This window comes from Bufo bufo, chromosome 11 (assembly GCF_905171765.1).
Source record: "Bufo bufo chromosome 11, aBufBuf1.1, whole genome shotgun sequence".
Taxonomy (NCBI): Eukaryota; Metazoa; Chordata; class Amphibia; order Anura; family Bufonidae; genus Bufo; species Bufo bufo.
In genome coordinates this window covers 11,512,991-11,581,726 of record NC_053399.1, presented here as the reverse complement: position 1 = coordinate 11,581,726, position 68,736 = coordinate 11,512,991, and the positions used below count along the sequence as shown (strand labels likewise).

The following is a 68,736-nucleotide window of genomic DNA, read 5'->3' as shown; positions in this document are numbered from 1 at the left end:
CAGCCGGATCAACAGAGGGCAGCTGGGAGAACCAGAGCGGCAGCGCAGGATGTGCAGAACGTTATCCGGTTTCTTCCTGACACCAGACAACCCCTTAACGGGGGCATCACTCTGTATGTGGGCACTAAGACTAGTGTCACACATGTGGCACAGCACTCCGGCAGGCTGTTCTCTGGATCCAGCTGGATGGTGACGCTTGCCCGTCTGACCCCATTGCTTATAAGGGGAATTGGTCAGCCTGCTGGATTGCTGTACAGCATGTGTGAAAGTAGCCTTAAAGGGATATTCTCATCTGAGACAATGGGGGCATATCACTCGGAAATGCCTTCATTGTCTTATAAGTGCTGGGACCTGCACCTATATCAAGAACGGAGCGGGCAAAGTGGTGTCTGGAGGACTCCGGCCTGGCCACCACCAAGCATTCTCCTCATAGAAGTAATATGCTGGGATATTTTCAGTGGCCCCATAGAAATGAATGCAGGGCGGCTGCGCATGCGCAGTGCGTCCTCCACAACTTTTGGGGCTCCGTTTAGGACAGGTATGGCCAACCTGCGGCTTTGCAACAGCTAGAGCAGGGCTGACCAACCAGCGGCTCTCCAGCTGTTGCAAAACTACAACTCCCAGCATGCCTAGGCTGCCTACAGCTATCAGCCTACAGCAGGGCATGGTGGGAATTGTAGTTTTACAACAGCTGGAGAGCCGCAGGTTGGCCATACTTGGTTTAGCAGATAGGTGTCGGTTCCAGTGGTAGGATCTGCACCTATCAGACAATGGGGGCAAATCTAGCAATATGCCCCCATTGTCTTAGATGAGAAAACCCCTTTTACGGGGACATCACACTGGGAGGCACTTGGGAGCATCATACTGTGTCAGGGCTCCAAGGCGGTATTCTTAGAATGTGTGGGGGCACAAAGGGGACTGGGCAGGATTGGTCACGTATAGATAGCCATTGCTCGGGGTTAGAGGCGCGCCGGCTGATGCCATCCCTCCATGGGTTGGGAGGTGTACCTTTTATTATAAGCTCACTGTGTATTAACCCTTTAGTGGCATATTGTGTACATTTGTTTCTATCACATAACCATCAGAACTATTCCTGCGCAGTGTCACCACTGTTTGCATTTCTAGGGGCATAAGTATATAGGGGTGACAGTGTTGAGGAAAGGGAGTGTCCTCTGCCTCATCAAGGGACCCCACTGCAATTAGGGCTCCTGCACACGAACGTAAAGGCTCCGTGCCCGTACTGCGGACCGCAAACAGCGGGTCCGCAATATACGGGCACTGCTGGTGCGCACACCGTGCTGCGGACCCATTGTCTTGAAGATACGGACATGTCCTATCTTTTGCCGAGCTGAGGAACAGATCGGAAGCCCACGGAAACACTACAAAACGCTTCTGTGGGCTTTCGAGTCTATGCCTTTGCACCTCAAAAGATAGGACATGTCCTAGCTATCTTTGGCTATTTGCGGTTCGCCGCACGGAGCCCTTACATTTGTGTGCATGAGCCCTTGTCTGCATTTAATGCTGCAGGATTTACAGGCTGTTTGCTTTGGGAGCCCCAAACTTCCCACCACTGTTTACTGTCTACAAGTGTGATGGATTTGGGCTGATGTTCCACCGGTGGTCACTAGATGGCGCAGTAGGAGCAGCTTTCTCCAGTCCCAACACTCAGCTGCTTGTAATTAGCTGGGGGCTCATTTGCAGTGTGGTCTGCACAGGAGGCTGCACATGGCTGCCATAGACTGAGCTGAAAACTGTAAGTCCTCCCATTAATAACAGCATTTGAAAACAATGATGCGATGAAACCCATCACTGCTGAAGGGGGAGTGCATGTTGTGTTATACATAGGTGGAATTGCTGAACTGTGGTTTACAATTTATCTGATCCTTCATATGCATATTAGGGAATTGCACGTCAGTAATTGCCTAATAACCCTGTATTACTGCACACATTGCTCCCTGATTGGGGGAGGGGAGTAGTCTGTTCATGGCTTTATTATCTTACACTTGCTTTCTTCTAGTTCCCTAATTGATGCATGATAGGAAATCGCTCCTAATGCAATTCCCTAAAGTATTTAAGTTGAATCTCCTCATTTATATGCAGCATGCCGCATTGCCGTGGAATATTTTGTGAATCAGCCCGTAGTTGTCAGCAACGTTGTCAGAACAGATGACGAATCCTATTTGTCATATCCGTATAGTACAATGACATCACTGTGAGCTTCTGTAACATTGATGTATGTGGGGCCCCTGGAGTAAGGGCCCAGTTGTCAGTCTGCACACCCCCATACTGTCACATTACTATAACTACTGAAATCGCAGCGTAAACAGTTCCCTGATTACAATGTGTGAATATACCCTTAGTGTAATACCGCACTGTATGGCTGGTCTGTATCCTATGGTGCCCCACTGACATAATCTAGTGAGAGGGCGGGTGACTGCCTCCCAGAGGATCAACATACGCCTCTCCTAAAATACTCTGTGCTGCTGGTTACCCTTCCCTGTCAGTAACTCTGCCTGCAACTTCCCAGTGGTCTTGTTCTCCTACACCCTTCATGACACTTCCCATGCACTGCCATTCTCACTGATATGATCACATGAGGGAACGGGTCACTACCTCAGTCCTCCTGAAATACTCTGCGCTGCTGGAGTACCCTTCTGTTATGTAACTCCCAGTCTGTGATCTCCCACTTGTCTCCATTCACCTCCTCACTAGTTGCATCCTCACGCTCCTCATCACAGGTCATTGCTTATCCCATTATCAGCACGCTATTCTCCTGAAACACTCTGTGCTTCTGGGTGCTGTAGTCCTATCAGTGTAAGTATATGACCTCCTACTTGTCTCCATTCCCCTCTTCACATGCTGCTCTCCGTGTGCTGTCCGCATCCGTTCTGTGGTCCGCAAAAAAAATATAACCTGTCCTATTCTTGTCCGTTTTGCGGACAAGAATAGGCAGTTATATCAATGGCTGTCCGTGCCGTTCCACAAATTGCGGAACGCACAGGGACGCCATCCGTGTTTTGCGGATCCACAATTTGCGGACCGCAAAACACACAACGGTCGTGTGCATGAGGCCTAGGTATGCAACCACTTGACCCTTTTAAATATCACCCTGTCCTCTCAACCATATTTACATGAATAGACAGTTTACTGCCTCCCTCATGATCGACACATCCTCTCCTGAAATACTCTGTGCTGCTTCCGTTACCACTTTCATGATCAGTGGCTGCTGGTAGATCTCCTCATTGGACCACGTGGACATGCTGGATCCGAGTCTAGAGCAGCTATCATTTTGGCTTTTGCAGTGGGGGCCCAGGCAGAGCTCTCCAATTATCTCCATATGTTCTTCTAGGTCACATGGAGGGAGAACAGCAACAATGTATCTGATTTACTTCCTTTCCCCTCATCTTGTTACAATTTATAACCAGTATCCATGGCGATTGGTGAAACGCATGACTGAAGCCTGAGCCCCCTCCCAATGAAATGTCATACGTGGTGATAGGAACCAGAGGATGTCAAAATAAGATGCTGCAGGCCGTCACCTTCCTGTCACATTGTGATAAGTATGAATGCGGTGAAGACTTATATACACCGCCATCCATGGACACTGCTGTGTCCAATGTATAATTGGACTAAAGTAACCCTCATCGCTTTGTAGAGGACTACATTGGTGGTAGTAGTCAATAGGGATGAGCGCATCGACTTCGGATGTTTCATCGCTCATCCCTAGTAGTCAATATTAGAGTACAGCCATGCTCGTTAGATCATCAGGGACTGACCGTCTAATGTGTATGGGTTTGTCCCGACACTTCCCCCTGATGGCAGGAGTCAGGGGAGATGAGGATTGGGCTGTTGGATTTTTAACATGGCTGATCCTTTGCTTCTTCTTAGCGGAGTGGTGTCTGGCTGAATGAGAACACATGCATGCTCATCCGAGCCAAGCATGCATGAACATGAAGGTGGGTCAAGACATATAACTGTTGGCGACCTTCTTTACATCATATTTATGTGGTTGCTTTGGGGCGGTTACTTGTCAGAAATAGTCAGCCTTCTGACTGTGTGCAAAAATGGCTAATACTGTCAAGGAGGGAGGTGGTGTTCACTGTGAACCACAGCTTTATGAGCGCCAGGGTCCATGTCAGTGGCGTACCTAACATAGCCGCAGACCATGCCACCGTTTTGGGGCTAGTGGTGAGAGCTGCACTGCTTCCCCTGCATCCTGTCATCTAGTCATAGTATTTGTGTGCAGCTGCCACTAGGGGGAGCTCACTACATACATTTACTTCGATACTAGCTCCATATGGAAAGAGCTCCCCCCAATGGTGACTATAAGCAGCTAGAATTTAAAATGTATCACAGACTAGCTGAAGGACCGGGTATATTTAATCTATTTAATTTAATGTTTGTGTGTGTCGTTAAAATATATCAACAATATCCACTATAACAGTGACATCTACAGCACCCCGCCCGCAAAACAGTGACCTCCACAGCCCCCCACCCCTAAACACTGACCCCCCCCCCACAGTGCCCCATCCCTTAAAATTGGACCTCCACAGCAGCCCCCCCCCTTAACTTTGACCTTTATAGCAGCCTTCCCCTTTAACAGTGACTTTCATAGCATACCACCCCCTTGACAGTGACCTCCACAGGGGCCCGCCCCCTTAACAGTGGCCTTTACTGGATTGGGGGCGTGTCCTTTTCAACAGCTCACTCTAAAATAGCAGCAAAGTACTGTCTAAGTGTGAACTGCAGGGAGAAAGTCACCCTCCCTCCCACCCCTGCGGCTGAGAGAAGTTGATTTTTACCTTCATTTTTTTTCCAATCCCTGTTGGCTCCAATCCCTGTTGGATCTGGGCGTGGCTTAGCAGGGCATGGGGGCGGGGTTTTAAATCTTTTGAGGGTGTACAGATTGTGGCAGGGGGCGTGTCTGGGCTCCATCCTGCAAGAGTGACTCCCCTCTGGGCACCTTACTGGCTCATGTGCATACCAAATAAACTGGATTTTCAGAGGATAAAAGCATCTTTTGCTGGATCAAAGGCACATCTGGAAATAAGGTACTAAGTACTATTAGGCCATAGCTTTACTTCAATAGCGATTTTCCTGGTGGCAGATTTCCTTTAAAGCTCTCCTACAGCAGTGAAGAATAATGGCTGGGTTGTTATGGAAACCTGGAGTAAAACTGTGTATGTGGAGACTGGAGGACCTGTGAGCTTCTATTGGCTGATAAGGGTCATGTGACCAAGCTTCTATTGGCTAATGCATTTTTTTGGGAATATCTCAGGAACGGTACGTCCTAGAGAGCTGAGACCTGGTCTAAAACCTTCCCGGACACCTGATGTACCTGTGTGCCAAATTTCGTGATTGTAAATGCGATGGTGCGGATTCCTTTAGCGGACATACACACACACACACTCAGCTTTATATATTAGATTTGGACCACTACGTGGTAGACACAACTCCTCCTCGTATAAAGATAGCCTAAAAACTGTGAGTTTGGCAGAAAATCATTTAGATATTTGCTGTAGGGCTTTATAATTTTTGTGAACACCTCTGGTGCATGTTTATACATGGTCATCCCAGGTCCTTTAAAAGGACACTGAAGTGAAATACTACAAAACCTCATACAACTACTTGGACTTATAAGTTATGGCTGTTGGACTGCGGGAGGCGGTGTCTGAACATGACTTGGCTTCTATGGGGTTAAAACAAATAACACAATGGTGGGTAGAACCTGTGCTTTATTAATTGTGCAGAACGTAAGTCAAAAATTACAATAGGAAGAGTTAAACACAATTTGCATCACTGTATATATTATACTCATATTGTACAGGATCTCTTATTGTAGCCATATATCGTGCAGTATCATTGTATATAATATATGTATATATCCATATCTTACGGGATCACTGTATAATAGCTATATATCATACAGGAGCACTGTATTATAGCTACTGTATATATCGTACAGGAGCTCTGTATATATTATAGCTATATATCGTACAGTAGCTGTATATATATTATAGCTATATATCACACAGGATCACTGTATATATTATAGCTATAATCGTACAGGAGGTCTGTATATATTATAGCTATATATCATACAGTAGCTGTATATATATTATAGCTATATATCATACAGGAGCGCTGTATATATTATAGCTATATATCGTACAGGAGGTCTGTATATATTATAGCTATATATCACACAGGAGCACTGTATATATTATAGCTATATATCACATAGGAGCACTGTATATATTATAGCTATATATCACATAGGAGCACTGTATATATTATAGCTATATATCATACAGGATCACTGTATATATTATGGCTATAATCGTACAGGAGGTCTGTATATATTATAGCTATATATCATACAGTAGCTGTATATATATTATAGCTATATATCATACAGGAGCGCTGTATATATTATAGCTATATATCGTACAGGAGGTCTGTATATATTATAGCTATATATCACACAGGAGCACTGTATATATTATAGCTATATATCATACAGGAGCACTGTATATATTATAGCTATATATCATACAGGAGCACTGTATATATTATAGCTATACAGGGAGTGCAGAATTATTAGGCAAGTTGTATTTTTGAGGATTAATTTTATTATTGAACAACAACCATGTTCTCAATGAACCCAAAAAACTCATTAATATCAAAGCTGAATATTTTTGGAAGTAGTTTTTAGTTTGTTTTTAGTTTTAGCTATTTTAGGGGGATATCTGTGTGTGCAGGTGACTATTAGTGTGCATAATTATTAGGCAACTTAACAAAAAACAAATATATACCCATTTCAATTATTTATTTTTACCAGTGAAACCAATATAACATCTCAACATTCACAAATATACATTTCTGACATTCAAAAACAAAACAAAAACAAATCAGTGACCAATATAGCCACCTTTCTTTGCAAGGACACTCAAAAGCCTGCCATCCACGGATTCTGTCAGTGTTTTGATCTGTTCACCATCAACATTGCGTGCAGCAGCAACCACAGCCTCCCAGACACTGTTCAGAGAGGTGTACTGTTTTCCCTCCTTGTAAATCTCACATTTGATGATGGACCACAGGTTCTCAATGGGGTTCAGATCAGGTGAACAAGGAGGCCATGTCATTAGATTTTTTTCTTTTATACCCTTTCTTGCCAGCCACGCTGTGGAGTACTTGGACGCGTGTGATGGAGCATTGTCCTGCATGAAAATCATGTTTTTCTTGAAGGATGCAGACTTCTTCCTGTACCACTGCTTGAAGAAGGTGTCTTCCAGAAACTGGCAGTAGGACTGGGAGTTGAGCTTGACTCCATCCTCAACCCGAAAAGGCCCCACAAGCTCATCTTTGATGATACCAGCCCAAACCAGTACTCCACCTCCACCTTGCTGGCGTCTGAGTCGGACTGGAGCTCTCTGCCCTTTACCAATCCAGCCACGGGCCCATCCATCTGGCCCATCAAGACTCACTCTCATTTCATCAGTCCATAAAACCTTAGAAAAATCAGTCTTGAGATATTTCTTGGCCCAGTCTTGACGTTTCTGCTTGTGTGTCTTGTTCAGTGGTGGTCGTCTTTCAGCCTTTCTTACCTTGGCCATGTCTCTGAGTATTGCACACCTTGTGCTTTTGGGCACTCCAGTGATGTTGCAGCTCTGAAATATGGCCAAACTGGTGGCAAGTGGCATCTTGGCAGCTGCACGCTCGACTTTTCTCAGTTCATGGGCAGTTATTTTGCGCCTTGGTTTTTCCACACGCTTCTTGCGACCCTGTTGACTATTTTGAATGAAACGCTTGATTGTTCGATGATCACGCTTCAGAAGCTTTGCAATTTTAAGAGTGCTGCATCCCTCTGCAAGATATCTCACTATTTTTGACTTTTCTGAGCCTGTCAAGTCCTTCTTTTGACCCATTTTGCCAAAGGAAAGGAAGTTGCCTAATAATTATGCACACCTGATATAGGGTGTTGATGTCATTAGACCACACCCCTTCTCATTACAGAGATGCACATCACCTAATATGCTTAATTGGTAGTAGGCTTTCGAGCCTATACAGCTTGGAGTAAGACAACATGCATAAAGAGGATGATGTGGTCAAAATACTCATTTGCCTAATAATTCTGCACGCAGTGTATATCGTACAGGAGCTCTGTATATATTATAGCTATATATCGTACAGGAGGTCTGTATATATTATAGCTATATATCGTACAGGAGCTCTGCATATATTATAGCTATATATCACACAGAAGCACTGTATATATCATAGCTATATATCACACAGAAGCACTGTATATATTCTAGCTATATATCATACAGAAGCTCTGTATATATTATAGCTATATATCGTACAGGAGCTCTGTATATATTATAGCTATATATCGTACAGGAGCTCTGTATATATTATAGCTATATATCACACAGGAGGTCTGTATATATTATAGCTATATATCGTACAGGAGCTCTGTATATATTATAGCTATATATCACACAGGAGGTCTGTATATATTATAGCTATATATCGTACAAGAGGTCTGTATATATTATAGCTATATATCACACAGGAGGTCTGTATATATTATAGCTATATATCATACAGGATTGCTTATATTATACTTATATGATAGGCAGATAATTTATACCGCTTTAAAAAACAGACATTGTTTCTTTAATCCCTTAAAGGGACATTAACATCATAGTACACAAATTCATTCCCTGCCTGGGTGTTCTTGGTATATACAGAGTATCTCCCAGGGCGACATAATGTGGTCCCCAAAAATGTGGATGGTTACAAACAAGACATGTATTATGTGATTATATATATATATATATATATATATATATATATATATATCTGTAGACCACAGGCACATAGCAGACAATGGACAGGACGTTATAAATACACGCGTACAGAGCTCCTCCATGGCCTCTTCTCAGTTTCCATAGGTAAGCTGCCGATTGTTGTTCCATTGAGTTATCAAACACAAATCTGATCTGGGTCTTGTAAACCATTAAACATCTCAGACAGAAATATTTAAAGGACAGCTGTGTCCACCTCTGAGCGTTCGTCCATTGAGACGGTACCATTAGTAAATGTACGATTATCATATTTACTCCTGCATCTGGTCCTCTAGTATTAGTAGTTTTCTACAGAGGACGCAGGTAGTCAGGCTCCTCCCTTCATTCCCATAAATGGTAAGTCCAGAAGGAGGGGTCTGCTCTGTGGTTCCGCCTATTTGTGTAAGGGGAGCAGCAAGGAACAATCCCAGGTAAAGGCAGTATAGGAATTACCTACACCTGTATACATCAGAGTTGGGTGGAGGTGCCCCAAAAAAGACATTTCCCATGATCCGAACCCTCCAACATACATTTATACATACAGCACGATAAGCAAATAAATGATGTAAATGATCAGAATGTATTGCAGCAGCAGCAGCAGAAGAGAGAAAGCTAAATATAAAATTATCTAGTCATGGTGAAATATATGTCACTGTCAGGCAGTGACAACCCTAATACAGCCAAGAGTCTTAAAGAGGACCATGCCCCCCCCCCCCCCCCCCCCCCCTGACATGACTGTTTTAGTAAATAATTCTATTCCACATGGAATGACCATTCTGGATCATCTTTTCTTATGACTCCATGTTGTGCAATTCCTCTGTTATTCTTGCTAGCAGTTTATGGATAAAGTTACAGATGGGAGTTACCAGTTGGGGTGTGTCCTTGCACAGTCTGACCTTAACCAATCAGTGCTGCCAGTGTCAGACTGTACATGGACACCCCCCCCCCCCCCCAACTGGTAACATCCATCTGCACCTTCATCTATAACATTTTAGCAGGAATAAGAAAAGAATAGCTAAGAAAAGATGATCCAGAATTGTTATTACATGGGGGTATGCAAGTAGTTATGAATACAGTTATGTCAGGAGGGATGACAGGTCCTCTTTAAAGGGATTGTCCACTTTGGATAATCCCTTTTAATTGATACTCTGTTGACAACCGATCACTGGTTTTGTCGCTGTTAGGAACCCCAGCGATCAACCGTCATTTGTGGGGAAACCTGGCAGCAAATATTCAGTATCCCTGCAGCGCCACCACAGGGGACATGAAGCATTACACAGTGCCCTCTGAAATCACTAGCAGGCCTGGTCTTAGGCCTTTTGCAGCTGCTTTCTGACTGGTCCTGAAAGGGCGACCACCACCTGTTAACTAAGGTCACATACTCCATCTCTCTCGACTGCCCCATACACATGTACACTCCGCTCAAAGGGGAGAGAGTAGAAAGAAAAAAGTGTCCGGGGCGGCTTATCTTCTGGGATAACAAAAGGATTGGGCATTGAAGCTCAAAGAGCCCGAACCTTCTTGTGAGTTGGGAGCTCCCAATACATATGAGACTGTGAACTGGCTCCACTGATTTGCCCCACGATTGTATAATGTGTATGGGGGCCTTAAAGGGGTATGCCAGTTACCACTCCCTATCCACTGGATCGGGATTAACTAACTGATCGGTGGGAGTCCCAGTGATTGGATGCCCAAAAATCCCAGGTAAGAAGCCCTGAAATGAAAGGCGCAGCAGGGCGAGCATGTGTAATGCCACTCCATTCATCTCTATGGGACTACCGGAGAGTGAATGGCACCGGCAAGGTGTATGCTCAACCAGCCATTCTATTCATTTCAGAGGTATGGACCCCCACAATCTGTTAACTGTCCCCTATCCAGTGGATAGGTGATAACTTGTAGTAACCGGAATACCCCTTTAATCCTTTGGTAGCTTACCTGTAAGTACTCTTTAGGACTCTAAGTGGCACTTCCCTATGGGTGGTCTGATCAAGAGAATGTGCAGCCATATTACTGTAAAACAATGGTCTCCAACCTGCCACGGGTTGTCGGAACATGCTAGGAGTTGTAGCTTTGCAACAGCTGGAAACTGCTGCTGTACGGCTGGGATGTCCTACAGATCCCCAGCTGTGGCCCTGAATATCACATACGTACAGTAGCTGTGGTCTCAGGTAGTCACTGAGGACTGGCCCCATTCTGTACCATGTCCAAAAAAGTCAGCATCTAAGTAGGGTCAGGCTTGGACAGAACATGATCAATGTAAACATGGCAATGGATGGGGTGGTGCCCTTTGCCACCACGTTTCCGGTCCTTTCTCGATATATATGTAAACACAGAGTACCATAAAATGACGCGAAGCGGTCACCATAAAACACTGTTATCCTACGCATAGTTGAACAATAGACGACCGAACCAGAGACACACAGACACGGACAGGCAGATTCAGGCAGCCGCAGATTATTATTTTTTTGGCACTGAAATCAGCTCCTGATGAGGTTCAAGAATTCTTCTCTGGTTTTGGGGTCCTCTCGGAATACGCCGAGCATAGTGCTGGTCACTGTCTTGCTGTTCATCTTCTGAACCCCTCTCATGACCATACACATGTGGCTGAACAAAACAGAAAGAGGCACGTTACAGTTTAGAACAAGATAGATAGAGGTGATAGCGCGCACTTGTAGGGCCTGACATCCTTAATGTAACTAGTCAGGGTGGTCTATGGTCTAGGCTATCTAGGCTAGTAAAGATCATGTGGTGCCTGCATTATACCCCAGAGCTGCATTCTCAATTCTGCTGATGCAGTAACCCAGCGGTTTACTGCTAAAGGGTTAATACCAGGTTCACTGCTGAAGGGTTAATGTTGTGGTTCACCGTGTTTAAAGTGTCCACTGTGATATTGATTGTAAAACAAAAAGGCTAAGTATAGGTAGGAAACGGTTAACTGGCAGTTTCTTAGTTACAATTGCCAGGTAATGGGCTGGTCCCTTTTCCCCTAGAAAAAAAGACCTGTTTAACCAAGTAGGCTAAGACAGATCCTTCACCAGGAAAACACCATTCCTGTGAGGGAAAACTACCTCTGAGAGAAAGAAGTGTTTAATTTTGCAGATGGTTGAGGACCATGGAGGCCGTGGATCTGGGTTTATTACTTCTGGTGCCAGCCACACTTCTGAGAGGGGCTGGCCAGCTGATCTGACTGCACCCAGCGGCTGGGTATTGCAGGGAGATATTGAGGAATTGCATGCCTTTGGTCATTTAGCAAGATTGCTGGTTTTTATAATGAGAGACTCTGGGAACTACTACCATCATCTCCCATCCTCTCCATTCCCTGCGCGCTGGTGCGTGGCACTGGTTGCTATTGGAAACTAGTACACAACATCAATTGTCTATGGGGTAATATCAAGTCTGTAATGGGGACCCCCAACTACCATGTGTCATTTATCATCCTGATGTCTTGTTATATGGCCTTTGCTCAAGGAATAGAAATATTTGTCAAGTGGCTCTATACTGTGATATCCTATGAGACTATGACAACCCCTCCTGACCATTCTCCCCCAGTTTTTTTATATCATGGTTTTATGGTATTGGAAGTTAGACATACGTAGCTTCAACGACCACTCCCACGCCGGCAGGCTGCAAGGCTTCTGTAATTGCAATGGCGATCTGTTTCGTAAGGCGTTCTTGAACTGCAGAAAGATCAAAAAATGATGTCATGGATTATCCTTCATATAAGGCTAGGGCTACACGCCGACACTGGCTTTGTTGCAACTGGCGCAGCGATTCCATTAATTTCTATGGGATCACCGCTACTCAGTCATCCTGGCTAAGACCAGTGTCACCATGTCGCCCTTGCCTAAATGATGTGCATTTACAGTCCTTGTTGTGTAGGCGTTATATGTACGTTCAAGGAAGATCAGTGCGTACCCTGTAAATCAGTGGTCAGTTCTTCAAAGCAACTCTGTCAGGTCTCTGTTTCAGGGCAGCATAGGATAGAGGGGGTGACACTGAGCTCTGTGATATAGTATGTATTTTTTTCATATAAAACACTGATTAAAACCTACCAGGACTCGTAAAGAAAACCTATGAGTCCTGCTACCCCACCCACGCATAGAGCCTGGAAGTCCTGCTTCTCCGATCCACTCATACAGCCTGGGAATACTGCTTCCCCTGTCTACCCATAAAGAGAGCCTGGGAATACTGCTTCCCCTGTCTACCCATAAAGAGAGCCTGGGAATACTGCTTCCCCTGTCTACCCATAGAGAGAGCCTGGGAATACTGCTTCCCCTGTCTACCCATAAAGAGAGCCTGGGAATACTGCTTCCCCCATCCACTCATAGAGAGAGACTGGGATTTTTTGCTTCCCACGCCCACTCATAGAGAGAGCCTTGGCATCCAGCTTCTCACCCCCACTCATAGAGAGAGCCTTGGCGTCCTGCCTCCCACACCCACTCATAGAGAGAGCCTTGGCGTCCTGCTTCCCACGCCCACTCATAGAGAAAACCTTGGCGTCCTGCTTCCCAGCCCAATCCTAGAGAGAGCCTTGGCGTCTTGCTTCCCAGCCCAATCATAGAGAGAGCCTTGGCGTCTTGCTTCCCACGCGCACTCATAGAGAGAGCCTTGGCGTCCTGCTTCCCACGCCCACTCATAGAGAGAGCCTTGGCGTCCTGCTTCCCACGCCCACTCATAGAGAGAGCCTTGGTGTCCTGCTTCCCACGCCCACTCATAGAGAGAGCCTTGGCGCCCTGCCTCCCACGCCCACTCATAGAGAGAGCCTTGGCATCCTGCTTCCCACGCCCACTCATAGAGAGAGCCTTGGCGTCCTGCCTCCCACGCCCACTCATAGAGAGAGCCTTGGCGTCCTGCCTCCCATGCCCACTCATAGAGAGAATCTGGGAGTCCTGCTTCTCCACATCTTTATAGCAGTCGAGCTTTGTTTTTCTGATACAGAGCACTGAATTGTCTCCAGAGATGTAGGTCTAAAAGAAAACACAATGGGTGCCTGCAGACACCATTAAGGGGAGTTTAGGTGCTAACTGCATACTGTTTATGTATTGAACCCCATAATAGTTTGCAGTAAACTCTCATAAAGAGAGCCTGGGAATACTGCTTCCCCTGTCTACTCATAGAGAGAGCCTTGGAGTCCTGCTTCCCCCATCCACTCATAGAGAGAGCCTTGGAGTCCTGCTTCCCCCATCCAATCATAGAGAGAGCCTGGGAATCCTGTTTCCCCTATCCACTCATAGAGAGAGACTGGGATTTTTTGCTTCCCACGCCCACTCATAGAGAGAGCCTTGGCGTCCTGCTTCCCACGCCCACTCATAGAGAGAGCCTTGGCGTCCTGCTTCCCACGCCCACTCATAGAGAGAGCCTTGGCGTCCTGCTTCCCACGCCCACTCATAGAGAGAGCCTTGGCGTCCTGCTTCCCACGCCCACTCATAGAGAGAGCCTTGGCGTCCTGCTTCCCACGCCCACTCATAGAGAGAGCCTTGGCGTCCTGCTTCCCACGCCCACTCATAGAGAGAGCCTTGGCGTCCTGCTTCCCACGCCCACTCATAGAGAGAGCCTTGGCGTCCTGCTTCCCACGCCCACTCATAGAGAGAGCCTTGGCGTCCTGCTTCCCACGCCCACTCATAGAGAGAGCCTTGGCGTCCTGCTTCCCACGCCCACTCATAGAGAGAGCCTTGGCGTCCTGCTTCCCACGCCCACTCATAGAGAGAGCCTTGGCGTCCTGCTTCCCACGCCCACTCATAGAGAGAGCCTTGGCGTCCTGCTTCCCACGCCCACTCATAGAGAGAGCCTTGGCGTCCTGCTTCCCACGCCCACTCATAGAGAGAGCCTTGGCGTCCTGCTTCCCACGCCCACTCATAGAGAGAGCCTTGGCGTCCTGCTTCCCACGCCCACTCATAGAGAGAGCCTTGGCGTCCTGCTTCCCACGCCCACTCATAGAGAGAGCCTTGGCGTCCTGCTTCCCACGCCCACTCATAGAGAGAGCCTTGGCGTCCTGCTTCCCACGCCCACTCATAGAGAGAGCCTTGGCGTCCTGCTTCCCACGCCCACTCATAGAGAGAGCCTTGGCGTCCTGCTTCCCACGCCCACTCATAGAGAGAGCCTTGGCGTCCTGCTTCCCACGCCCACTCATAGAGAGAGCCTTGGCGTCCTGCTTCCCACGCCCACTCATAGAGAGAGCCTTGGCGTTCTGCTTCCCACGCCCACTCATAGAGAGTGTCTAGGAGTCCTGCTTCTCCACATCTTTATAGCAGTCGAGCTTTGTTTTTCTGATACAGAGCACTGAATTGTCTCCAGAGATGTAGGTCTAAAAGTAAACACAATGGGTACCTGCAGACACCATTAAGGGGAGTTTAGGTGCTAACTGCATACTGTTTATGTATTGAACCCCATAATAGTTTGCAGTAAGCCCCTGAGCTCCCTCTATTGGTGGCTGCAGGCAGAGAGAATTTTATCATTTAGCTTTGCCTTTGAAGGGGATTTGGATCTGTCTATCAGAAAAATGGAGCTCTGCCATAAAGAAATAATCCGACAATGACCGAAAAATAAAAGGTGGTGATTCACCTTTCTCTGCAGGGTGAGTCAGTTCTTGGGAACAGAAGGAGTCTGTGATCCCACTAGACCTCCTAACCCAGCTATTTTTTGCAGTATGGACTATGGTGTAATCAGTCACTTCTGATCTGTAATCTTCAGTGCATGTGGCAGCCCGGTCACTGCTGACATCATGTTGTCAGAACAATTACTATCTCTATAAAGGGCACTTACATTGTAAACCCATTGATAGCGCTTGGAAATAATTGTGCCCTTTCTAAAAAGTTGCCGTCTGACTTGCTGTGCATGTATCATGCGCTGACCTATGATTTTTATGACCAAAGAGCCACTGGCTGGGAGAGTATTAGAGATGTCAGAAGCAATCAGGATCCACTGTAGCGGGCTACTTACCTTGTAGTCGTCTGCTGTAAATCTCCACGATCCTTTAGAAAAAAAAAAAAATCTATTATTATCATTTATATTATTATGTTGCCATGGATACAATGAAGAGATTGTCCAGAATTAGAAACACATGGCTGCAGGCTTCCAAAAACAGAGCTGCATAGGGTTTGTTTGTAGTCTGTTACCATGGAGACGCATGGCTCTGTATCGAAGTTGTATATATACACACAATGGTAGAAGATTTTGTCATGGAGGTTACATGCAAGGTTGCTTCACTTTTTAAAAAAAAAAATTATATGTATTGAAGCAATAACCATTTGTTGCAAAAGTCTACTTACCCTTCCAGATCAGACATTCCATGTAAAGAGCTATTTGCCTGCTCTGCTCGTTCTTATTAAATCACCCCAAAGCAAAAGCACACAGCAAATATAATGTATAAAGTAAATATTTTACTGTTCAAATATACAAAAAGTATTTAAAATTCAGTACTAGCAGATTACATACACAGGAAAAAAGAAAATTTGACCACATATCCAGTGTCATTCGTCAATACATGCAACACTCAGATGAAATAATAGTATCATATTAAAATTATTTTCACACCACCTAGATCTATGGGAGAGGGGGGCATCGTATGAACCCCCAACAGCATAGTGCACTCTCCTTCCTGGAATAAGTGTGAGCCAAAGGAAACATTCCCATATACAAGACAAATAAAGTGTAAGCAATAGGACAAACAGTTCATCAAAGAGTTATACTTTAGTGTAAGGCCTCTTTCACACAGGCGTCGCGTGTGAGGGCCGGATAGGATGCGGGAAAATGCGTGATTTTTCCGCGCGAGTGCAAAGCGTTTTAATGCATTTTGCACGCGCATGAGAAAAATCGGCATGTTTGGTACCCGGACCTGAACCCGGACTTCTTCACAGAAGTTCGGGTTTGGGTTAGGTGTTGTGTAGATCTTATTATTTTACCTTCTAACATGGTTATAAGGGAAAATAATAGCATTCTTAATACAGAATGCTTAGTAAAATAGGAATGGAGGGGTTAAAAAAATTTAAATTTAAAATTAAACTCCCCTCATCCACTTGTTCGCGCTGCCCGGCTCATCTTCTTTCTTCTTCTTTGATGACCTGGGAGGAAAAGGACCTTTGATGCCACTGTGCTCATCACATGGTCCATCACCATGGTGATGGACCATGTGATGAGCGCAGTGACGTCACCAAAGGTCCTTTTCCTCCCAGGTCATCAAAGAAGAAGAAAGAAGATGAGCCGGGCCTCACGAACAAGTGGATGAGGTGAGTTTATTTTTTAATTTTTTAACCCCTCCATTCCTATTGTACTATGCATTCTGTATTAAGAATGCTATTATTTTCCCTTATAACCATGTTATAAGGGAAAATAATAATGATCGGGTCCCCATCCCGATCGTCACCTAGCAACCGTGCGTGAAAATCGCATCGCATCCGCACTTGCGATTTTCACGCAGCCCCTTTCACTTCAATGGGGCCTGCGTTGCGTGAAAAACGCACAATATAGAGCATGCTGCGATTTTCACGCAACGCACAAGTGATGCGTGAAAATCACTGCTCATGTGCACAGCCCCATAGAAATGAATGGGTCCGGATTCAGTGCGGGAGCAATACGTTCACCTCACGCATTGCACCCGCGCGGAAAACTCGCCCGTGTGAAAGGGGCCTAATACCGACCAGTGTGGACCTGACTCCGACACGCGTTTCGCAGTCGCTTCCTCAGGGAAGAAAAAGTGCACTATGCTGTTTGGGGTTCATACGATGCCCCCCTCTCCCATAGATCTAGGTGGTGTGAAAGGAATTTGAATATGATAAGATTTTTTCATCTGAGTGTTGCATGTATGACGAATGACACTGGATATGTGGTCCGATTTTTCTTTTTTCCTAAGTATGTAAGCTGCTAGTACTGAATTTAAAATACTTTTTGTATATTTGAACAATAAAATATTTACTTAATACATTATATTTGCTGTGTGCTTTTGCTTTGGGGTGATGATCTGTATCTGTTACTCACAGCAATTCATTTGCTAGGAGCCAACGTGTTTTTTTTGGTGTCGTTTTTATTAAATGTATCTGCGAGCCATATTGCTGCGAGCCTCCGAGGTAAGAAATGTCAAATTTAATTGGAAAAAGTCTACGCTGTGTGAGATGAAGGCGAGGGGGAGATAAGGAACAAATGTTAAGCAAATAATCCTCTAGAAACCAGTGTCGCAGTTTTGTAAGGATTCGTAGAAGGCCGAAAGGGTTAAAGCAAGCGCTTTGGGGGGAAAATAGTCTGTGTAGATAGGTCCGTCAGATTGTCCCCCAGTTCCTCTCTCCTCTCATGAAGACAGAGAAGAATAAATGTGTTCAAGCCATAAATTCTGAAGTCATAAACTCAAAGAAGTTAAAGGAATTGGTATTATAGCTTATTATTACTACTATTATTACTACCATACTTCTATTATTATTACTATTCTTATTATTCTATAATTATTACTAACTACTCCTATTATTACTACTTCTATAGCTATTACCAATACTATTATTTCTCGTATTAGTACTACTTCTATCATTATTACTACTGCTACTCCTATTATTGCTAAATATATTATTTTTGTTATTACTACTACTACTATTATTACTACTAGTAGTACAACTAGTATTACTATTATAATTATTATAACTGATTATTACTACCTATATTATTCTATAATTATTACTGTAACTACTCCTATTACTGTTACTACTATTATTACTACTTCTATTGTTACTATCTATATTATTATTATTATTATTATTATGATGACTATTACTACTTCTATTGTTACCATTAATACTCCTATTATTACTATTACTATTGTTATTGTTACTATTAATACTCCTATTACTACTTCTATTGCTATTATTACTACTACCTTTATTTTATAATTATTATCACTGCTCCTATTATTACTACTTTTGTTATTAATACTACTACTACTACTATTATTATTATTATTATTACTACTACTGCTATTATTATTCTATAATTATTGATATTATTAGAATTAATATAACTCCTATTCGTATTACTATTATTATAACTGTTCCTATGATTATTATTACTATTACTCCTCCGATTATTACTACAATTGATATTAATATAACACCATATCAGTATTTTATTGCTATTATTTCAGGACCCAGTAAGCAGGGGATGAAGCCTCTGGATTGTGTTTTGCTCCTCCTCACACCTGTACATTATACTGATGGATGACCGCCAGCCGCCTCCTGTGACGGCGCTCTCACACGTCCTCGCTGCTCGCTTCATTTATCTTTTTCTCCCCTTTTCATTAAATGGCAAAAAAAAAAAATCAGTCAACGCAGACGCGATGTGAGCTCACCTCGCCAGCTTACTGAGGCCCAGCACTTGCTTGTTTGGTAGATAACCTATGTGCACCTGTAAAGATCAAACAAGCTTATTAAAAGGAGCACTCCAGGCAAAAGTCATTTGCTGTTTTATACCTAGAGCATGGCTGAGGGGATGTAGCATGACAATGGGATTTATAGAAGACCAATGTGACAGCCATGCACCTACGTGTATAATGCAAATGATGTGTTCCTTTAAGAGGAAAGGCTTAATATTGCATTGAAGCATGCAGCTTTCTAATATGTCACTGGATAGGAGAAGGAGCTCCAGTTGTCAGATACAGAGCTCCAAATTCAGTGCATGGACAGAGATAAATGACAACATGCAGGCTTCCTGCAGCCTCCATTTATGGGAACTTACAAAATACTCTTTTATTAATCAAGTATACGATGTATGCAGTGAGCTCCCCCTAGTGGTGACAGAGTGTTATCACTAAACGAAACTGTTAAAGATGAAGAAAATGAAGGACTGGCACAGCAGTCTTACCCTTCCAATGAATGGAACCAGATGATGTTCACACATGGAAAACATGTCAATGTCCTTCACAATCACCATCTCATCATGGTCTTCATCAAAGATAGCATCATTCAACACATCTGGAAAAGATCATAAAAATGCAGACACTGCAAGCTGAATGGAGGGACTTGCCCTAAAGATCCTATTCATTCATCTAGCCAATATAACAGTGTTATCTAGTTTTTAGGTGCAATATTATATTAGTTATTTTCTTGTACCTAGCCAATATTATAGTAGTTATATTCCTGTACATAGGAGGCAGTATTATAGTAACATAGTAACATAATATATAAGGCCAAAAAAAGACATCTGTCCATCCAGTTCGGCATGTTATCCTGCAAGTTGATCCAGAGGAGGGCAAAAAAAAACCCCTGTGAGGTAGAAGCCAATTTTTCCCACTTAAGGGGAAGAAAATTCCTTCCCGACTCCAATCAGGCATCAGAATAACTCCCTGGATCAACGACCCCTCTCTAGTAGCTATAGCCTGTAATATTATTACGCTCCAGAAATACATCCAGGCCCCTCTTGAATTCCTTTATTGTACTCACCATCACCACCTCCTCAGGCAGAGAGTTCCATAGTCTCACTGCTCTTACCGTAAAGAATCCTCTTCTATGTCTGTGTACAAACCTTCTTTCCTCCAGACGCAGAGGATGTCCTCTCGTCACAGTCTCGGGGATAAATGGATGATAGGAGTGATCTCTGTACTGACCCCTGCTATATTTATACATAGTAATTAGATCTCCCCTCAGTCGTCTTTTTTTCTAAAGTGAATAACCCTATTTTTGATAATCTTTCAGGGTACTGTAGTCCCCCCATTCCAGTAATTACTTTAGTTGCCCTCCTCTGAACCCTCTCCAGCTCTGCTATGTCTGCCTTGTTCACAGGAGCCCAGAACTGTACACTGTCCTCCATGTGTGGTCTGACTAGTGATGTGTAAAGTGGTAGGACTATGTTCTCATCACGGGCATCTATGCCCCTTTTGATGCAAACCATTATCTTATTGGCCTTGGCAGCAGCTGCCTGACACTGTTTTTACAGCTTAGTTTGCTGTTCACTAAAATTCCTTTTCCATGTCAGTGTTACCCAGAGTTTTACCATTTAGTATGTACGGGTGACTTGCATTATTCCTTCCCATGTGCATAACTTTACATTTGTCAGTGTTAAACCTCATCTGCCACTTATCTGCCCAAGCCTGCAATCTATCCAGATCCCTCTGTAGTAGTATACTGTCCCCTGTAGTATATATACAGTACACTGTCCTATGTAGTGTGTATACATACAGTATACTGTCCTCTTCAGTGTTAATTACTTTACACAGTTTAGTGTCATCTGCAAAAATTGATATTTTACTATGCAAGCCTTCTACAAGATCATTAATAAATATATTGAAGAGAATAGGGCCCAGTACTGACCCCTGAGGTACCCCACTAGTGACAGTGACCCAATCTGAGTGTGTACCATTAATAACCACCCTCTGTTTTCTATCACTCAGCCAGTTACTTACCCACATACAGACGTTTTCTCCCAGTCCGAGCATTCTTATTTTATATACTAACCTTTTATGCGGTACAGTGTCAAATGCTTTGGAGAAGTCCAGATATACGATATCCATTGATTCGCCGCTGTCAAGTCTAGAACTTACCTCCTCATAGAAACGGATTAAATTAGTCTGACATGACCGCTCCCTCATGAAGCCATGCTGATATGGCGTTATTTGCTTATTTCCATTGAGGTACTCCAAGATAGCGTCTCTTAGAAAACCTTCAAACAGTTTACCCACGACAGATGTTAAACTTACTGGCCTATAGTGTCCGGGCTCTGTTTTTAAATATTGGCACTACATTTGCTATGCGCCAATCCTGTGAAACACTCCCTGTCAGTATAGAGTACTAATACGGGTCTGGCTATGACATTACTTAATTATCTTAGGATACGGGGGTGTATGCCATCTGGTCCTGGCGATTTGTCTATTTTAATCTGTTTAAGACGCCGCTGTACTTCTTCCTGGGTCAGACAGGGTACTTTTAATGGGGAATTAACTTTTACATTCTGCATTTCATCTGACAGTTTATTTTCTTCAGTGAATACAGTGGAGAAAAAATATTTAATAGCTTTGCTTTCTCCTCATTGCTCTCTGCAACTCCTGTGTAGAGGGCCGACACCTTCAGAATTAATACTATTTACCATTTATATAATTGAAGAACATTTTAGGGTTAGTTTTGCTCTCTTTGGCAATTAATCTCTTGGTTTCTAGTTAGGCTGCTTTTATTTGTTTTTTACATATTCTATTTTTTTCCTTATAGTTTTTCAGTGCTTCCTCGCTACCCTCCTGTTTTAGTGATTTTAAATGCTTTCTTTTTGTCATTTATTGCCTTCTTTACAGTTATATTTATCCACATTGGTTTCTTCTTGTTCCTTAACCTTTTATTCCCATAAGGTATGTATTTCTCACAATTAGAGTTTAGAATGCTTTTAAAAATATCACATTTTGTGGCTGTATTTTCATTTTTGAGGACTTTGTCCCAGTTAGTTGGGCCTATGGGTGTTTCTAAGGCCCATAGGTCTATTGGTTAATACTAAGTCCAGTATGGCCGTCCCTCTAGTCGGGTCCTGAACCAGTTGGGAAAGGTAATTGTCTTTGGTTATTGCCAAGAACCTGTTTTCTTTATGAGATGTACAGGTTACAGTTTCCCAGTCTATATCTGGGTAGTTGAAGTCCCCCATAATAACCACCTCATTATGATTTGCCGCCTTGTCTATCTAGTTTAGTATACTCTGTGGTATATTAGGTGGTTTATAATAAACTCCTTTAGTATTTTATTATTGTTTTTGCCTCCATGTATTTCTACCCACAGTGACTCCACATGTTCATGTCCCTCACTTTATATCTTCTCGGACTGTGGGCTTTAGACAGGACTTTACATAAAGGCAGACCCCTCCCCCTCTCCGGTTTTGGTGATCCTTTCTTAACAGACTGTAACCCTGTACATTAACCGCCCAGTCATAGCTATCATCCAGCCATATCTCAGTTATTCCCACTGTCATAGTTATCATCCAGCCCCGTGTCTCAGTTATTCCCACTATGACATAGTCCTCCTCACACATCACTAATTCCAGTTCCCCAGTTTTATTAGTCAGGCTTCTGGCATTAGTATACATACATTTGAGAGGTTTATATATATTTTTCACCCTACACCTTTCCTTCTGAACTGTTCGAGTCCCTCCTTCCATTCCTCCCCCAGTCCCACTACCTTGCCCCTGGTCTCTATCTGCACTATCTTCCCCTTCTATAACGTAATTACCTTCCCCATTGAGGTGCAGCCCATCCCTACGATAGAGAAGTCGGCCCAGTTCTCCAGGGACCCAAACCCCTCCTGCCTACACCAGTTCTTGAGCCACTTGTTAACCTCCCTAATCTCCCGCTGCCTTTCTTGTGTGGCCCGTGGTACAGGCAGTATTTTGGAAAACACTACCTTTTGAGGTCCTTACCCTAAAATCATTTTTAAGGACACTCCACCTACCTCTAAGTTTATCATTTGACCATGACCGCTGGATCTTCTCCAGCCCCTCCCAGTAATCTGTCAACCCGATCCGAGATGTGCCGAACTCGAGGGCCAGGAAGACAACACTCCTTTTGACGATCCCGGTCTTTGTGACAGATCGCCCTATCTGTCCCCCTAATAACTGAGTCTCCCACTACCAGCACCTGTCTGGGCTGCCCTGCTCTCCTGGTCCCCTTCTTACTTGAGCTGACATTCCCCTGACTGGCAGAGGAAGGGTCCGGCTGCAGCAGTGCTGTCCCTGAACTGACATCCCCCTCATCTGTCAATCTTGCAAACTTGTTGGGGTGTGTCAGATCAGGGCTAGCCTCCCGTCAGGGAAAAAAGACTTCCACAACAGCTGTTTAAGTCTAATATGTCTCAGCCTCCATTACACGCATCCTTTTCGGATCCTGAACCCATGCAGGTGAATTCCACTCTGCTCTCTGATGAGGAACGTCGTCTTCGCATGTCTTCTGGACTCTGCCTCTACTGTGGTGGTCCGGGTCACCGTGTCCGCTTCTGTCCCCAGAAGTCGGGAAACTCCAATGCTTTGGGTCTTTGGGAGAGGTGGCCCTAGGCGAAAAACTGTTCCACTCTCCAAATTCCTGTGACTCTGGTTCTTGGGGGCATCAAGGTCTCCATATCCGCTTCCTTGGATTCCGGGTCTGCGGGGAACTTCATACACCAAGCTATGGTGAGTCAATACCACATTTCTGTACGCCTGCTTAAAAAACCCCTGCTGGTGACTGCCATCAGTGGACAAGTACTGACGAATCCAGTGCGGTTAATCACTGAATCGTTGGAACTGCGGGTGAGGTGGTTACATGTTGAAAAGATTTCTCTATATGTGCTCCCTGAACTGTCCCATTCTCTTTTGCTGGGGTTGCCCTGGCTTAGGATGCACAATCCAGTAATCGAGTGGAGCTCTGGAGAGGTGCTCCAATGGGGAAAGCTGTGCCAAGGCAAGTGCTTATGTTCTATTCAACGAAGGGTTTCTATATCCCTCGCTAAAAACCTGGAGGCCTTGCCGGTGGTCTATCATTCCTTTGCGGATGTGTTCGATAAAAAAAGAGGCTGAGATACTACCACCCCATCGCCCCTATGACTGCCCAATTGATTTACTACCTGGGACATCTCCTCGGGGTCGTGTTTATCCTCTGTCTCCCGCTGAATCGCAGGCTACAGCAGATTACATTAAGGAGAACCTTGAGAGGGGTTTCATCAGCAAGTCTTCTTCACCCGCAGGGGCAGGATTATTTTTTGTGAAAAAGAAAGATGGGTCTCTTCGCCCCTGTATAGACTACCGTGGTCTGAATAAGTACTGGCTTACCTTGTAGGAGACGCCCGCCAGCATACCGCCGCATCCGTCCTCACTGCCAGGTATCATCTGATGCGCTATAGCACGCGCGCACACCTCTCCCTTTCTTATAGGAGTAGGCAGCTGGTTCCTGATTACCGTCCCCACCCAGAGGCGGGACTATTTGTATTTAAGGCAGCTTCACTCATCATGAAGTGCCCAAGTGTGGTTGTTGTATATTCTAGTACATTGGAGCAGTATTATAGTAGTTATATTCTTGTACACAGGAGCAGTATTATAGTAGTTATATTCTTGTACATAGGAGCAGTATTATAGTAGTTATATTCTTGTACATAGAAGGCAGTATTATAGTAGTTATATTCTTGTACATAGGAGCAGTATTATAGTAGTTATATTCTTGTATATAGGAGGCAGTATTATAGTAGTTATATTCTTGTACATAGGAGCAGTATTATAGTAGTTATATTCTTGTACATAGGAGCAGTATTATAGTAGTTATATTCTTGTACATAGTCACAGTATTATAGTAGTTATATTCTAGTACATTGGAGCAGTATTATAGTAGTTATATTCTTGTACATAGGAGCAGTATTATAGTAGTTATATTCTTGTACATAGGAGCAGTATTATAGTAGTTATATTCTTGTACATGGGAGCAGTATTATAGTAGTTATATTCTTGTACATAGGAGCAGTATTATAGTAGTTATATTCTTAACCAAAACTCTTTTTATTGAGAGTGCAAAAGGTCTGTTCCAAAAATACGTATCAGTATATAGCCATGTGCAAATGGCAGCAGTAGAATGGGTACAAATATTCTTACAGACCATATCATATCTACTAACATAGTGAGTATGAACAAATTTAGTTAACACAAAACAAAAGAAAAAGACACGGACAAGAGTGGGGAATTGGGAGGAGGGGTAGAGTGGGGTGGGTAGAGGAGGGGAGGAAGTTCTTCCAATTCACTCGGGGTTGCGATACTTCTCCCAAGGTCGCCACAGTTCGAGAAATTTGGAACGTGTGCGCGTTTCCCAGTGGGCTAACTCCTCAAATCTAAACAGTTGGTCTGTTTTCTCGGTCCACATCAACATTGAGGGTGGCGAATCATTCTTCCAGAGGAAGGGTATCAACATACGTGCTGCAGTAAGAAGCATGGTCGGGAGGTCAGCCTTGGCAGGAGTAAGGGAATCATTGGGACACCAGAGGAGAACTAGTTTTGCATCCAAACGCACCTCAGAGGTGCATATCTGGTTAATTTTGTTCTCTATTTGAGACCAGAAGGGGCGTATTTTACTGCAGGACCACCATATGTGTGACAAGGAGCCGACTTCTGTTCCACACCTCCAGCACTGCTCCGGAACATCCGGGTTGAGCCTATGTAGGAATTCTGGTGTTTTGTACCAGCGGGTCAATAGTTTGTAAGAATTCTCTTGTATTTTGATGCATCGGTTGAAGCCATGTGAATGAGCTAAGATAAAGGCCTTCTCCGGCTCAGTCAATTGGATTTTGAGTTCCTTTTCCCAGGCAGACACAAAGTGCAGTGCTGGAGGAGCAGAAGAGAGCAGCTCCCTGTAGAGTGTCGAGAAGGGCTTTTTCGGTAACTCGGGAACACAAAGCTTCTTCTCAAGCCAAGTAGGTGTATCATTAGTAAGGGGAGGTAGCTTAAGGGCTTTAATATCACGACCAAATGCCCCAATAGAAAGGAAGGAGAGGGCTTTGACCCTCGGCAGATCGTGGATCTTGTCCCATGCCAAGTCCCCAGATGTAGAAGCGATATCTTGTAAGGTGAGGTCAGATAGTATGCTCCAGACTCCGGAGGGTCTGAGTATATCGGGGTGAATATAGTTCTGTAGTAGATGCAGGGGAAGGTGGATATTAGGGAACCTAAGGTCTTGGGATTTATATAGTTTGGCCCATTCCACCAACATGCCTTTCCAAATGGGAGAGGCATACGCGTTATTCGGGGTGCATGTGCGGATTCCCCATAGGATAAGTCCTTCTTTGTAGGTGATAAGAGCACGCTCAAGTTGTACGCAAAGATTCGGGGGTTGGCGGGAGAGGAGAGAAAAGCACCTGTTCAGGAGCGACGCTGTATAATAAGTTTGGATGTCGGGCATACCAAAGCCCCCAAATCTCTTTTCTCTTGTCAATATTGAGTAAGCTATCCTAGAGGATTTGCCCGCCCACATGAACAAAGAGAACATACGGCGTATCTCCACAAAAAAGGAGCGAGGGAGCCAAATTGGTAGTGTTTGTATTAAATATAGAAGTTTGGGTACAATGAAGGCTTTAAGGAAGTTCTTCCTGCCTATCCAAGAGATGAAGGGGAGTTTAAGGGACTGTAGATGTGTTCTAATATCTTTGAGTAGGGGGGCGTAGTTAAGATTAAATAGGTCATCTTGGTTAGCTGAGATTCGTATCCCTAAGAACGTAATATCACGGGGGGGCCCAAGCAAAGGAGGTGGTGCGTTTGAGGTTCTTGACTATATAGGATTTGCATGAAACATTCAGGGCCATGGATTTGCTATAATTAATTTTGAAATTAGAGATCCATCCGAACTCCTCGAACAGAGAATGGAGCCGTGGGAAAGAAATCGTGGGGTTGGTGGTCATAATTAGCAGATCATCGGCAAATGCTGCGGTGGTATGCATACAAGAACCCATCCTGATACCCTCAATGTCAGGGTCTTGTCTGATCTTGCATAGCAGGGTTTCCATTACTATGACAAAAAGAGACGGGGAGAGGGGGCATCCCTGCCTAGTGCCATTGGATATGGCAAAGGCTGGTGAAAGAGTGCCGTTGACCTTGACTCTGGCAGAAGGGGACGAGTATAAAGAGAAAATAGCCGCGATAAACTGATCAGGGAAGCCAAATTTCGACAGTGCCGCAGACATATACTGCCAACTGACCCTGTCGAAGGCCTTTTCCGCGTCTGTGCTGAGCAAGGCTAGCGGAGTTGAAGTGCTCCGCGCCCAATTCATGAGGTGGAGGAGGCGGACGGTATTTTCGTTCCCCTGTCTGCCAGAGACAAACCCAACCTGCTCCCTATGGATGATATCGGGGAGAATCTGCTGGATCCGCTGAGCCAAGATCTTAGCCCACCATTTTACGTCCGTATTAAGGAGGGAGATTGGGCGATAACTACCACAATTTAGGGGATCTTTGTTCTCTTTATGAATAATCGTAATGTGGGCCGAAAGCGATTGGGGGGGAAGTTGACCTCCGTTCAGAAGGTGATTACACATGGAGCGGAAGTGGGGGACTAGGATATCTTGAAAATTTTTATAGTACGTAATGGAGAAGCCGTCAGGTCCAGGGCTCTTCCCTGAGGGAATAGAGGCCAGTACTTTCCGCGCTTCAGAATCTGTTATTGGGGCTACTAGCTGGGTTGCCTGGGACTGGGTGATATTAGGGAGATGTAGGGAAGAGAGGAATTTTTCCGTGGCGTCCGTGAGGGTATTAGACGACTGATTCGAGGGGGGTGGAAGATTATAGAGCTCCGTATAAAAGGTACTAAAGGCCTTCGCAATGTCAAGAGTGGACTTCAGGTGGGTTCCTTTAGCATCTTTGATAGCAGAGATAAAAGAGTCAGAGTGTTGTTTTTTAACTAGCGCTGCCATAAGTTTGTTCCCTTTATCGCCATGAGCGTACGATTTAAATCTGGAGCGTAGGAGCAGTTTGGCCGATGTTACATTTAGTAAGTTCTTAAGCTTAGTTCTTGCATCACTAAGTTCAGTGGCACAACTAAGTGCCTGTGATTGTTTGTGCGTAAGTTCGAGCGACTGAATTTGGGACATAAGGGTGGCAATGGCTTGAGAGCGCTGTTTTTTAACATGGGAGCCGAGGGCGATAAGTTCACCACGGATCACCGCTTTATGGGTTTCCCATACAATCGGTGGTGAGGGAGGTGTAAGGCCTGCATTATTCCGCTGGAAGAACTCGGACAGTGAGGAAGCTAGTTTCTGGGAGTTGGCTTGGTCTAAAATGAGGGTGTCATTGAGGCGCCAATTCCATTCCCTTTTTGGAAGAGTAGTCAAGGTGAAATGTATAAAAATTGGGGAGTGATCCGACAGAGTAATATTACCTATTTTAGCACGCAGGAGCAGTTGGGCATGATTTGAGGATAAGAAGAAGTGGTCTAGTCTATGGTATGAGGACTTGGCATGGGAGAAGAAGGTATAATCCCTACCAGAGGGGTTTAGAGTGCGCCATGTGTCAAACACACCTAATTTTTTCAAGGCTAGTTTCAAACGCCTTAGACGTACGTGTGTAATAGCCGATTTCCCGGAGGAGGAGTCTAAGCTAGGATCTAGGGATACATTAAAATCTCCCCCTAAAATGACAATGCCTTCTTTGAAGGAGGATAGGAGCGTGAGGGTCTGAATCAGCCATTGGACCTGTCCCCTATTTGGAGCATAAACGTTAGCTAGTGTGATCTGGGTGTCAGCTATTGCGCCCTTCACAAACAAGTACCGACCATCCGGGTCTGAGGAAGAAGCCGAGACTACGAAGGGTAATTGCTTGTGAATAGCTATGCTAACACCTCTGCTAGCCGAGCTATGTGTGCTGTGGTACCATTGCGAGAATTCTTTGGGTGGTAGGTTAGGTATCTTACCCGACCGGAAGTGGGTCTCTTGAAAGAATGCTATGGAGACTTTGTCTTTCTGCAGTAGAGATAGGATTTGCGATCTCTTGCATTGCTCATTGAGACCTCTAACGTTGAAAGAAGAAACTATGACTTCAGCCATCCCCAGGCGGTAGTTGGGTACATTGCATATCAACAGTTGTAGACCAGTCGAGCGTGGAAGAAGGAGGGAAGAACACAGTGGGAGAAGGGAGGACACAGACAAAATGAACAAAACATCTGCAAATAAAGAAAAAGAAAGTTAAATGCAATAACCAGCATAAAACACAGAGAGATGAAAGCTCCACAGGGCACCCGATGTTAAAGCGATCCTTTTTCATGACGGCGGACAGCCGGGATCCACCGGGCGGGGGGTCTCGTGGAGCACTTGAGGGCCAGAAGGAGGCCATCAGGGGGTAGGGTCGTGAACCAGGTTAGATGCTGGTTAAACCCCAGCTTCTCGGGAGGGGAGGGGGAGGTAATGTGAACTATAAAACTTTAGCAATAACAAGGTCCCAAATAGAACGTAGAGGGAAAGTCTCTATCGTGCTGTAACAAGGGACGTCATCTGGGTGTCATCAGGGGTCACTGGCTGGTTGACCGCCGAAGGAAGTGCCCTTATAGTGGGCTGTAGAATTGGTGTCCCATAAGCGTCATATCATCTCAGCGGTGCGGAGGAAATTCGGAAGTGGCGGGAAGATGACGTTCCCGGTTGGGTCTGGGAGCTTTACCCGAGGTGACAGTGTTCCACTGGGCCTAGCTTGGAGGCGAGGGTATAGGCTCTCCCTGGTCGGCGGGCATCCAGGACGGTATCTCCATAGGTGAAATACCCATGTGATCCCAGGCAGCATTTAGATCCTGAGGGGAGCGTATAGTAATCTGCCTCCCGTTCTTCATAACGGCCAGGCCGAATGGGTAAAGCCATCTGAACTGGATGGCAGAGGCCTTGAGGGCATCTAGAAGTGGCCGGAGAATTCGGCGTTTCGCCAACGTAGTAGGAGCCAGGTCTTGAAAAAACAAGATCGGTGTGCCTTCAAATTCCAGGCGTTCTGCTTCTCTACTTGCCTTCAGCAGAGCCGCAGTGTCCACATAGCTTAGAAGGCCACAGATGACATCTCTCGGCGGATCAGAGCCTTTAGGCTTAGGTCTCAAAGCTCTGTGTATCCTCTCAATTGTTATTTTCGCTGCTCTGTCTGTTCCCAGAAGATTCGCAAAAATTTCGCATGCGATTTTTTCCAGAGCTTCCGATGCGAATGATTCAGGTAGGCCCTGGATCCGGATGTTTCGTCTGCGGCTGCGGTTTTCTTGATCTTCGATGCGAAGCAAAGCATCATTAAGCAAGCCATTATGCGAATTTAATGCCGCGCATATTTCTCCCTCGTGGCGAATAATCGCATCATGCGAATTTTCTAAGTCCGCCACCCGCTGCCCCATGCTGCGCAGATCTACCTTGATCTCTGCTAGGTCTTGTCGCAGGGGAGCCAGAGCGGAGTCCAGGACCTCCCGAAGTGCCTTCTTTGAAAGAGTTCCACTCCGTTTTCGGGCTCTGTAATCTGAGATGTCAGAAGCGCTTCCTGCTTCAGAATAGTCTTCTCCCTCAGATTGCTGAGATGCAGCCGGCGCCATCTTGGGAGTCTCAGCCACACGGGTCTTGGGCTGCTTCTTCAGGTATTGCTCCATGTCTGGCTGTTTGGAGCGGACCTGGGTGGTCTCTAAAGGGTCCTTGGTGCGGTCTCTCCCCGCTTTGCCCATTTGCGCAGGTAAAAAGGTGCTTTTAATGGGGTTAATCACCAGCTAGTTGGAGGAGCTCAGCAACAGGCAGCCATTCAGCAAGGCAGCCAAGCTCCGCCCATAGTAGTTATATTCATGTATATAGGAGCAGTATTATAGTAGTTTTATTCTTGTACATAGGAGGCAGTATTATAGTAGTTATATTCTTGTACATAGGAGCAGTATTATAGTAGTTATATTCATGTATATAGGAGCAGTATTATAGTAGTTTTATTCTTGTACATAGGAGGCAGTATTATAGTAGTTATATTCTTGTACATGGGAGCAGTATTATAGTAGTTATATTCTTGTACATAGGAGCAGTATTATAGTAGTTTTATTCTTGTACATAGGAGCAGTATTATAGTAGTTTTATTCTTGTACATAGGAGAGAGTATTATAGTAGTTATATTCTTGTACATGGGAGCAGTATTATAGTAGTTATATTCTTGTACATAGGAGCAGTATTATAGTAGTTATATTCTTGTACATAGGAGGCAGTATTATAGTAGTTATATTCTTGTACATGGGAGCAGTATTATAGTAGTTATATTCTTGTACATAGGAGCAGTATTATAGTAGTTATATTCTTGTACATGGGAGCAGTATTATAGTAGTTATATTCTTGCATGTGGAGGGCAGTATTATAGTAGTTATATTCTTGTACATAGGAGGCAGTATTATAGTAGTTATATTCTTGTACATAGAAGCAGTATTATAGTAGTTATATTCTTGTACATAGGAGCAGTATTATAGTAGTTTTATTCTTGTACATAGGAGAGAGTATTATAGTAGTTATATTCTTGTACATGGGAGCAGTATTATAGTAGTTATATTCTTGTACATAGGAGCAGTATTATAGTAGTTATATTCTTGTACATAGGAGGCAGTATTATAGTAGTTATATTCTTGTACATGGGAGCAGTATTATAGTAGTTATATTCTTGTACATAGGAGCAGTATTATAGTAGTTATATTCTTGTACATAGGAGGCAGTATTATAGTAGTTATATTCTTGTACATGGGAGCAGTATTATAGTAGTTATATTCTTGTACATAGGAGCAGTATTATAGTAGTTATATTCTTGTACATGGGAGCAGTATTATAGTAGTTATATTCTTGCATGTGGAGGGCAGTATTATAGTAGTTATATTCTTGTACATAGGAGGCAGTATTATAGTAGTTATATTCTTGTACATAGAAGCAGTATTATAGTAGTTATATTCTTGTACATAGGAGCAGTATTATAGTAGTTTTATTCTTGTACATAGGAGAGAGTATTATAGTAGTTATATTCTTGTACATGGGAGCAGTATTATAGTAGTTATATTCTTTATCAAATTTCTTTTTATTTGAGAAAAATATACAGTCATGTAGAGAGTCATACATTATGTGTCCAGACGCAGCTGGACAAGTGCATAGATAGCCAACACAATATATTCAAGATAGTTGCATACACGACTTCAAATAATAAAGTGACAAATGTAAACAAATATCTAACGAGGGGGGGGCTATGACAAGACAAAGGAAGGTGGGATAGGGGAGGGGGAGAGTTGGATGTCAATCACAATCTTAAATCAAGACATATCTAAGCCTAGAATTTGCGATATAGCTTCCAAGGAGACCATAGTTTTACAAAAACTGCTCTAGAGTGACTTTCCCAGTGGGCTAATTCTTCAAACCGATATAGTTGGTCAATTTTTTCGGTCCACATCAAGAACGAGGGAGCTGATTCATTTTTCCACAATAGAGGGACCAGCAATCGAGCTGCTGTAATAAGCATGGTTTGTAGATTGTACTTTGAGGGGGTTAGCGTGCCATTTGGACACCAGAGCAGCAGGAGTTTTGCGTCTAAGGTAATCTGGCTATTACATATCTTGTTGATAGTTGTTTGTACTTCAACCCAAAACGGTTTTATTTTCTCGCAGCTCCACCAAATATGAGATAAAGAACCAATATCTCCTCCACACCTCCAGCAACCGTTTGGGATAGCGGGATTGAGCTTGTGAAGGAACTCCGGTGTCTTATACCATCTTGTAAGTAATTTATAAGAGTTTGCCTGTATTCTAATACAACGGTTGAAACCATGTGAGTGTGTGAGGATGAACGCTTTTTCAGGTTCTGACAGGGACAGGGACAGCTCCTTCTCCCAGGCTGCAAGGAACCACAGATCTGGAGGTGCGGAGGAGAGTAGCTCCCTGTAGAATGTGGAGAGAGGTTTCTTGGGGCGAAGGGCGTTAGAGATTTTCCCCTCCAACCAAGAGGGATCTCCCGTAGGCCTGGGAAAAGATTTCAGAAGCGCCAGATCTTTCTTAAAAGCCATAAGCGCTAGGAAAGAGGCTTCCTGAACCCTAGGGATTTCATATATTTTACTCCAATTTAAGGCACCTGATACAGTTATGATGTCTTTCAGTTTAAAGTTAGATAGTAAAGCCCAAATTCCTGTTGCATCAGAGGTGGTAGGGTGAACATGTGCCTGCAGCAGCTCTAAGGGGAGACTCAAGCTTGGGAACCCAAGGGTCGAGGACCCATATAATTTGGTCCATTCCAGTAACAGACCCTTCCATAAGGGCGAGATAAATTTATTATTAGCAGTACATTTGCGCACGCCCCATAGAACTAACTTGTCCCTATATGAAAGCAAATTACACTCCAGTCGGGAGACAAGGCCGAGAGGTCGCCAAGAGATGAGGCTCAGAGCTCTGTTCAGCATTGATGCTTTGTAATAAAGGTATATGTCGGGTAGGCCGAAGCCTCCCAACCTCCTCTCCCGAGTGAGAGTGGCATAAGCCAACCTAGGGGACTTGCCAGACCAAACAAAGGTTGAGATGACCCTGCGGACCTCCACAAAGAAGGAATGGGGTAGCCAGATAGGAAGTGTTTGGATGAGATAGAGCAGTCTGGGGACAATAAAAGCTTTAATGAAGTTTTTCCGCCCAATCCAAGAGATAAACGGGAGTTTTAGAGAGTGTAAGTGTGTTCTAATAGATTTCAGTAAAGGGACATAATTTAACTCGAAAAGATCTTCTGGTTTTGCTGAGATATGGGTACCTAGAAAAGGGATTGACTTAGTGGCCCACGAAAAAGCAGCGGAACCTTTAAGCGTGTCTACAGTAGCAGGTGGGCAAGAAATATTCAGGGCCTGTGACTTAGTATAGTTGATCTTAAAATTTGAGACCGCTCCATATTCTTCAAAAAGGGCTTGAAGTCTGGGGAAAGAGGTTAGAGGGTTGGACGTTATGACCAAAAGGTCGTCTGCAAAAGCGGCCGTTAGATGGGTATGCGACCCCACGGTGATCCCCTTAATATCTGGGTCTTGCCTGATCCTGGCCAGAAGGGTCTCCATGACAATAACAAAGAGGGCAGGCGAGAGTGGGCACCCCTGCCTAGTCCCATTAATAATGGGAAAAGCTGGAGAGAGTGTTCCATTAATCCGTATTCTGGCAGAGGGGAGCGAATAAAGTGAGAAAATGGATTGGATAAACTGGTCCGGAAGGCCAAACTTCGACAGTGCCCGAGACATGAATTGCCAGCTGATCCTGTCAAAGGCCTTTTCTGCGTCTGTACTGAGAAGAGCTAAAGGTATTGAGTGCTGACGAGCATGCGTGATCAATTGTATGACACGGACCGTATTTTCACTCCCCTGCCTGCCAGAGACGAACCCCACCTGCTCCTCGTTGATAATGCCAGGGAGAACCGACTGAATCCGTTGAGCCAAAATTTTGGCCCACCACTTCACATCAGTATTTAGAAGCGAGATAGGACGGTAACTCCCGCATTTTAGGGGGTCCTTATTTTCCTTGTGGATTACCGTGATATGGGCTGAAAGCGATTGGGGAGGAAGGGAACCTCCTTGGAGTAAGTGGTTACATAAGGTATTAAAATGGGGAATTAGGGTCTGCTTAAAGGATTTGTAGTAAGAGATGGTAAAACCATCGGGGCCTGGACTTTTGCCCGAAGGTATGGAGGAGAGAACCTTACCAATTTCATCGTCTGTGACAGGAGATAAGAGCTGAGCTGACTGAGCGGGGGTAATATTAGGTAACTGGAGGGAGGAGAGAAACTTCTCAGTTGCCTCACCTAATTGAGCTGGTGACATATTATCTGGTGTTTTAAGGTTGTATAGGTCCCTATAGAAGGCACAAAAGGTCTTTGCTATATCTGGGGTACCTTTATGAAGGACTCCTCTGTCATCTTTAACTGCAGCAATAAAGGAGTCAGTTTTTTGTTTCTTCACTAAAGCGGACATTAGCCTATTCCCTTTGTCCCCGTGTGCATATGAGCGGAATTTGGCTCTAAGTAACAGCTTAGCTGACGTGACATTTAACAGGTTCTTGAGCTTAGTACGGGCTTCTGAGAGCTCCAAGGCACAGCTAAGGGCCTGGGAGGCTTTGTGCGTTAGCTCTAGAGTCTGAATCTGGGAGAGAAGTGTCGCCACAGCCTGATTCCGCTGTTTTTTAATATGTGCACCCAAGGCTATTAGTTCTCCCCTCAGGACAGCTTTGTGGGTTTCCCAAATAATGGAAGGGGAGGGAGCGTCAGGGCCTGAAGTATTAGTTGTGAAGAAATCAGTTATGATAGAAGATAATTTAGCAGCATGGGAGGGGTCTGAGATAATGGTCTCGTTAATGCGCCAATTCCATTCCCTCTTTGGGAGGTCCAGCAGGGACACACTCAAAAATACCGGAGCGTGGTCAGACAGGGTGATGTTCCCTATGTGAGAATTTATAACTCTGTTAGCACAGGATTTGGATAAAAATAGATAATCTAATCTATGGTAAGATAGTTTAGCAGCTGAATAAAAGGAAAAATCCCTACCAGTAGGGTTTGTGGTGCGCCAGATATCTAGAACCCCTAACCTCTGTAGGGCCAATTTAAGGCGCCGCAACCGGGCATGTGTAATGGCAGACTTCCCATTCGAGGAATCTAATGTAGGATCAAGGGTAGCATTAAAATCACCTCCTAGAATAACCATTCCCTCCTTAAAGGAGGATAGTAGGCCTAGGGTCTGAACGAGCCAAGCAACCTGCCCTCTGTTGGGAGCATATACAGTTGCCAGGGTAACAGGAGTGTCAGCGATAGTGCCCTTAACAAACAGGTAACGACCCTCAGGGTCTGCAGAGACGGCAGAGTGCTTGAAGGGGAGCTGCTTGTGGATCGCTATGCTGACACCCCTGCTAGCCGAACTATACGTGCTATGGAACCATTGGGAAAACCTTTTGGGGGGCAATTTGGGGATCTTACCCTCTCGGAAATGGGTCTCCTGGAAATATGCTATAGACACTTTATCCCTCTGTAAAAGGGCCAGGATTTGGGACCGCTTGCAAGGCTCGTTCATTCCCCGGGCGTTAAAGGATGAAATCACAATAGACGACATTCTGGAATAGAAAGAAGACAATCAGCATCTGAATATGCAATATATGACATCTGATGGTGGAGGAGGGGGGGAGGGGAAGACACACGAGGGAAGAAGGGGATACAAACAGGTGGGAAACATGAGAATAGTGCAAATTCATTTTGCAAAAGGAGCTCTACTGAGCACCTGACTGAACGACCCTTTCTCATCACGGCTACCAGCCGGGGTCTGTCAGGTGGGGGGTCCCGCAGAGCTACAGAGGGCCATTTACTGGCCATTAAACAAAGAAAAGGGGAGTGACCCGTAGGTAAAACCGGGTTAACCCCTGCAATTATAAAATAAGCAGGGAGCAGGCAAGGTCCAGAACATTAAACAAGCCAGTAGAAAGTCTGGAAACAATCAGCCTCTTCTGCACCTTAGAACAACCTTCCTCCACAACAGGCGGACAGGACAGGCCTGGAATTGGGCCCTGTGCCTTCAGAAAACGATGAGGCACCAGGTAACTTTTCCATAAGGCACTCAGTCCCGGCCACTTCGGTCAGAGCAGGAAATAACGCAGAAATCTTCTGTAGTAATTCCTATATTCAGGTAGGAGGGTAATCAGGCTTTTCAGCCCTCGCTTTGGGCGACTTTTTATTGTAAACAGGGCGCCATTCAGCCGCCTGGGGTGGCGGTATCGGTGGGTCCTCCATATCTGCTGGCATCCATGAGGGAATCTCGATCGGGGTTACCCCCAGCTGGGCCCAGCTGGCATGTAGATCCCTCGGTGAGCGGATGGAGATCTGGCGTCCGTTTTTGAGGACCGCGATCCCGAACGGATATAGCCACCGGAAAGGGGTAGCTGCAGCTCTAAGGGCATCCAGGAGCGGTTTGAGGATGCGCCGCTTAGCCAACGTGGATGGGGCCAGATCCTGGAAAAACATAATCGGCGTACCTCCATACTGCAGCTGCTCCGCTTCTCTTCCGGCTCTCATGAGTGCTGCGGTGTCGATGAAGCTGAGGAGGCCGCAGATGACATCACGTGGGGGATCTGTATTCTTCGGTTTAGGCCTCAGCGCCCGGTGGATCCGTTCAATAATTATTCGATCCGCTCTCTCAGGCCCCAGCAGGTCAGTGAATATTTCATGCGCCACTTTTTCTAGCGCTTCACTAGCAAAGGATTCTGGGAGCCCGCGAATCCTCAGATTCCTCCTGCGGCTCCGGTTCTCCTGGTCCTCGACCCTCAGTAGCGCTTCATTAAGCAGGTCAGTGTGGGAGCTGATCGCTTTATATGTCTTCTCCTCCCTCCGGATAGCCGCCTCCTGCGCGCCCTCCAGGTCCGACACCCGGTGTCCCATGCTCCGGAGATCCTCCTTAATTTCTGATAGGTCTCTCTTAATCGGTGCTAACGCTGAATTAAGCACCTCCAGGAGTGCCGCCTTAGTAAATGAGCCCCTCTGCCTCCTCGATTTGCAGGTGGAGGTATCCGAGACACTGCCGCCATCTGTGTCTTCCTCCATGTCGGATGCCTGGGCCGGAGCGGGCGCCATTTTGGGGGTCTCAGCCGACCGAAGCTTCGGTTGTTTTTTAACAAATTGATCCATATCAGGCTGTCTGGATCTAACATGAACTGGATCAGCCTGCTCCTTAGATCGATCCTTGCCCGTTTTGCCCATCAGAGCTGTGCTGTAAGCTTAATATAGGGGTTAATTCGCCGGTAAGGATGAGGAGCTCAGCAACTTGCAGCCATCACGCTACACAGCCAGGCTCCCATAGTAGTTATATTCTTGTACATAGGAGCAGTATTATAGTAGTTATATTCTTGTACATAGGAGGCAGTATTATAGTAGTTATATTCTTGTACATGGGAGCAGTATTATAGTAGTTATATTCTTGTACATAGGAGCAGTATTATAGTAGTTATATTCTTGTACATAGGAGGCAGTATTATAGTAGTTATATTCTTGGACATAGGAGCAGTATTATAGTAGTTATATTCTTGTACATAGGAGGCAGTATTATAGTAGTTATATACTTGTACATAGGAGGCAGTATTATAGTAGTTATATTCTTGTACATGGGAGCAGTATTATAGTAGTTATATTCTTGTACATAGGAGCAGTATTATAGTAGTTATATTCTTGTACATGGGAGCAGTATTATAGTAGTTATATTCTTGCATGTGGAGGGCAGTATTATAGTAGTTATATTCTTGTACATAGAAGCAGTATTATAGTAGTTATATTCTTGTACATGGGAGCAGTATTATAGTAGTTATATTCTTGTACATAGGAGCAGTATTATAGTAGTTATATTCTTGTACATAGGAGGCAGTATTATAGTAGTTATATTCTTGTACATGGGAGCAGTATTATAGTAGTTATATTCTTGTACATGGGAGCAGTATTATAGTAGTTATATTCTTGTACATAGGAGGCAGTATTATAGTAGTTATATTCTTGTACATAGGAGGCAGTATTATAGTAGTTATATTCTTGTACATAGAAGGCAGTATTATAGTAGTTATATTCTTGTACATGGGAGCAGTATTATAGTAGTTACATTCTTGCATGTGGAGGGCAGTATTATAGTAATTATCTTTATATATAATTTTTTTGTGTTTGCTTTTCTATCAGAATTTACTTTTGGAAACCTTACTGCCAGTGTTAACTGTGACTGGTGTTGCACTTTAAGAAAATTAAGTAAAATATTGTCTTTTGATATTTTATGGCTATTTCAGCAGCTTGTTATTTCCTTACTGCTGCTTTGCCTCTATCTATGAACAGAGGAGACAGCGATAACAGGACAGTTTAATTTCCTGTGTCCTTTGCGCCTCATGCAGGTAACCTTGGAAACACAAATGTGCGTCATTTTCCTCCTTTCATTAAGTTAATGACAGTTTGAATGTTGTTTGGTCTTGTTTGCTGTTTGTTATAGCTTAAATGAAAGAAGGTGATGCGTTAGGCTGGCATATAACAATTAAACCCAATTACATACGGAAGGTTGCGTAAAATCAGGGCACACAGGAACACTGGAGTTGGTTATTTTGCCCAATTTACTACTGTTGTACATGTAGGTTTAACACAGACTTAACATACATAAACCAATAAAATAGTACAATCCTGACAAATTAATACAAAGACAAATTACACTTTATATGCCGTGTAAATGGTTAGCCCCCAGGTGGTCAGACCCAGTACTACACCAATGTATTTTCATGGTTTTACAGAGAGCACTGCTTTTTGCTGTGAAAGTTGTGTAACATATGAGTTTTGTTTGGTGACGCCGAGCATTGTGTAACTAATGAAGAGGTCCCTCATACAAAGAAACTTGAGCGATCGATATTATCTCTCCTGTGACAGGATGAAAGGTGGACTGAGGTTAATTCCTGGAATGTGCAATGTTCAGGTGATAGTACTCCTAGGATACATGGACTCCACCACTGCTCCTTATCAGTATACATTGGGTTGTGCTCACATTGTGCAATTGTGGTCTTATATTAGTGGAAAATGCCTTGTAGAGTCATGGTATAATTATTAGTTGTTACAAATTCCATATTTTTGATCTATAATACCTGACCGTCATTATATGGGGAGAACCTTCTATCTAGTTATCTCATATCTATCTATAGAAGAAAACGAAGAGGCAGCACTCCGGTATACGTGAAGAACGGATCTCTTTATTTCACCAATGCAACGTTTCAACTGCTCAATGCAGTCTTTATCAAGCTATCCATCTATCTCATATCTGTCTATCTATATATCTATCTAATATCTATCTGTCGTGGGGATTCGCTCTGGTAATTAGGACTAGCGGATGCCGTATAGAGGCAAAGTACAAGTTCTTGAATCAAACAGCGGTATTCACACATTGGTGTATCACAAAACGCAGGTGGCTTGGTGTTACTTCACACACAAGGAAAGTCCATAAACAATAAAAGTCACCTTTTCTCCTGGGTGTTAATTCCCACCCTGTCAGCAGTTCAGCTTCATCAAGTCCATAGGCGGCCTGTTCGCCTTTAGAGGGGCCTGAGTCCTCCAGCCCGGCTCAAACCTAAAATCCCAGCACAGCCCTCAGTTCACAGCACACAGACTCCTGAGCTCCACTGTCAGAGGGAGGTAAATCCACCACACCTGGCAGTGCTGACTGGTTTTTATGCCTGGCAAAACCGGGCCTGGACCATGGGGAGTAGTCACCCACCCAGCACTTTGACTACTCCCAGTAAGAGCCGTCCCGGATCAGCTATTAAAGCCATGCTAAATCTCAAGGTGTCAATTAGCAATAGCTGCTGCTGACACATAAAATACCGGCTCTTACTTCACCGAGGCCAGGAATGATTCCAGATACCTTCTTACACTATCTATCTCATATCTATCTATCTCATATCTATCTATCTCATATCTATCTATCTCTCTGTCCTCTCCTCTCTTTTATGCCTCATTCACATGTCAGTGTTTGGTCAGTGATTTTCATCAGTGATTTTGCTGTAAACACAGAACAGGAGCAGATCTTTCCCTTCTACCTTATGTCTGTGGAGGCCCCAATCACTGATGGAAATCACGGACCGAACACTGGCGTGTGAATAAGGCTACATGCACACGACAGTTGTTTTTCTCTGCCTCCGTTCCGTTTTTTTTTTGCGGATAGGATGGGGACCCATTCATTTCAATGGGTCAGCAAAAAAATGCTGATAGTTTATCCGTTTGTGTTCCACGTCCGTTGTCCGTGTTTCCCTTCAGCAATAGTGCAAATAGTGCATGTCCTACTTTTTTTCACATTTGCGAACAAGGATAGGCATTTATTACAAGGGATCTGTGGAAAAAAAAGATCCTCCCAAAAAAAACGTATGCCGCATCCGTTTTTTTGGGTGGACGCACAATTTGCGGAGTCGTGTGCATGAGGCCTAAGGCTTTATATCTATCTATTTCAATCTAACGTAGTTCTAGGGTCTCTAAGGGCACGGCCACACGTTCAGGTTATTTATGCAGTTTTTGAAGCCAAAATCGGGAGTAGATCATAAAAGTTAAGAAAGTTTAAAGGACAGATACAGCTATTTTAATTTACTCTTGGTCTTGGCTTCAGAAACTTCATGAAAAAAAACTGAGCCTGTGGCAGCACCCTAAGGCTTCTTTCATACTGCTGGTATAGTTCCGACAGAATAATGCCTGCCGGGGCTATCCGGTTCCGGCATTGCCGCATGTTACCAGAATGCCCGCCGGGCCCATTGATGTTGATTGTTCTCAGCCGGAATGATGTCAGCAGTGTGAAACAAGCCTAAGAGACTTTTATCAAACCCGTAAGAAAGTAAAATTATGGTGGATGATATATTTGTGCCATAATTTACAACTTTTCACCTCTGTGGTCGCTATTGAGGTGGGACTTTGAAGGGCTGTATTCTGGGCAAGAGTTGAATTTTCTTTAATGGGGTGGAATGACATTAATGGTGCCACCCTTGTTCATGGATTGCACCTGGTATTGCAGCTGTGGACTGTCACTCTGGGTACCATAAAATGCTTTAATAGCAATGAGCTGGATAGATGAGCTAGACACTCTTGGGTTAAATTGTGCATATAAAGGCTGCCTCGTGCCTCTCATTTATTTATTTATTTTAGCAAATAGTCCCAAATCAACATACACAGTCACACGTAGAATGTATGAAACGTTCCGTTCCCGAAACTGAAGCATAAAGCGATCGTCTAACCTGGGCAAATTGTCTGAATTGCAGGATGGCGCAGATCATCTGTAGGTGCCATCTCTTCAATTAGAATTTCCTGTATATCTACCTGGAAACATATTGACAGGTACATTTTGGGAAGCGTTTATATCGCAGCTGCACAGACGTGGCGAGGGTATAGGGCATTCGCCAAACAAACACCAGGTGCTGGAGGAGAAAGCACTCAAATCCCTTCATGTGCCCGACTCAAAAGAGCCAAACGACAGCTGCATGAATGGTGAGAGTGATGGGCCGAGGAGGCTGCATCCAGGAGATGGGAAATGACCTGAAACGCAGCTCAATCAATTCAGATATCCCAGCAATAAGGGGACGGAAGTGATTTCATTAAGAAAAAAGGGTGCATGACGGATATTCCTTTACCCAGTAAGGAAGTAAGATTTAACATTAATGGAGATGTTTTCTCCTAAATTTGCGTAAATTTGGAACCAATGGGCCAAGAGGCAAATCATTTGCTGCGAATACTAGTTAGCCCAACCCCCACTCCCTGCTCCCATCCCCAACATTAATCTTGTTCCCCTGGAGCCTACGTTGCACAGATGTGATTTGCATGACACAAGCCGAACCTGAGCCCCTCTCTCCTGCATTTGGGGGGAGGTTGGGTATACTTGCACCCTCTCCCGTTCCACCCTGTTACCATGTATTGAAAAGGTTATTCACGGTGTGACATTTTTCCAATGTAAGTTCTGTATCTGTTTTGCATTATTTTCAAATAACTCTGTCTGCTGTCATCCAGTGTGGACCATCAGTGTTTGATGTGATGGGACACACAGGTGCATGGCTCGTCACAGTACAGAAAGGCTGGGTTGCTTGTTGCGGGAGCACAGTTTAGTTGACGTGGGCCCAACGCGTGAACCCAGTCTTATCGGCGATCTGTCTTGTGACAAGTCCTGAACCTCTGTGTCCATCCCCTGACAAGGATAGATGTGTATCCACCGGAAATGAACACTGAAGGTCCCAAGTGAATGACAGCAAGCATAGATCTTGAAAACTGGGAGGAGGTGATGCAGAAAATGTAATGTTTATCATACAAAGAATAACAGGGGTGACCCTTTAAATGTTTGTTCCTTTTTTTTGTAAAGTGATGGGGTGTGCTAGGGTATGGCGTCACGTTATGATCAGTGAGGATCTGACCTTTGGAACCGCCACCAATGCTTAGAATGACGGGGCCAAAGCGTTGCGGTAGAGCTCCATACCCTTTGCTTTTTTTTCTCCTGCACAGCGACCCCCCGGCTATCCACTGTGCAGGGACCTGCAGCACAACTCCATTTAACTGAACCTTTGCAATGGAGAAGGTGAAATCCGAGGCAAATCCGCATGCGGCTTTTGCAAAGAATATTCTGCAACAAAACACGTCTCATATGGACGTACTCTTACTGTATAGTAGGGTATAGGAGCACTCCGAGGACGACAAAAAACAGACTTATGGCGGTTGTGTTTGTAGTCTGTCACTGTGGAGATGCAGCATCCAAAAAGGTTATATATAGGTAGAAATGAGTTATCTGGCAGTTCTTAGTGTAGTTCCCGAGAGACAGGCTGGTCCCTACCCCATCTGGCTGCTGCTGATCCAACTAGAGTGAAGACCTGCTTTTGGTGTGCTCTGCCAACTAGACCCCAAAACAGAACTCTTTGTCCTCATGCACACTACCGTCTTTTCAGTCCGCATCTGATTCGCGTTTTTTGCGGATTGAATGGAGACCCATTCATTTCAATGGGGCCACAAAAGATGCGGACAGCACACTGTGATAGAACATGTCCTATGCTTTTCCATTTTGCAGAATAGTATAGGACATTTTTTTTATAGCGGTAAAAGAAAAAAGGCAACATGCACATGGCCGGCATCCATGTTTAGCGGATCAGCAGTTTGCGGACTGTAAAACACTTCCTGTCGTGTGCATGAGGCCTATCCAGGAAACCAGTGCCAGAAAGTAACTAAGGAAGAAATTAAATATCTGCAGGACCAATAAAAACAGCCTTGCCGGATTAAGTCAGTAGGTTACACACTCGTTTATGGCCATAGACTTTACTGCATGCCGGAAGGGTTAATTGCTTCTTCTGCCTGCCACACTTCTGAGACAGACTGGCCATTCGATATAGGACTTCGCCCCGCAGACTAGGGGTGGCAGAAAGTATATTGATTGCACGCCTATGGTCATTTTGGGAAGATAGCTTGTACCTATAGAAATAGACCCAGGGAGGAACTACTACCATCATTGCTACCTTCTATTCACAGCTTTTTGGGAAAAGCCTACTTTGTGAGATACTTGAGAACTGTGCCTCTTACTACCACTTGTAACATACCTATCGTCATCCTCTGTGAAGAGGCTGTTCTTTTTTTATAATCACGCCTGGCCTGGTCATTGCCTTCACCATCTGCCCCACTGACTTGCACTCTGCAAATCATCCACCATCAAGGGCACCCCAGCCACCACTCGGCAGGATCTCCAAGAGACCCAGGGGGAAGAAGGGAGAGCAATTACCGTGAGTAATTATGACCACCCTCATACTTGCCACCACCACTCCCATCTTCTCTCAGCACCACCATTATGTCTCCCTGAAGGTCCGATGCTCTGCAGAGACACATAGGTTTGCCTAGTATCTGTATACATAAAATGGTAGTAAAATTGAAAGTAGTTTTCTGGGAGTACAATATTGATGACCTATCGTGAGGACCTAAATATCAGATTGGTGGAGGTCCAACCCCCTGTTTGAGGAGGCCGTAGTACAACATAGCGAGAACAGCGCCATAGATTGCATAGTGGCTGTGTTTGGTATTGCAGCCCAGGCCCATTCACTTGAATGGTGACTGAGCTGCGCCTAGGCCATGTGACCGATGTACGGTGACGTCACCAGCATTCACTAGGTGATTTGCGGGGGAGTTGAACCGTCGTCCGTATTGTATTCCTTTAAAGTATGCACGCCCTATTGTTCTGTTGACTTCTCAACTGCTCAGATTTCTTCCATGTGTTGTTCTCCTGACAATGGCGCTCTCTCGCCCCTCTCGCTCCTGGGCACGTTTGTGATATCTGTGTGTCTGAACAGATCAGGCCGGTCTGCAAGCTGCTGGAAGACGCGGCTCTGAGGAGGAAGGACAGGCGGCCTGAAGTCGGATATTAATGTCTGTCCCTTCTGATTACTGATAACATTAGCCATCTATGCGAACGTGGCCAGAAACTATGCGCATTGATTACGGTTCTCCTTCACGTTATTTTATAGCAAGGTAGGAAAGGGTTAACAGGTTTATCGATGAGGTCTACAAAACAGCAGGGGCTACTACTCTCTCCTTCATGGTTAAGGCCCAGACCGCCATCTATCAGAATTGCCAGAAGAACAGGCCTTGTTGCCCATAGCAACCAATCAGAGCTCAGCTTTCATCTCTTAAACTGCTCTGGAAAAATGAAAGCTGCCCTGTGATTGGTTGCTACAGGCAAGATATGTTGGCTCCACTGATGACTGCAAGGACCCCATACATGCTAAACTATAGACGATGGGACCAGACGAAATGTATGGAGAGCGCCCGACTCTCCCCCATGATGTCAGGGGAGAGAAGGATCGGCCATGTTGAGTTTCAGCAGGTGTCTGGCAGCGGCTTTCCCCATTGAGAACACATGTACCCACAGTCGAACCGAGTATGCATGTGTATGAGGGAGACGAGTGACAGCTCCTGGAGATGTATGGGCCTCTACACATGTGGCGGCCATGTTTTATAGGTTAAAATGCACTTAGTTTTGGGGCTCAACTATTTTGAAATATAAGACCCCCTTTAAAATTATGTTTGATGGTAGTGACAGATGAATGGTGAGAGCCCCTTCAAGTCAAGTCAGGCCACTGACAACCCCCATAATAAGACATTTATGGTACATTCTATGCTTCATTGATTCATCCTCTGGCCTGTACCATTGCACAAGTGGGTTAGCTGGGTGACTACCCATTTGGATGCAGTAATCGAAGCCATATTGATTGTAACCCAGCTTTCCGATTAACAGATATGATACTGCTGAAGTGAAAGACCCGGTAGATATTACTTTAAAAGGGAGAATTTTTTTGCAAACTATTTTATATTTATAATTTTAGATTTTTTTTATTGCTTAATAATCTGGTGATCTCAATATCAAGGATCCATTGATTTTAATCCATTGGGTGAAACCAAAGATTGTAGTAAATTTCCAGTAAATGCCAGTGATGTCATTTTTTTGGGTGACTTTTAACCCTGTGAGGTGATTGGCTGGTGAGTGGGGGCTTGACCCTTTCACTCCCCTCTCTGCAGCCAACAGGATATGCCCATCGGTTGTGACATTCAGCCATGTATGGCGGTTGTGGCTTTCCGTATGTAAACTTACTATTGGTTGGCATCCACAAGCGGCAAACAATACGACCCTTTAACACCCAAACCTCTCCATAGTGTAGGTACAGGGCATCTGTTGCTCTCGGTTATCTCCTCTATATGCTCTCCCAGTACTATCACTCCCATCATCCCTCCTCACCCAGTTCTGAGGATCTCCGGAGACGTTTCCATTTCTATAAGTGACCGATAGCAGCAGCTTGTCTTATAAAGCTACCGTACCAGTATAAGCTTATGAAATTAACATTTAAGGTTCCGCCTAAATACTCCTACCAGTTCAATTCAACCATTTCTTACTGGGAAAACTGGTTGACAGCCAATGTTTTTCCAGGAAGTGGAAGAGTGAAATTGCCTAATTATGCAACATCTAAGTTACTGGCAGTGCAGCACATTGGGTAACCACTACAAAATTGACAACCATGCCACCGAAATTGAGATATTACAGTTGTGGAGTAAGAAACACAGGGTCTCAAACAAGAAATGCTGAAACCTGTAGTTCCCCCCCCAACCCTGATGAGCCCCAGATCCAACCTATAATAAAGCACTTACCGGTTATTGTCTCTTGGTAGCCCTTGGTAAAGAACTGCATGGCGGTCGCTGCCCTCCATGGGGTTTTCAGTAGTCCTTGCCTTCCAGGGTCTTCTCCAAGTGACCTCAGGATGGTACCATAAGCTGCCGTCAAGGTAGGAAGGTTCAGTTCATTGTCTTCTTCACTGCGAGTCCTTTCTTCTCTCCAGCTCTCCAGGGGTGGAGTGCTCATCTCAGATCTACCACGATCTACACGACCCAATGCCATGGAGGAGTCCTTCTTATCTTCTTGTAGGAAACCATTGTAGTCGACAGGTTTCTTCTCCAGCCTTGACTTGACTGGATCCATGTCAGCGCAGACTTTTAGTCTAGGTGGAAGAATGAATTGTGCTCTGCCACGAGACTCCACTCACTGTCTACCAAAGAAGTCTTCCGGCAGGTGTCAGCTTCAGGGAAGTTCTGAAAATGTATCACCAGACAGGTACTACCTTCATTCGCTTAAGCATGTGATAGGAACACGACCTGCAAGCAAATTGAGATGGTCAATGCAAACCAGGTATCTCAACAGAGTCCGCGAAGATCAGGAGGAGATGGTAGTTTGTCTTACAATGAAAGCTCTGCAGTATAAGATTCAAGACGTAGAATATGCAATGTTCTACAGCCATACAGTCTTACCCTGAACTGACATGTTGAGCATGGACCATGAGTTGAGATCTTCTCCAACAGGAGAACATGGAATGGGCAGCAGGTCAGCAGGATGGTCACTCAGGCAAGATGCTCTGGAGCTTGTTGGTCAGCATCAATGTGAAGACACTTTGCTTTCTGGTAATCCGTATACTTCCAAGTCTTAGTCTGGAGATGCTGGATGGGTTGTCAAAATGCATAGATTATTTTCTGATAGATTGCAAGCTTTCTGATGCACTGGCCAAGCAGAATGGCAGGCTTTGGAGCTTCAGCGTCAGGTTGGACTCGGGGCACTATTGCTCAAGTCACTGAGCTTTGCTCTCCTCTCAGATCTCAGCAGGTTACAGCTGCTTTATGTAGCTTACTGGACAGCCCATTCTTTCACGCCCCTCTCATTGGCTGGTGCATTGTGTGCGTCACTGACGGCTTGTAAGAGGATCAGGGAGGAGAATGAGGAGGGAGCAGCAGCTGTGGGGATGGGAGACGGAGATAGTGTCCTGAACATAGGAAGGAATAACATTTATACACTGCGTGCAGAATTATTAGGCAAATGAGTATTTTGACCACATCATCCTCTTTATGCATGTTGTCTTACTCCAAGCTGTATAGGCTCGAAAGCCTACTACCAATTAAGCATATTAGGTGATGTGCATCTCTGTAATGAGAAGGGGTGTGGTCTAATGACATCAACACCCTATATTAGGTGTGCATAATTATTAGGCAGCTTCCTTTCCTTTGGCAAAATGGGTCAAAAAAAGGAGTTGACAGGCTCAGAAAAGTCAAAAATAGTGAGATATCTTGCAGAGGGATGCAGCACTCTTAAAATTGCAAAGCTTCTGAAGCGTGATCATCGAACAATCAAGCGTTTCATTCAAAATAGTCAACAGGGTCGCAAGAAGCGTGTGAAAAAACCAAGGCGCAAAATAACTGCCCATGAACTGAGAAAAGTCAAGCGTGCAGCTGCCAAGATGCCACTTGCCACCAGTTTGGCCATATTTCAGAGCTGCAACATCACTGGAGTGCCCAAAAGCACAAGGTGTGCAATACTCAGAGACATGGCCAAGGTAAGAAAGGCTGAAAGACGACCACCACTGAACAAGACACACAAGCTGAAACGTCAAGACTGGGCCAAGAAATATCTCAAGACTGATTTTTCTAAGGTTTTATGGACTGATGAAATGAGAGTGAGTCTTGATGGGCCAGATGGATGGGCCCGTGGCTGGATTGGTAAAGGGCAGAGAGCTCCAGTCCGACTCAGACGCCAGCAAGGTGGAGGTGGAGTACTGGTTTGGGCTGGTATCATCAAAGATGAGCTTGTGGGGCCTTTTCGGGTTGAGGATGGAGTCAAGCTCAACTCCCAGTCCTACTGCCAGTTTCTGGAAGACACCTTCTTCAAGCAGTGGTACAGGAAGAAGTCTGCATCCTTCAAGAAAAACATGATTTCCATGCAGGACAATGCTCCATCACACGCGTCCAAGTACTCCACAGCGTGGCTGGCAAGAAAGGGTATAAAAGTAGAAAATCTAATGACATGGCCTCCTTGTTCACCTGATCTGAACCCCATTGAGAACCTGTGGTCCATCATCAAATGTGAGATTTACAAGGAGGGAAAACAGTACACCTCTCTGAACAGTGTCTGGGAGGCTGTGGTTGCTGCTGCACGCAATGTTGATGGTGAACAGATCAAAACACTGACAGAATCCATGGATGGCAGGCTTTTGAGTGTCCTTGCAAAGAAAGGTGTCTATATTGGTCACTGATTTGTTTTTGTTTTGTTTTTGAATGTCAGAAATGTATATTTGTGAATGTTGAGATGTTATATTGGTTTCACTGGTAAAAATAAATAATTGAAATGGGTATATATTTGTTTTTTGCTAAGTTTCCTAATAATTATGCACAGTAATAGTCACCTGCACACACAGATATCCCCCTAAAATAGCTAAAACTAAAAACAAACTAAAAACTACTTCCAAAAATATTCAGCTTTGATATTAATGAGTTTTTTGGGTTCATTGAGAACATGGTTGTTGTTCAATAATAAAATTAATCCTCAAAAATACAACTTGCCTAATAATTCTGCACTCCCTGTATGGTGGACGGAGCAGATCTGGCGTCTTGGCGCTATGCACTGTCCCTTTAAATGATGGGCAGTTTAGGATGGAACAGGTAGCGGAGCTCATGCTCATACCAGTCTGTTGTATACGGCTGTGAGAGTAACCAAGGGGTTACAGAAGATTCTTCAGATGTTTCTTCTGTTGCCTCTGGGTTAAAATACTTTATTTATTTATTATACTCGCTTCTATAGTGCCGACATATTCCGCAGCGCTGTACAGACATAAGCATCGCGCTGTCCCCAATGGGGCTCACAATCTAAGGTCCCTATCAGGATGTTTTTGGATTGTGGGAGGAAACTGGAGAACCCGGAGGAAACCCACGCAAACACGGGGAGAACATACAAACTCCATGCAGATGTTGTCCGTGGTCGGATTCGAACCCCAGACCCCCGCGCTGAGCCACCTTACTGTCCAAAAAAATCCAACTTCCCAAGGGTTAGATAAGCTATGCCAGATCCTGTCCTTCAAGGGTTCAATAAGATCATTCTGCCAGATCCTGTTCCTCAAGATTTAGATACCTCACAGGTTAGGCAAATGCCGATGTGACCGTTATTATGATGCATTCATCTATATCTCTATATATCTCTATATATCTCTCTCTATATATATATATATATAATGTGTGTGTATGTATGTACCACGATCACTCAAAAACGCAACCATCGATTTCAATGAAACTTGGTATACACATCCCAAATCTTGTGGGGGTCTCGGCTCTCTAGGACGTACAGTTCTTGAGATATTCCCAGAAAATGACCTGCATTAGCCAATACAAGCCTGCAAGTCTTTCTCTTAATACAATACTGCTGTAGGGTATGTGCACACGGGACGGATACGTTGAGGATTTTAATTCCACATCTATAAAATTATGCTGCAGATTTCCACCTTTGCTAACCACATGTGCCTTATAGCTGACAACCCCTGGGGTCCTCCTTTGTCCCAATAAACAAGAAAAACCCTCCGCAGCTTAGTTCCAAGCTGCTTCCAGTCACTGCAGGACCTGAAAGCACCATGGTCCCACGACCGCTGCAGGCCCCAGCAGTTGAATGGTAGCATTTCAAGCTGCCGAGATCAGAGATTGGCAGCAGTGGTAACTGTACCTTGGTGCCTCCTAGTCCTTTGGGGACCAGAAGCGGGCAGGAACATGGACAGGTAAGTGGGTTTTTCATGTTCAGGGGAGGATCCCAGGGGTTGCCAGCCATTCACTTGTGCCTATGTGACCGAAGAGGATGTCACCGGCCTAGGAATAAGGCTGCAGCGTGTCTCTCCAAACAGCGGTTTGGCGAAGGTGCCAGACGTCAGGCCCCCACCGATCAGTATGAAAGGGGTTGTCTCCCTTCAGCAAATGGCATTTATCATGGTGACAGAGTTAATACAAGGCACTTACTAATGTATTGTGATTCTCCATATTGCCCCCCTGCTGGTTGGATTTATCTTTCCATCACATTATACACTGCTTGTTTCCATGGTTTACGACCACCTTGCAATCCACAAGCGGTGGTCTTGCTTGCACACTATTAGAAAAAGTGCTGGCTTTTCTGGAGGGCCGGGACCGTGGGAGCGCACACAGGCACGCATGCGCAGCAGCTCCGCTCCACCTCATAACTGCGCTGCAGTGGTGGCTGTAACCCCTGGAAACGAATCCACCCAGCAAAGGAGGCACTATGGAGAATCACAATACATTAGTAAGTGGCTTGTATTAACTTTATCTACATAATTTTTGCCTAAGTGGCATTTATTATGTCCATGATCAGCAATATGGTACTGGGCAGATCACCGATCAAGGTCAACCATAGTGTGGAACGATTGCTCGACCTGTGCATGGTGCTGAAACTATCTATCAAATCTATCTGATATTGGGCCTCATTCACACATCCGTAATCAGAACGCTTTTTTCCCACCTTGTTACGTCTTTGTTTTAATGACTGCAGTAAGACATTACCTAATGATGTCTGAGCCGTCACCACAACCCATTTCAGTCTGCGCACTCTGTTCCAGAGTCGGGATTTTACCGGTTCATGAGTCAAGCATAATTTTATATATTTCATAATGTAATGTCTGCTTATGGCCAGCAGATGGCACCGTTCCAGTGACACTTCATAGGGATTTTCCTTCATTTCATGAGTTATTGCTCAGATGTAGCAGAGCTGTATTTGCCGTTTGGTTTGTGCATCGGTCACCAGCTGAGGAAAAACAGATGAAATAAAATTGCAAACTGAGATCTGCTGGACATGTCGATGGATCCCCAGTGAATGATGATCACTATTTATGCTGCAATCCTGGAGGCTGTTACTCTCTGTTTACAATATGTCAGCTTCGGGGTTACTGGGACTTGCTGATCCACCTGTGCTGCCAGTAGAAGCGCAAATTCACACAGTGCAGTTATACTGCATTTCATTTCTGCAATTTTCACATAATTATGGCAAAAAATATATATATGATGGCAACTTGTGCATTAGTCATCAGAATTACTACAAGTAAATGTAGACTAGTACATTCATATTCACAGTCACCGGTGCATATCCATCAAGCAAAACATTTCACATACAAACAATAGAGCTGAGAAATGGGGATCATTCTAAATTAAAGTGGTATTATACCTACTATAAATGGAAAATAGAAGCTCTTTGCGTGTGTCGGGCCCATCTACCAGGCGTCAAGGTGGCTTCCGCAGATGGGTACCTAACGCTGATCATCATTCACTGGGGATCCATCGACATCTCTATTGTTTGTCATCAGAATGTGATTACGTGGCATCAGATTGCAGTGTCACAGCCTTAAAGGGGTTGTCCGGGTTCAGACATGCCTCCATTTTTCCCCCGGCAGCCCCCCTGACTTGAGCATCGGAGCAGTTCATGCCCCAATGCTCTCCTTTGTCCTGCGCTAAATCGCGCAGGACAAAGGCTTTTTTTTTTGGAGATCCAGTGATGTACCTGGGCTCTCCATGGGGCTGCCAGGAAGCCCGGTGACGTCACCGGCACTGAGGGGCGGGATTTAGCGCTGCCCTAGCCAGTAAAACAGCTAGGGCAGCGCTAAAGCCCGCCCATCAGAGCAGGTGACGTCACTGAACACACGTCCGGGCGGAAGTTTCCGCCCGGCAGTGCGTTATGATAAACAAAAGAGCCCGTGCCCTGCGCGATTTAGCGCAGGGCAAGGGAGCGCATCAGAGCTTGAGATGCTCCGATGCTAGCCTCAGGGGGGCTGTCTGGGTGAAAATAAGGGTATGTCCGGGTTCAGCTCTGAACCTGGACAACCCCTTTAGGGCTCATGCACACAAACTTATTTTCTTTCTGTCAGTTACATTTTCTTGCGGACCGTATGTGGAACCATTAATTTCAATGGGTACCCCAACAAAACGGAAGCTACTCCGTGAGCATTCAGTTTCCGCATGTCCGTTCTGCAAAGAAATAGAACATGTCCTATTATTGTCCGCATTACGGACAAGGCTAGTACTGTTCTATTAGGGGCCGGCTGTTCTGTGACATATGGAATGCACACGGACGTCATCCGTATTTTTGCACACTGCAAAATACATAAGGTCGTGTGCATGAGCCCTTAGTCATCAAAGCCCTGTGGCTGCCAAGGCATGCTGGGAGTTGTAGTTTTTCAACGGCTAGAGAGCCACATGCTGGAGACAGCTGCTCTTAAAGGGCATCTGTCAGCAGTTTTGACCTCTTGAGCTCTACTGTTACATGTGCGCTTGGCAGCTGAAGGAATCTGTGTTGGTCCCACGTTCATATGTGTCCGCCCCACATTGTTGTATTTTTTTTTTTATTATATGCAAATGAGCCTCTAGGAGCAACGGGGGCGTTGCCTTTACTCGTAGTGGCTCAACTCTCTCTGCACTTTGCCACGGCCAGGCAGTCAAAAGGTCATTACACTTGCCCTGTCAAAGTGCAGAGGACGCGGCAGTTACAGAGAGAGCTGAGGCTCTAGGTGTAACGGCAACGCCCCCATTGCTCCTGGAGGCTCATTTGCATATACTAAAACATCATTTTTCTCAGCAATGCGGGCACATATAAACATGGGACCAACACGGATGCCTTCAGCTGCCAAGTGCACATGTAACAGGTCCGGTGTCATCAGTCTGCCAGATTTTTAAAGGGGTTGTCCTGTTACAACTTATCACCTTGTACTTTGCAGTCCCATAGAGTTGAACAGATCAGTGGACACGACACTCCATTCAAATGGGGGAACACGGACCCCATTCTTGTGACCGGTGGTAGAATCCCTGCTGATCAGAAACTTTAATATACCGCCATCCTGTAAGTTGTTGTAATGGGACAACACCTTTACATGAAGACCATTTCCAGAGATACTTTGTTTTTCTTTTTAGCTGCACTAAAGTAGTAAAAAAAAAAAAAAAAAAAAACTTTGCAAAAGTATACACCCCCTAATCACTTTAATGACAAACATGTTAAATTGCATATGTAGAAACGTCTGCAAGATTGATCAAAAATGAAGGAGAATTTGCTCAGGGACTTCAGTGGAAATCCAGGACGCTGAGTAGCAATATCCGGGTCCTGCACTCGGCCCCTCAAGACCCAGACCGTTAATTTGTGACTAAGCGCCGTTGTGTTCCCGCATCTGTTTGCTTCTTTACTAAAGCCGTCATGAAGTGTTAATCAATAGTGCTGCCCATAGAGGGGATGTGGTAACTTAGCAACACTGTCAAATCCAGTCCACGAACCGTCCAGTCATTACAATGTGATTGCACCCATGTACGAGCGCGCCGTCCGAGGCGCCAATATTTTTTCACATATTGATATAGAGATTTGCAAACAAGTGGAAGTCTAGGCAATTTCAAAAAATCCAGGAGAAAACAAAGTTCTTGTCATACAGAATCACACCGCAATTACAGCTGTTCCGTGCCGTTGCCCCTAGCGAGCGAAATTGCAAAGGTTGTTTATTAAAGAGCATGAGGGCGTACATACGAAAATCAGAAGCTTGAAGGGGATGTCTGAATTTTGTGATCAGGTTGTTTTTTCTGTATATAGCTAGATTGCTCCTTTTTTCTGATACAGAGTTCCAAATCCCCGACGTAGAATTAAATGATAAAATCCTGGCCATTTGTAGTCACCACTAGGGGGAGCTGGCTGCATACTGTCATTGTGTCAGCAGTTCTGCCCCCTCAAGAGGTAGATAGGTGTTTGCCGCATTTCCAAACTTTCCATTGAAGAGGGTGAAATCCGCAGCTAAAACTGCAAACGTAATTCACAGGCTGCAGATTTAGAAATCCGCAGGAAAGTGTACATGAGATTTGTGTAATCTCATACATTTTGCTGGTACGGGAATCCGGCCAGGAAAAATAACAAAAAAAAACGTATTCTGCGCGTGCAGGTGGTCTTATGGTGCTGCAATTGGTCACTTCTGAACTGATGGATTCTGACCTCTCCCATGAATGACGACCAGGAGGCCAATAGAGCGGATACTCGGAATAGACGGGAGTGTTCAGTGCAGAGAAGTTGGGAACATTCTACATGAAGGAACCACAATCACCGCTTCGGGGGGCATTAAAGGGTCTATTCTCAGTCATGCAAGAAGCATGAGCACCCACTGTGGTATGTCCATCAGCTTCACCCCTCTACCACCAGCTTACAACTCTGTCTGCAGTAAGCTCCCCCTAGTGGTTGCTTCAGGTAGGCAGAATTTAATACAGGTCAGAAGTAGGGATGAGAGAATTTCATGTTATGAAATTCGTTTGGTGGTAAAAGCAGAATTGCTCCCCTGCATAACGGAAACGGGACGGATCCGTTATGCAGGCCATAGACTTCTATTATGACGGAATGCCTCTAAAGGCCTTCCGTTATGCATTCGGTCATAGAATTGCGTTATGGTCCGTGGTAACTGAATCCATAATGTAATTCTGCAAACTAATTTCAAAATATGAAATTCACTTATCTCTAGTCAGAAGGCGTTAAACAAACAAAAAAACAACAACAATTTTTACCTTCACCAATCCCCCCTGGTCTTATGATCGTAGACGTGAATGCCTGTGTCCGGCAGAGACTGGGAAGTGAAGAGCAGCGACAGGCATTGTGAGAGATGCCGTGTTTTTAACCCGTTCTGACCAGTATCGTACGTTAGAACTTTGCAGACATCCACAATATTACCGCAGTACCACAGTCCGCCGGATCCAGGAAATGACGAGTGTTTCACGTTTCGTCTTATAATTCCTTAAACATTCCCAGAAAATATTCCCATTCATCCACACTGGGATTATTCATGTTCTTAACTCAAAACAGTCCTGTCTGCGCTTCCACCTAAAACCACAATGGAGTCAGCCCGCGCTGAAGACGCCAGTGATGTAAAAATATGACGTTTCTAGGTTTTTGCGTCGCCAAAATGTTCGCATGAATTTAGTTTAACCATAGAGGTCTGTAAGTTATATCCTAGGAACCAAGTAACAGCAATTTCCTGCATAACTGTGCCCATATGGATCAGTGTTCCACAAGGTGAGGCAAAACGACAGCTCTGGTCGAATTGACAGCCATAGCACTTCAGGGATGCTGGGAGTTGTAGTTTTGCAGCAACTAGATTGCCACAGGTTGGGGATTCATTTGAAGCCTTATACCATTCAAAACCTAAAATGTAGGGTAAGCAGCTCTCTTTAAGGGTCCATTCACACGTCCGTTTTTTCTTTCCTGATCTGTTCCGTTTTTTCAGGAACAGATCTGGACCCATTCATTTTCAATGGGTCCTGGAAAAAAACGGACAGCACAATGTTCCGTATGTCCGTTTAAATATAAAACATGTCCTATTCTTTTCCTGAAAAATCGGATCCTGGTACAACGCAAAGTCAATGGATCCGCAAAAAAACGCAAGACATTCGGATGTCATTACGTATGTCATCCGTTTTATACGGAATCCGTTCCTGGAAATTACATTTTAAATTTTTTTTTTTTTTTAAGAAATCCAAACAACTTTATTTGCTTATTGAAATTTATACATGTTTCCGTTTTTTGCGGATCCGCAAAAAACGGATGACATACGGAAACATTTTCAGAAACAACGGATCCGCAAAAAACGGACAGAAAATCGGATTATAGAAAAATACTGACGTGTGAATGTAGCCTAAAAGGGTTGTCCCATGATGACAAATTATCCCCTATCCACAGGTTAGGAGAAAAGCGTCTGGGGGGGGGTCGGACTACTGCGGCTCCTGACAATCGTTAGAACTGGGGCCCTTGTGACCTGTTTAATTGGAGGGGCAGGCGCGCAGTCCAGGAAGCTGAGATATAAGGGGTTGTTTGCTGTACAGTGTGAGAACCCCAAACCAAATCTCTCTGGTGAGACAACAGCCAGGAATTCGTTTTCCTTGATGTAACGCTTTCAGATCTAATGCAAAATGCAAGATTTATCGATCCTTTGACGTAGGGGTCTCCAGCAAAACTTCAACTCCCAGCATGCTTTGTTTCTTACAGTTCCACCCTTGTCTATGGGCTGCGTCTGATATTGCAGCTCATCCCCATGCGAATGCTACAATTACCAGGCACAGCCAATGGACAGGACTGGTGGGGTTTACTGTGTACGTACATTGCTCCACCTGGACCTCCTACAATTTCCCACCCCATTATTGGAAGCAATGAAAGCTTCCCCCCCCCCTTTTTTTTTTCTCTACAGGATCTGAAGAGAATGCCATACTGACCCTTTATATATATATATTTTTTTAAGACGATGGGTTAGTCTAAAAGCCCCTGTGCATCTTTCTACAGTGAAGGGGGTCCTTATGGTTTAGGCTTAAAGAGGACCTTTCACCTGTATAAACTATGGTAACTGAGTATGCTGACATGTAGAGCGGCGCCCGGGGATCTCACTGCACTTACTATTATCCCCGGGCGCCGCTCCGTTCTCCCGTTATAGGCTCCGGTACCTTTGCTTCTTAAGTTATAGTAGGCGGTGTCTTCCCTTGTCCTGTGGGCGTCTCCTTCTCCTAGGCTGCAGCGCTGGCCAATCGCAGCGCACAGCTCACAGCCTGGGAGGTTTTTTTCTCCCAGGCTGTGAGCTGTGCGCTGCGATTGGCCAGCGCTGCAGCCTAGGAGAAGGAGACGCCCACAGGACAAGGGAAGACACCGCCTACTATAACTTAAGAAGCAAAGGTACCGGAGCCTATAACGGGAGAACGGAGCGGCGCCCGGGGATAATAGTAAGTGCAGTGAGATCCCCGGGCGCCGCTCTACATGTCAGCATACTCAGTTACCATAGTTTATACAGGTGAAAGGTCCTCTTTAATGTACACGACCATATTTTGTAGCCAAGGCTGATCTGCATTTTTTGCGGATCGCACACAGAACCATTCATTTCTATGCGCCGTCTGCACCACATTTATGGATTCATCATTTGGCTGATTGCCATCATTTCTTCCTGTCGTTATGAAGCCCACATTTTGACAATCTCCACATACAGGAGATGTGATTATCTTCTCACACCTGCCATTTACATTGACAGGAGATTTCTATGCTAAACATTTCCTTTCTTCAAGCGGTTTACACTTCCTTCCTATCTCCAGGCCATGGACAGGTGAGGTAGAATGATCCCTATCTACAAGGCTTGTCCAGGCAGAGGACGACCACGGCACATTGCGAGCGGTGAGTATCCAGGTGTATGTATAGTGAGTGGGGAGTTATTAGGAATCATTTCATCTTTGAAAGAGTTATTAAAAAACTAAACGGTATATGGATATAGGCCAGAAGGGTCCAAGACTGCACATGGTTTTAAAGGGAATGTGTCATCAGTAAATGACCTATAGTTTAAAGGGGTTTTCCAAGATTTTCTTACTGATGACCTATCCTCAGGGTAGGTCATCAGTATCTGAGAGGTGGGAGGTCCGACATCACTGCCAATCGGCTGCTTGAGAAGGCACCGGCCCTCTCTCTGCTTTTCCTAGGCAGTGACGACACGTAACGTTCATGTGTCACGTGGCCTAGGAGCAGCTCAGCGCCATTCACGTGAATAAGGCTGTGCGCGATACCAAGCAGGGCCACTATACAACTGGTCTGTGGGGGTCCCAGACGTTGGAACCCCACTAATCAGATACTGATGAAATCTCACAAAAACCCTTTTGAATCGTGTTTTTATGTTAAACTTTTATACAGTATATATTTCCATTATACATTTTGCTTAGGATCCAGCCCTGGTTTTCATGTTAAAATACAGATATAGAATATTGACCAAATCTGTTACTCAGGATCAGTACAGGATAAGTAATGTATGTACACAGTGACTGCACCAGCAGAATAGTGAGTGCAGCTCTGGAGTATAATACAGGATGTAACTCAGGATCAGTACAGGATAAGTAATGTATGTACACAGTGACTGCACCAGCAGAATAGTGAGTGCAGCTCTGGAGTATAATACAGGATGTAACTCAGGATCAGTACAGGATAAGTAATGTATGTACACAGTGACTGCACCAGCAGAATAGTGAGTGCAGCTCTGGAGTATAATACAGGATGTAACTCAGGATCAGTACAGGATAAGTAATGTATGTACACAGTGACTGCACCAGCAGAATAGTGAGTGCAGCTCTGGAGTATAATACAGGATGTAACTCAGGATCAGTACAGGATAAGTAATGTATGTACACAGTGACTGCACCAGCAGAATAGTGAGTGCAGCTCTGGAGTATAATACAGGATGTAACTCAGGATCAGTACAGGATAAGTAATGTATGTACACAGTGACTGCACCAGCAGAATAGTGAGTGCAGCTCTGGAGTATAATACAGGATGTAACTCAGGATCAGTACCGGATAAGTAATGTATGTACACAGTGACTGCACCAGCAGAATAGTGAGTGCAGCTCTGGAGTATAATACAGGATGTAAATCAGGATCAGTACAGAATTGTAGACCACCAATCTATATAAAAATGCAGCAGCCATGTAACTGTATGAACCTTTATTTACAACACATTTAGTCTTCAGGTATGAAACACACGTAAAATATAACAACTAGTTTACAGAGAACATCTATAACAAAACGTACAAAGAGAATCTGGTTCTGCAACCAAAGACTACAACTAAATTAAGGATGTGCATCTTAAAGGGGTTCTCACTGTGAACCCACTAAACCTTAAATAGGATTCATTCACTGAGAACTGATGGAAGGACCCTGGTTTCGGACGCTCCTGCTCACACAGTCCGTGTCTATAGGTGAGGGATGCATGTATGAACCGTACTGTGCAAGCACTCTCATCCATAGATGCGCTTAATGGAAAAGGACGCACCTGTTTAACCAACATTTTGCTCTTGGGGACAGAATGACTACATTGTGGGCTCTGTGTAGTAAACCCTGAAGCCACATAATTGGTTACAGCCTTGGCCCCTTTACAACAAGTAGTTGTCTCATCTCAAATGTACTGAAGCTTTCACAGCAGCGGAGCCAGTGCTGGGCAATAGCTGTTTTCCAGTGAGGTGGCATCTCTTCCCCCCTGACACATTGTGAATGGACCCGGAAAGACCACCTGCTCTTTCCCCTTAGGACGCATTCACACAGCTGTGGTGGAGAAAATCTCAGTCTTTCTTAAAGGCAAATGCAGAAAGCTTGTTATTTGCCGACTGGGCCAAAGGTTTGCGTTTTTTCACGGTATTGCTTTGATCCTGCGTCTCTCCATCTGGCCCTTCCTGAGATTCACGATGTTTTTGCTCTTCTCGTTTCCTCTTTTTTGGATCTGCAGAATCGTCTCCTTTGGCTTTTTCTGTCCACAGCTAATGAGAGAAAATGACAAATGACGTTCAGTAGAGCTCGTTCTGTATAATTAGACATTTCTGCAGCGCTGAAAGCACTGGCTTCACATGTGGTTTTGCTACTTGGCACATTTTACCCACACTGAAGTCAATGGTGAAAGAAATGCAATAGATAAACCTCTATCAGTCTGTAAAAAAAAATAAAAGATCTCAAAGTAAATGCAAATGTCCTTTATCTACAGGTAACATCAGGCTGCATCAGGACGCAGTGTGAATTTGGCCTTCGCCACGGAGAGGTTCAGCTGAAGAAACGTCCAGTTCTTTATGGCTTCAGTAATGACCGACATTAGGGTGTATGACCTCCCCCTACTGTACAATGCTTTAAAAGCTTAAAGGGTTATTCCCATCACAGACAAAGGGGGCATATCGCTAGGATATGTCCCCATTGTCTGATAGGTGCGGGTCCCACCTATGGGACCCGCACTAGAGATGAGCGAATCTCATGTTATGCGGACCATAACACAATGCCTTTAGAGGCATTCCGTTATAATAAAAGTCTATGGCCTGCATAACGGATCCATCCCGTTATGCAGGAGAGGACTCCCCTGCATAACGGAAACAGGACGGATCCGTTATGCAGCCCATGGACTTCTATTAGGACGGAATGGCTCTAAAGGCATTCCGTTATAGAATTGCGTTATGGCCCGTGGTAACGAAATCCAGAACGCAATTCTGCTTTTACAACCAAACAAAGCGTGAACGAATTTCAAAATCTGAAATGTGCTCATCTGTAACCCACACCTATGCCGAGAACGGAGCAGGGAGAGCGGTGGCTGGAGGACCCCAGAGTCCGGCCAACGCCAAAAGCTCTCCCCATACAAGTGAATGGAAGCGCAGCGCAGGGCCCTTCACCAACTTTCCACACTCCGTTCTATGTGTAGGTGCAGGTCCCGCACCTATCCTAGCAATATGCCCCCATTGTCTGTGATGGGAATACCCCTTTAATGCCTTTTTATGGAGGTTGTTAAGGGGTCCTATTCTACAGCATTATGTTTTTATGGATCTGTAGAATAAGCTCTACGCTGGTGTCCTGTGCTTCCCTGGAGCAGATGCCTGGTGGTCTAATGTAGGCCGAGCTGCTACTCTAATGTCCGTGATTGGAGGTGCCTCTGATCATGTATGGTCACTACTGAATGTGGCAATGAAAGCTATCCAGTAACACAGATCATAATGTATTAGCATTAAGAAAATATAAAGTGCTTATGTGCAGTGCTACTAATGCAGATATTAGTAATAGTAACATTTCCATATTGCACTTCACCATTGTGCAATGCATTGTGGGAGATGTAGGGTTCCAGCAGCAGACCGTGTGCTTATCCTTCATGGTAAGTCATTCCTATTACAGGCTGCTGTCTTTATCATCCATTCACCACCCATCAGGAAACTCAGATCTAGTTTACTTACCATCCTGTCTTCATTAGTTAGTGCCCTGAAACGGCTCATGCCCTCCCTAATAATCTCAGACTCGTCAAGTTCAGGATTTTCAGACAAGATACTCGGGCGATTTTCATCCAACCATAGCTGGAAGCCTGTTTTAGATCTGTAAAATGTATTGAGATCATGATGAATATTGTATAAAATGCCACTTGTGATTTGTACTAAATGCAACGTATTGTTAATGCAAAAAATATATAGTAAAAAAAAATACTGGATCGTAATAAAATACCAAAAATCTGGTAATTTCCGACCAAAGATTGCAATAAAAATGCATAAAGATCTATCTCTTATACATGCATAGAATACAGTCATAGGGTTGGCCTCGGCCGGCAGCAGCTATGGACAGGATCTGGACGTTACATTCCTGCTGATGCAACAACCAACAGGATTCCTCTTTTTTGTCTTTGATGTCTCCATTTGTCAATATTTCAATGTCCCTCTGCAGACGGTTCCACTTATACTTATTTATTACATGTGTTTTGCTCAGGCAGAAATCTGCTCCTCATTCAAGTGAATACAATTGTCTTGTTTATGAACAGAAGCAGAAGTCTGGAGCTGGAGGCAGAAGCGTTTTTTTAGCAGATTCTGGAAGAAAGTGAAGACCAGGAGGTCGAAAACCTTTATCGACAGGTGAAGCAAACATCTGTCATTATGTATATGTGGATGCACACCGGAGGGGGAGGGGAAGATTGCAGTGCTCTAAGCCGGCCGAGCAACGGCACGTAGTTTGTGACTTTTTTCGCACCACAAATACGGCCAGATCTACTGTAACATCAGGTTATGCCCCAAGTCGTCCTCCCCCAGGTGTGAGGCTGGGGCTACATGTCAATCCTTTCCAAGACTGAGGATCGCTGTGTAAGAAGTGCAGCTGTAGAAATAAATAGGGGTGTAGTGAGACTTGCAAGTTGTTTAAACTGCAATTCTGGGGTCGTGGCAAATTGAGAGTTAGGCCTCATGCACACGAACGTATTTTTTTGCGGTCCGCAAAAACGGGTCCCGTTTTTCCGTGATCCGTGACCGTGACCCTTGATTTTTGGAGGATCCACGGACATGAAAAAAAAGTCGTTTTGGTGTCCGCCTGGCCGTGCGGAGCCAAACGGATCCGTCCTGAATTACAATGCAAGTCAATGGGGACGGATCCGTTTGACGTTGACACAATATGGTGCCATTTCAAACGGATCCGTCCCCATTGACTTTCAATGTAAAGTCTGGAGTCCCTTTTATACCATCGGATCGGAGTTTTCTCCAATCCGATGGTATATTTTAACTTGAAGCGTCCCCATCACCATGGGAACGCCTCTATGTTAGAATATACTGTCGGATATGAGGTTTCACGATCTATATTCTAACACAGAGGCGTTCCCATGGTGATGGGGACGCTTCTAGTTAGAATATACTACAAACTGTGTACATGACTGCCCCCTGCTGCCTAGCAGCATCCGATCTCTTACAGGGGGCCGTGATCAGCACAATTAACCCCTCAAGTGCCGCACCTGAAGGGGTTAATTGTACTATCATATCCCCCTGTAAGAGATCAGGGCTGCCAGGCAGCAGACCCCCCCCCTCCCCAGTTTGAATATCATTGATGGCCAGTGCGCCCCCCCCTTCCTCCCTCTATTGTAATAAATCGTTGGTGGCACAGTGTGCGCCCCCCCCCCCCCCCTTCCTCCCTCTTTTGTAATAAATCGTTGGTGGCAGTGTGCGCCCCCCCCCCCCCCTTTCCTCCCTCTATTGTAATAAATCGTTGGTGGCACAGTGTGCGCCCCCCATCGGCCCCCCCTCCCTCTATAGCATTAACAACATTGGTGGCCAGTGTGCGGCCCCCCCCCCCCCGATCATTGGTGGCAGCGGGTTACTAGTAAAAGATTCATACTTACCTGGGAGCTGCGATGTTCGTGTCCGGCCGGGAGCTCCTCCTACTGGTAAGTGACAGTTCATTTAGCAATGCGCCGCACAGACCTGAGGCTGTCACTTACCAGTAGGTGGAGCTCCCGGCCGGACACGAACATCGGAGCAGCAGGTAAGTATGAATCTTCTACTATTGTACTATAGCTAAGTAACCATGGCAACCAGGACTGTAGTAGCGTCCTGGTTGCCATGGTTACCGATCGGAGCCCCAGCGATTAAACTGGGACTCCGATCGGAACCCCTGCTGCCACCAATGAATCTGGGGGGAGATGGGAGGCCACACACTGGCCACCAATGTTGTTAATGCTATAGAGGGAGGGGGGGCCGATGGGGGGCGCACACTGTGCCACCAACGAATAATTACAATAGAGGGAGGGGGGGGGGGGGGGGGGGGGGCGCACACTGTGCCACCAACAAATTATTACAATAGAGGGTGGGGGGGCCGCACTGGCCATCAATGATATTCAAACTGGGGAGAGGGGGTCTGCAGGGGGATATGATAGTACAATTAACCCTTTCAGGTGCCGCACCTGAAGGGGTTAATTGTGCTGATCACGGCCCCCTGTAAGAGATCGGGTGCTGCCAGGCAGCAGGGGGCAGTCTTGTACACAGTTTGTAGTGTATTCTAACAAGAAGCGTCCCCATCACCATGGGAACGCTTCTGTGTTAGAATATACTGTCGGTTCTGAGTTTTCACGAAGCGAAAACTCAGCTTTGAAAAAGCTTTATGCAGACGGATCTTCGGATCCGTCTGTATAAAAACTAACCTACGGCCACGGATCACGGATGCCAATCTTGTGTGCATCTGTGTTCTTTCACGGACCCATTGACTTGAATGGGTCCGTGAACCGTTGGCCGTGAAAAAAATAGGACAGGTCATATTTTTTTCACGCCCAGGAAACACGGATCACGGATGCAGCTGCAAAACGGTGCATTTTCCAATTTTTCCACGGACCCATTGAAAGTCAATGGGTCCGCGAAAAAAAAACGGAAAACGGCACAACGGCCACACACAACGGTCGTGTGCATGAGGCCTTACACTGCGACCCCCGTTTATAGCTCTGTCTGCAAGATCGCCGTGTAACCCCAGCCTTACCAGTAATGAGAGTCAAAAGCAGGAATGAAACCTAGAGAAAAAAAACAAAAAACTTCTGCCTCTTCAGTGTTTTGGCTTAAGAACACGGATGACAAATACTGAGCATGTGAAAGTGGCCTTAATCATTTCATATACATTTTTGTACCAGGATAATAAACCCATGTACTATGAGAAATGCAGGCAGACAGGAATATCAAAGCCTCTAAAGACAAAGGTCGTAGGGAGGGTCCCTGTGGGGGTGTTGTCCAGCCAATGGGAATGCAGGATTTGTGCCCTTAGGCTTCCAAATAATTCAAAAGCTTCAAAAGGCAAACAACCTCACTTCCTAGTGTGCATGTATGTAACCGAAAACTGAAAAAGAGAGAGAGAGAAAAGGCTTACTTTTTCTGTTGAATTATTTCCGGGGCAGAATTAGGCGTCGTCTGTTGTGTTGGATTTACTTTTTCTTGTATTTTCTTTGCAGTGGATTTAGGTTGGATATTCTGGAATAATGTAGCCTGACCCTGAAAGAACACAAGTTGCATGGTTTCAATTTTTTTTTATTTTTTGCAAACTAAAAAAGGACACAGTGCAGTCTACAGTGCTTAAAGGGGCATTCCGGTTTTCTGATATTGATAACCTGTCATCAGTATAAGGCCTCCTGCACACGACCGTTGTGTGCACCCGTGGCCGTTGTGCCGTTTTCCGTTTTTTTTCGCGGACCCATTGACTTTCAATGGGTCCGTGGAAAAAACGGAAAATGCACAGTTTTGCAGCCGCATCCGTGATCCGTGTTTCATGGCCGTGAAAAAAATATGACCTGTCCTATTTTTTTCACGGCCAACGGTTCACGGACCCATTCAAGTCAATGGGTCCGTGAAAGAACACGGATGCACACAAGATTGGCATCAGTGTCCGTGATCCGTGGCCGTAGGTTAGTTTTTATACAGACGGATCCGAAGATCCGTCTGCATAAAGCTTTTTCAAAGCTGAGTTTTCACTTCGTGAAAACTCAGAACCGACAGTATATTCTAACACAGAAGCGTTCCCATGGTGATGGGGACGCTTCTAGTTAGAATACACTACAAACTGTGTACAAGACTGCCCCCTGCTGCCTGGCAGCACCCGATCTCTTACAGGGGGCCGTGATCAGCACAATTAACCCCTTCAGGTGTGGCACCTGAAGGGGTTAATTGTACTATCATATCCCCCTGTAAGAGATCAGGGCTGCCAGGCAGCAGGGGGCAGACCCCCCCCCTCCCCAGTTTGAATATCATTGATGGCCAGTCCGGCCCCCCCTCCCTCCCTCTATTGTAATAATTCGTTGGTGGCACAGTGTGCGCCCCCCATCGGCCCCCCCTCCCTCTATAGCATTAACAACATTGGTGGCCAGTGTGCGGCCTCCCATCTCCCCCCCCCCCCCATCATCATTGGTGGCAGTGGAGTTCCGATCGGAGTCCCAGTTTAATCGCTGGGGCTCCGATCGGTAACCATGGCAACCAGGACGCTACTACAGTCCTGGTTGCCATGGTTACATAGCAATAGTAGAAGATTCATACTTACCGGCTGCTGCGATGTTCGTGTCCGGCCGGGAGCTCCACCTACTGGTAAGTGACAGCCTCAGGTCTGTGCGGCGCATTGCTAAATGAACTGTCACTTACCAGTAGGAGGAGCTCCCGGCCGGACACGAACATCGCAGCTCCCAGGTAAGTATGAATCTTTTACTATTGTACTATTGCTAGTAACCCGCTGCCACCAATGATCGGGGGGGGGGGGGGGGGGGGGATGGGAGGCCGCACACTGGCCACCAATGTTGTTAATGCTATAGAGGGAGGGGGGGGGGGGGGGGCGATGGGGGGCGCACACTGTGCCACCAACGAATTATTACAATAGAGGGAGGAAGGGGGGGGGGGGGCCGCACTGGCCACCAATGATATTCAAACTGGGGAGGGGGGGGGTCTGCCCCCTGCTGCCTGGCAGCCCTGATCTCTTACAGGGGGATATGATAGTACAATTAACCCCTTCAGGTGCGGCACTTGAGGGGTTAATTGTGCTGATCACGGCCCCCTGTAAGAGATCGGATGCTGCTAGGCAGCAGGGGGCAGTCATGTACACAGTTTGTAGTATATTCTAACTAGAAGCGTCCCCATCACCATGGGAACGCCTCTGTGTTAGAATATACTGTCGGAAATGAGGTTTCACGATCTAACTCATATCCGACAGTATATTCTAACATAGGGGCGTTCCCATGGTGATGGGGACGCTTCAAGTTAAAATATACCATCGGATTGGAGAAAACTCAGATCCGATGGTATAAAAGGGACTCCAGACTTTACATTGAAAGTCAATAGGGGCGGATCCGTTTGAAATGGCACCATATTGTGTCAACGTCAAACGGATCCGTCCCCATTGACTTGCATTGTAATTCAGGACGGATCCGTTTGGCTCCGCACGGCCAGGCGGACACCAAAACGACTTTTTTTTCATGTCCGTGGATCCTCCAAAAATCAAGGAAGACCCACGGACGAAAAAACGGTCACGGATCACGGAAAAACGGGACCCGTTTTTGCGGACCGCAAAAAAATACGTTCGTGTGCAAGAGGCCTAAGATGGGTTGGGGTCCATCTCTCAGCACCCCGCCGATCAGTTGTTTCATACAAGTGCTGCAGTCTCTACCTGCACTCTGTCTACCTTTCAATAAAGATTACAGCTGTTCGTCTAAAGTAGGGCTGGCCAACCTGTGGCTCTCCAGCTGTTGTAAAACTACAATTCCCACCATGCCCTGCTGTAGGCTGATAGTTGTAGGCTGTCTGGGCATACTGGGAGTTGTAGTTTTGCAACAGCTGGAGAACCGCAGGTTGGCCAGCCCTGGTCTAAAGCAGTGTTTCCCAACCAGTGTGCCTCCAGCTGTTGCAAAACTACAACTCCCAGCATGCCCGCACAGCCAAAGGCTGTCCGGGCATGCTGGGAGTTGTAGTTTTGCAACAGCTGGAGGCACACTGGTTGGGAAACACTGGTCTAAAGTATGAAGAGCTTTTTGGTTAAAGATGACCTGTCACCACAAAATGCAATCTGAAAGCACCATGTTATAGAGCAGGAGAAGCTGAGCGGATTCATACATATTTTGGTGCAAAAGATTCCGTTAAACCTGTGATTTGTACATTTATATCTCTGCTTTTTGTACCTCCAGTGAATACCTATCGGTACAGGGAGGAGGTGTTATCAGTGACTGGCAGCCATCTCTACATACACACTGAAGACTCCCTGTACCGATAGCTGCTCACAGGAGGTGGACAAAGCAAGGATATAAATGTATAAAATCCAGGCTTTACCGATTCTGTTCCCACAAAACAATACATCAATCTGCTCAGCTCCTCCTGCTCTATAACATGGTGCTTGCAGATTGCTTTAATTTTATGGTGACAGGTCCTCTTTAAACAGCATAAAAGTTGGAACTTTTCAGCCAAGGCCAGACACACACACCAACACGTTGAATGCGATAAACTCGCAGTGTGAGGTCCCGTTCTGGCCTCCGCTCCTCTGACAGGATCGAACAGCACTACATGCACACAAATGTTGTTTGTTTCGGTGTCCGTTCTGTTTTTTTTGCGGATAGGATGCGGACTCATTCATTTCAATGGGTCCACAAAAAATGTGCTGTCCGCATCAGTATGTCCGTTCCGTAGCCCTGCAAAAAAGATAGTGCATGTCCTATTTTTTTCTAGTTTGCGGACAAGTATAGGCATTATTACAATGGATCCGCAAAGAAAACAAAACAAACGGATGCCATACGGACGTCACTTTTTTTTGTGGACCGCAAAACACATACGGTCGTGTAGCCTTATACTGATTTATAA

At 45.1% G+C, this 68,736-nt stretch overlaps 2 protein-coding genes and 1 long non-coding RNA gene across 5 annotated transcripts in view; 1 reads left to right on the top strand and 2 right to left on the bottom strand.

Annotated features, from left to right (window-relative positions):
- Positions 1-8,143: 8,143 nt before the first annotated feature.
- LOC120981796 lies at positions 8,144-8,661 on the top strand. Its single transcript, XR_005774753.1, has 2 exons — positions 8,144-8,196; positions 8,337-8,661. It is a non-coding gene; the product is annotated as an uncharacterized LOC120981796 (long non-coding RNA).
- A 1,775-nt stretch (positions 8,662-10,436) lies between these two features.
- On the bottom strand, positions 10,437-47,922 carry GCH1 (GTP cyclohydrolase 1). Its single transcript, XM_040411529.1, has 7 exons — positions 47,591-47,922; positions 46,937-47,437; positions 19,689-19,798; positions 19,177-19,232; positions 15,792-15,823; positions 12,445-12,529; positions 10,437-11,456 (listed from the first exon to the last, which is right to left on the bottom strand). The coding sequence occupies exons 2-7, from the start codon at positions 47,262-47,264 to the stop codon at positions 11,330-11,332; spliced, it is 738 nt and encodes a 245-aa protein (XP_040267463.1). The 5' UTR covers positions 47,265-47,437; positions 47,591-47,922; the 3' UTR covers positions 10,437-11,329.
- An 11,680-nt stretch (positions 47,923-59,602) lies between these two features.
- The window catches only part of WDHD1 (WD repeat and HMG-box DNA binding protein 1), a 153,218-nt gene continuing 144,084 nt past the window's right edge, over positions 59,603-68,736 (bottom strand). For all 3 annotated transcript variants that reach the window (XM_040411516.1, XM_040411515.1, XM_040411517.1), the window contains 3 exons: positions 65,282-65,403; positions 61,864-61,999; positions 59,603-60,420 (listed from right to left, as the gene is read on the bottom strand). In XM_040411516.1, coding sequence (XP_040267450.1) covers positions 60,226-60,420; positions 61,864-61,999; positions 65,282-65,403 — 453 coding nt within the window. In that variant the 3' untranslated portion in view covers positions 59,603-60,225. The remainder of the gene's footprint in view (positions 60,421-61,863; positions 62,000-65,281; positions 65,404-68,736) is intronic.

Coding starts and splice junctions, on each gene's coding strand:
- GCH1 (XM_040411529.1), bottom strand. CDS start 47,264: ATGGATCCAGTCAAGTCAAGGCTGGAGAAGAAACCTGTCGACTACAAT. Junction 19,799..46,936: donor CTACCAAGAGACAATAACCG/GTAAGTGCTTTA, acceptor GATCTTTTCCAG/ATGTGTTGAATGATGCTATC. Junction 15,824..19,176: donor GGCCTCAGTAAGCTGGCGAG/GTGAGCTCACAT, acceptor TTTTTTCTAAAG/GATCGTGGAGATTTACAGCA.